Source organism: Triturus cristatus, chromosome 11 (genome assembly GCF_964204655.1).
Source record: "Triturus cristatus chromosome 11, aTriCri1.1, whole genome shotgun sequence".
NCBI classification, from domain to species: domain Eukaryota; kingdom Metazoa; phylum Chordata; class Amphibia; order Caudata; family Salamandridae; genus Triturus; species Triturus cristatus.
This window is the reverse complement of record NC_140594.1, coordinates 194,684,190-194,756,278: the sequence shown is the minus strand read 5'-3', so window position 1 is coordinate 194,756,278 and position 72,089 is coordinate 194,684,190.

The window sequence follows — 72,089 nt, the reverse complement described above, 5'->3', positions numbered from 1 at the left end:
GAATTATGATGTCAGCCTTGGGAGATACTATTCACATTGATGAGGGTAATTTGGTGAATCCCTCTTGAGGTTGTGCTGTAATTATCAAGAAGCAAAAGACACACAGATGATGGATGGAATGCAAAGCAAATCAAACATTCTCCCCCAGTCAATAGATCTTCATTACATCCAGCATTCTTTTGCTCACCATGCCACCACATGTCGACCATCTGAAGGACGCAGGGGGCAGTAACTCGCCATCCTCACGTGTCCTGTAGCCTTACTTTTAACCGCTGGTGACGGTCCAGTTATTAAAATTTAATTTACCCTTGGGTACTGGGACCACCACCAAGCCGTTTTAAATCACACTCACCCAACCTCACTACACTCTCAGCAATATACCAGCTCCGCTGTAATCAGGCATCGTAGCACACCCGGGACATACTAGGTGTCACTGGGTGGGCCCGATGATGAAGCATGCCACCAACTAGGTTGGTGGGTGAGGGCTTCATGAATACACCAACAAGGTGCCCGTGACAGAACTAAATTTGAGTACTGTAACACTCTGGTCAACTTAAGCTAGTCCTCTTTGTTTAATCACATATTATATATTACAGCATGTGTTATGAACGATATAATTTGACTGTTCTTTCAAATGCAATATTGTTGAAATTGTGCATTTATTTGAAATGCAATAAAACCACAATCGAGCATTTATATTTAAAGCAATAACGAATTGTAGCCTTTGCTCGTGAAAAAAGATTTCATAATCTGGACACAAACAGGAAGTGATAGGTGTCACAGTATTTTTCACTTTTTGTGTGATCACGTCATGCACTAATGTATGCAAATACTTTTGAAAATGGCGCCTCACCATCAGTGAACAAGGCTGCGAATCAGCCGAAATGCATTCAATGGTAGCCATATATATATATATATATAGGACATGGGGCCATTGGAGTGGCGATACAATGAATTGGACATGAGTCTAACGGAACATCAGAGCCACCCCATTGGCCCGGTATCAACCAATGGCAGACGTGGACACAGTATAACTGTTCAATCACGCACTGTGTACCATGGACAAGCTTCACAGCATTGAGAAGGCGATGAACGCCGAAACGCGTCTGCTGTTAATAAATAAAGCCAGAAATGATCCTGCGAGTGCTCCAATGCGTGTTCAAGTTGCTGTGCAGCAAACGTGAGGTCCCACCCTCACCATAAGGAGTAAGCACCCGCCCTGTGTTCGGAGTTTGAGGTGGGAGTGGTGTTGGTGATATTAGTCAAACTCCCGAACCGCCGCCGATGAGTTCTTTCCGGCCGACGAAAAAGTCGCAAGTTATTCAAACTTGGGGTAGCCAGTTATCTATCTGACACCTACTGGAAAAACATCATTCAAAATCCGGCGGCTGTGGCGAAGGACATGGGGCCATTGGAGTGGCGATACAATGAATTGGACATGAGTCTAACGGAACATCAGAGCCACCCCATTGGCCCGGTATCAACCAATGGCAGAAGTGGACACAGTATAACTGTTCAATCATGCACTGTGTACCATGGACAAGCTTCACAGCATTGAGAAGGCGATGAACGCCGAAACGCGTCTGCTGTTAATAAATAAAGCCAGAAATGATCCTGGGAGTGCTCCAATGCGTGTTCAAGTTGCTGTGCAGCAAACGTGAGGTCCCACCCTCACCATAAGGAGTAAGCACCCGCCCTGTGTTCGGAGTTTGAGGTGGGAGTGGTGTTTGTGATATTAGTCGAACTCCCGGACCGCCGCCGATGAGTTCTTTCCGGCCGACGAAAAAGTTGCAAGTTATTCAAACTTGGGGTAGCCAGTTATCTATCTGACACCTACTGGGAAAACATCATGCAAAATTCCGGCGGCTGTGGCGAAGGACATGGGGCCATTGGAGTGGCTATACAATGAATTGGACGTGAGTCTAACGGAACATCAGAGCCACCCCATTGGCCCGGTATCAACCAATGGCAGAAGTGGACACAGTATAACTGTTCAATCACGCACTGTGTACCATGGACAAGCTTCACAGCATTGAGAAGGCGATGAACACCGAAACGCATCTGCTGTTAATAAATAAAGCCAGAAATGATCCTGCGAGTGCTCCAATGCGTGTTCAAGTTGCTGTGCAGCAAACGTGCGGTCCCACCCTCACCATAAGGAATAAGCACCCGCCCTGTGTTCGGAGTTTGAGGTGGGAGTGGTGTTGGTGATATTAGTCGAACTCCCGAACCGCCGCCGATGAGTTCTTTCCGGCCGATGAAAAAGTCGCAAGTTATTCAAACTTGGGGTAGCCAGTTATCTATCTGACACCTACTGGGAAAACATCATGCAAAATCCGGCGGCTGTGGCGAAGGACATGGGGCCATTGGAGTGGCGATACAATGAATTGGACATGAGTCTAACGGAACATCAGAGCCACCCCATTGGCCCGGTATCAACCAATGGCAGAAGTGGACACAGTATAACTGTTCAATCACGCACTGTGTACCATGGACAAGCTTCACAGCATTGAGAAGGCGATGAACGCCGAAACGCGTCTGCTGTTAATAAATAAAGCCAGAAATGATCCTGCGAGTGCTCCAATGCGTGTTCAAGTTGCTGTGCAGCAAACGTGAGGTCCGACCCTCACCATAAGGAGTAAGCACCCGCCCTGTGTTCGGAGTTTGAGGTGGGAGTGGTGTTGGTGATATAAGTTGAACTCCCGAACCGCCGCCGATGAGTTCTTTCCGGCCGACGAAAAAGTCGCAAGTTATTCAAACTTGGGGTAGCCAGGTATTTATCTGACACCTACTGGGAAAACATCATGCAAAATCCGGCGGCTGTGGCGAAGGACATGGGGCCATTGGAGTGGCGATACAATGAATTGGACTAGAGTCTAACGGAACATCAGAGCTACCCCATTGGCCCGGTATCAACCAATGGCAGAAGTGGACACAGTATAACTGTTCAATCACGCACTGTGTACCATGGACAAGCTTCACAGCATTGAGAAGGCGATGAACACCGAAACGCGTCTGCTGTTAATAAATAAAGCCAGAAATGATCCTGCGAGTGCTCCAATGCGTGTTCAAGTTGCTGTGCAGCAAACGTGAGGTCCCACCCTCACCATAAGGAGTAAGCACCCGCCCTGTGTTCAGAGTTTGAGGTGGGAGTGGTGTTGGTGATATTAGTCGAACTCCCGAACCGCCGCCGATGAGTTCTTTCCGGCCGACGAAAAAGTCGCAAGTTATTCAAACTTGGGGTAGCCAGTTATCTATCTGACACCTACTGGGAAAACATCATGCAAAATCCGGCGGCTGTGGCGAAGGACATGGGGCCATTGGAGTGGCGATACAATGAATTGGACATGAGTCTAACGGAACATCAGAGCCACCCCATTGGCCCGGTATCAACCAATGGCAGAAGTGGACACAGTATAACTGTTCAATCACGCCCTGTGTACCATGGACAAGCTTCACAGCATTGAGAAGGCGATGAACGCCGAAACGCGTCTGCTGTTAATAAATAAAGCCAGAAATGATCCTGCGAGTGCTCCAATGCGTGTTCAAGTTGCTGTGCAGCAAACGTGAGGTCCCACCCTCACCATAAGGAGTAAGCACCCGCCCTGTGTTCGGAGTTTGAGGTGGAAGTGGTGTTGGTGATATTAGTCGAACTCCCGAACCGCCGTCGATGAGTTCTTTCCGGCCGACGAAAAAGTCGCAAGTTATTCAAACTTGGGGTAGCCAGTTATCTATCTGACACCTACTGGGAAAACATCATGCAAAATCCGGCGGCTGTGGCGAAGGACATGGGGCCATTGGAGTGGCTATACAATGAATTGGACATGAGTCTAACGGAACATCAGAGCCACCCCATTGGCCCGGTATCAACCAATGGCAGAAGTGGACACAGTATAACTGTTCAATCCCGCACTGTGTACCATGGACAAGCTTCACAGCATTGAGAAGGCGATGAACGCCGAAACGCGTCTGCTGTTTATAAATAAAGCCAGAAATGATCCTGCGAGTGCTCCAATGCGTGTTCAAGTTGCTGTGCAGCAAATGTGAGGTCCCACCCTCACCATAAGGAGTAAGCACCCGCCCTGTGTTCGGAGTTTGAGGTGGGAGTGGTGTTGGTGATATATATATATATAGTGAACAAGCCTGCAGGACAGGCGAAACGCGTCTAGCATTTTCAGCTGGCATTAAAACTTTAATTTTGCGCACAGACACGGCGTCGATCACTTTTGTTGGTAAAAGTTTGGTGGATGTTGATGACCGTGATTGGGAGGTCATTGCTTCGACGCGCCCTTTGGTTTGGAGGCAGCGGGTTTTCCCATTCGCCTGTGGAGTATATATATATATATATATATATTTGCAACCAAATCCGACTTTCTCCAAATCAGACACCGACACTCGGGATGCTTTCAGCCATCCGGCTTGGGTATTTATTTCCTTTCGTTACGCGTTTCGGGACGTATCCCTTGCTCACACAATCTAATGTGGACCAAACGTTTCCATTTTAAGCAAAAAATACAAGGTCACATGATTAGCTCCTCAATAGACATAAACAGCAGACTATTATCGCCGTGATGCTTAGTTTTTTCCAATACAACGTTGTCTTGACATAGTGCCAGAAATCTCTCTTATATCAACATTTATCTCATTCAAGTGAGTCAAAAAAATGGATTGGATTTAAAAGTTACAAATATTTCACATATTTACATTCAAATCAAAGCATCCATTAAAAGTAGGGGAGAAAATTCAAAGAGAGTGACGTTATCTGACACTACCAATCTATCAATAGTGCATCATTCTTATATTTCCATACTCCAAATCATTTATAACATTATAACACAAATCATGATTTAGTCATATAAATTTAGATCCCTTGTCATGGTTGAATTGTCCATCGTTCATAATTTAGAATCAACGAAGTTTCCAATGAATAATTCATTTGCAATCCATTTTGGTAACCTTTACATCCAGGAACCAAGAGGGGAGACAAGGGAAAAGAAAAGACACATAATAATGTCATATTGGGACATACAATTATGGAATAATTTAACAATAGGATTCAACTCCGTATCAATAAAGTGCTAGTGCTTTGTGCAATTCAATGCTTGAAAATAAAGTGCTAGTGCCTTTCTTTGTGCAAAAAATCGCAATATTGTCACAATAAAGTGCTAGTGCAACAGTATTCTATCTATCAGGGAATCCTATGATTATTGTTAAACCACGGTTGTCCTTAAAACGATCATGTTGAAGAGTATGGAAAAAAGGAGCAATCAATCCATCACTGGATAGTTATAGTTAAAATCAGAATTTAAAACCAAAATTTAAAATCAACATGATTGGGAACGATACCTCTATTTTAAATGTATGTGTAGATCTTCTTCAACATTCATACCATGAGGACTTTTTGTGTTGAACATAAGTATGTATTTAGACTCCAATTTTCTTAATTTCCTTTCCCTATCGCCTCCTCTTTGTTCTTTAGGGACTTGATCAATGGCAAAGTATGTTAGTTCATTAGTATTGCCTTTGTGGAATTCATTTATGTGATGAGCAACAACATAGTTTTTATCATTATTAGCGATTGCCCTGAGATGCTGCAGGATGCGCACGTGGACCATGTGGATGGTGCTTCCTATATACATCTTAGGGCAAGAGCATTTCAAGACATAAACAACAAATTCGCTTTTACAAATAAGTGGCTTTCTTATTTTCCAAGGACTATTCAAAAGGGGAGACATTATTTGATGTGTATTTTTACCGTGTCTACAGGCCTTGCATTTAAAACATTTGTGGAAGCCTGGGCTTGCTTTAAGCCAACCCCCACCTTTCTTGGCTTCAAAATCAGTTTTAAATAGGTCATCTCTCATAGATTTAGCACGGTTAAAAGTCACCAAAGGGATTCGTGTAACCTTCCCCTTTAGAATAGGGTCCTGCTTGACGAGGTGCCAGTGTCTACTCAGGCTATCTCTCACTCTAGCCTGGTATGTACTGAAACCAGTGATCATGCGGATCTGACTTTCAGTATTCTTTCGCTTTTCTTCAGCTTTTTTAATGTCTGGTTTCAATAATACACTTCTCTCCATATTTGCTACTTTCGATTTTGCCTGTCTTAGCGTTTCCATTTTGTATCCTCTCTGGAGAAATCTGTGGCTCAAGGCTTCCTGGGCCTGCCCCAAAGCAGTAGCCTCGCTGCAGTTGCGTTTCATTCTCAGATTCTCTGCATAAGGGATACTCATCTTAAGTTTAGTAGGGTGGAAACTAGCCGCATGCAGGATTGAATTTCCTGCAGTTGGTTTTCTGAAAGTGCACATTTGGATTGAATTTTGTGCAATGTACACCTCTAAATCTAAATAAGTCACTTTCTCTGTACTTATTTGCTCAGTAAATTTTAAGTTCAATTTGTTTATGTTTATGCTTTCAATAAACTTTTGTGCTGATTCTCTAGATCCGTTCCATATGATAAATAAATCATCAATGAAGCGGATCCATTTAATGACATTTTCTCTCCACTCATTAATGTAGTCAACTTTGAGCACCTGCTCCTCCCACCAGCCCATGTGTAGATTGGCATAGCTGGGGGCGAAGCAGGTGCCCATCGCCGTGCCCTTAATCTGTCTGTAAGTATCACCTCCGAAGAGGAAGTGATTGTTGGTGAGACACAGCCTACACATCTCCAACAGCATATTAGTATGCTGGTAGAGATTAATAGGTCTTGAGTTTAAAAAATGCCTCATTGCCCTTAGACCATCTTCATGGGCAATACTAGTATACAGACTCACGATGTCCAATGTTATGAGGAGATAAGACTCTTCCCATCTTATATTTTCTAATTGATTCAAGAAATCCCTTGAATCTTGAATATAAGCGGGTAATGCCCTCACATACTGTTGTAGGAATGAGTCTAAATATCTGGAGGTTGGTTCAAAGAGACTACCGATGGCTGAGATGATAGGACGCCCTGGTGGTTTATCCTTGTGTTTATGAATTTTTGGTATTAGGTATAATATGGGCACCACTGGGTTATCCACCCTCAAAAACAAGTATTCTAGTTGATTAATCAACCCAATTCCTCGCCATCTCGCAAGGTCTTTTTGGTATTTAAGTTTGATTTCAATTAGATTACTGTGGGGGACTACTGAATAACATTCTCTATCTCTCAATTGTAAGGCTGCCTCACAGTTATATGCTTCAAGGGACCACAGTACCAAGTTGCCGCCCTTGTCAGCTTGCCTTACTACTATGTCCTGTCTGCTTTGAATTTTAGCCATCACAGATTCATATTTTTTATCAAAACCTGAAGCTTTCTTTAAAAATTCTTTGCTAGAGTTTAAGGATATTTCCTTTAAATCTTTTATTACCAGGTCAGAGTATATATCCAAAGTATCTCTAGGGGTGTTAGGTGTGAAACTCGATTTTGGTCTAAAATTAGTGGTAGTACTGTCAAAAACATCTAAACAAAAAGTTCATCTGCTTGACTAACTTGATTTACCACAGTCATACCTTCCCCTTCTCTTATGAGTTGCTGACATTCAAAAAGTACCTGCATGTCCCCAACATCGAGATTGCCTGGTTCCTCACTGACCACTTGTCTCATTTCCTTTCGATTAGTAGTTTTCATATCAAAGAATTTTTTTAGTTTTAGTTTCCTTACAAACTTAAAGAAGTCAATGCGCGTTTGAGTTTAATTAAAGTTAGTTCGTTTGCAGAAAGAAAGGCCAAGTGAAAGGATTCTTGTTTCTTCATCCGTTAAAACAAGATCCGTTAGATTTATAACCGTTGACTCTATTTCTTCCAGCCCTTGCGTTGAAATTGCTTCTTCTTCCCTGATCATAGTTCCATGGCTACTCCGTCGTTTTTTTTCGCTTACGTAGCTTTCTTTTCTTTGACTTTGATTTTGGAACGAAGGACGTTGGTTTTGAGTCCGGTCCTTGTATAAAAACCAAACTCCTCAATTACAGATGGGGGGTTTGCCATAGCCAGTGGTTGTAATCCTCCATCTTCAGAAAGTGACTCAACATCTGAGCTTGCTACTGAACTCAGATCCGACATTTCTCCTGGGATGTTGGGTGGGGGTTTAGTTGTTGCTTCTTTACTTGCTGAGGTCTGCACCTGTGAGAGACGTTGCTTTCGAATTGTATCGAAGCGTCGTGCAAAAGTGTAGATTTGACCGAGTAGGTAATCTTGCCTGTCTCGTTGAAACTTAGTAGCTTTTCGCGCCGTTATTGATTGCTCATATTTGGTTAAGCGGATTTTGACGTCAACTTTGAATTTAGTTGTGTCGTCCTCTCCCAGACATTTTAGTAGTTCCGCTTCCAACATATTAATTTCAACTAGAATTTTCTCTCGGTCCCTCACAGCATATTTCACCAAGATTTTCATCATGCATTCAGAAGCCTGCGCGTTATTGGCCGCCCACTCCTTTAACATTTCAGGATCAGGGTTTTCATATGTGGGGGCTGTCAGTACTCGCAGTCCTCGGGGAACCCTCCCACATCCAGGTATCTGCTTAGCGACTTGACCTCCCACCACTTAGAAATTTCATTTCGATAAAGTTTCTCAATTTTTTTCTTTAGCGCTAGAATGTTATCATTAGACTCCTTCACTGCCGAGTCCACTCCTGGTTTTGAAGTTACTTCTGTGCTGCTCCTTTCACTAAACACGGAGTCAGCAGCTGCCTCACGTTGTTCAATAATGGTATCCATTCTCAAATCAAATCAAGTTGCAAAAAACGTTCGTTATTAGATGCAATTTACGCTGGAAATACCCTTTGCCTGCTGAACATGTCCCGCCGGGTTTTCTAAGACCCAGCTCCTCTCCCCGTTGCCTTGAATCACTGACCGTTATTTTCTTTGGCGCCTTCGTTCGGCAAGCTGCTTCCGTGGATGCTCGCTGCTTACCGAAGACGTCTCTCGGAAACAAGGATCGAATATACAGGTAGGCGGCTCTGGGGGGGCTTCCTCGTAGTGTTCACAACACTCCGTTCCAAATTGCCAGAAAATCGAGGATGCTCCTGAACGAGGTCGCGTCGGTTCGCCGCTGTTCCAGCAATTCAACGGCACAGTATTTGCAACCAAATCCGACTTTCTCCAAATCAGACACCGACACTCGGGATGCTTTCAGCCATCCAGCTTGGGTATTTATTTCCTTTCGTTACGCGTTTCGGGACGTATCCCTTGCTCACACAATCTAATGTGGACCAAACGTTTCCATTTTAAGCAAAAAATACAAGGTCACATGATTAGCTCCTCAATAGACATAAACAGCAGACTATTATCGCCGTGATGCTTAGTTTTTTCCAATACAACGTTGTCTTGACATAGTGCCAGAAATCTCTCTTATATCAACATTTATCTCATTCAAGTGAGTCAAAAAAATGGATTGGATTTAAAAGTTACAAATATTTCACATATTTACATATTTACATTCAAATCAAAGCATCCATTAAAAGTAGGGGAGAAAATTCAAAGAGAGTGACATTATCTGACACTACCAATCTATCAATAGTGCATCATTCTTATATTTCCATACTCCAAATCATTTATAACATTATAACACAAATCATGATTTAGTCATATAAATTTAGATCCCTTGTCATGGTTGAATTGTCCATCGTTCATAATTTAGAATCAACGAAGTTTCCAATGAATAATTCATTTGCAATCCATTTTGGTAACCTTTACATCCAGGAACCAAGAGGGGAGACAAGGGAAAAGAAAAGACACATAATAATGTCATATTGGGACATACAATTATGGAATAATTTAACAATATATATATATTTTTTTTTTTTGCTCCATCTTGATCCACCAGCCACAGCACCACACGAAATGGGTGCCGCTCCCATGTGAGGGTGGTCTCACATATATTTCACCACTACTTTCCAACGATAATCAGATGTTGGCAACAATGAAGCGCACTCAGGAATTCTTCCATTAATTTATTTGACAAAAACCCTGAACAGTCGCATTTTGGCACACTGCCTTTCTCAATGTCAGTGTAACTGGGGTCATTCTCACATTTAAATACTACGTGATTTCATTGGTCAAATTCATTTAGTCAACATAAAAGACTGTCAGTGGCAATCTAATTACAAAGGCTGGAATAATGCAGCGCCCATATTTGCATTGACTGGACATACCGTTCAATACACTGCACATAAAGATTCCACATTGCCCGTGTGATCTGTACATCCATACCCTGTGAATCAACAATGGTACCATGATATTGTGGACATCCCTCAGTGATGAATACATAATATTTAATTTTGCACACATTCCATCACAGTGTGGTACTACCAACCATAATTATCATCTCCTAAAGTACCGTATCATACAGATATGTACATTTGTTGATGCAATAATCCTGGAAATGCCTATTTTTATGGCAGTTGGTTATTTGAAGCCTTGTATGGGCTGTAGACATGTAAATGTAGCCCTGTCTGGGTGTGTCAACCTCACCGGAATTTGGAAAAAATATATATGCGTGTGAACATTGCATTTAAAGATAATACATTCTATTGGTAATCAAAAGGTATCACTGCCTTGATCATTGTTTCCTTAATCAAGGTGGAACCCATTATACTCCAAATAATTTGCACCAATTGGGCCTTGAGTGGTCTTAGGAAATCCGACCTTATACATGGGAACAAGTGTCCTATTGCTCCGCCCCATAATTTTCTGTCTAAATATAGGATAGGATAAAATCCTCCAACCTTTTGACAAAACAAATGTTAATAGTAAATCTGAATGATAGATAATTTGCCCACGTGATGCAAGCACTTCAGTAGTGCCTTACAAATTGTTACACTTTTATCTGTGGTTGTACTGCAAAAAAAACCTAATTCTGCCTATCACAGTCTAATGTTCTGAAGATGTTTAACCTCTGTGTGTCCATAACTCTTCGTCGCTGTTTAACCCCTTCAGTCGTGTTAGACCTGGCACCTTGGCGTGAGTCTCCCTTCCTCTTTTTGTCGCTGTGCCTCATGTGTTTTTATGGTGTTGGCCGCTCAGCGCGCTGTGCCACTGCCAACCAGTGTCGCGGTGCGAGTGCTCCCTATGTAAATTGTATATGTTGGTTGGATTCCATGATTGGATTGTTTGGTTTACTATCAGACCCCAGTAAAAGTGCGCCAGGGGCACCAGGGCATGTAAATACGAACACCGCTGGTGGGCTTGCAGCACGGGTTGTGCCACCCACAGAAGCGGCCGGTAAAATACGTCTAAGGTCTGCCATCGCAGAACCTGCGTGCAGTCTGGTACTGACACGCCGACCGACAGGTGCCCACACTTGCCAGTCCCTAAAACCTTCCCTTAGCTGCATGTTAGTCACCCCTCTGGTAGGCCCCCGGGCAGGGTGCGTTGTAAGCCTAAGGGAGGACAAGCCTGGATGCGTGGCATGTCCTAGTAGTGAATTACCGCCATCTTGTTGTTCACTACTGCAAGGCTACCCTGTTCTTATAGGCCAGTATGGGCGGCCTGGATTATTACACCCTATGATCCTAACCGACCCAGGGAACATGGTAGAAGATCGAGTTTAGTATGCCTGAACTCGGAATAATAAGGTACATCTTTTCGCAAGGTTTATTTTAATATTCCGGGTTTGCAAATGCCGCTTTTAGAAAGTCGGCCTTTGCTTGCCTAAACATTTCAGCCGCCTCTGCGTGATGTGTATCTGATGTCTGGCTGGTGTGAGTGACAGGGCTGGGGGAACCCAGATGGGCAGGGCTAGGTAGCCTGGTATGAATAGGACGATCGACAGGTAGATGGGTGGGAGGAGTGCTCCTAGGTTCTGAATAGGACAGTGCTCCGCTACCTCGATGCCGGCTCCACCCCCTGTGGAGCGTCTGATGACTCTGCCCTGCACTCTGAAAGAAGAAGCCTGCATCACGTAAACAAAGTGCTCAGAAACCGGACTGAACTAGGCAAGGGCCCCCCTGGACTGGGAGAACAAAAGATTTGTGGTATAAATGGAGGAGCCCTGCTCCTAAGAAACTAGATCCGCTTTTGACCAAGAAGAATCTCTGCCTGAGGAGGAGGCACCGGGAAAGCTGTAGGAGGAAGACTGTCCCTATCCTGGGGGATTGGCCTGCAGTGGTGACCTTGCTGCCAAAGGAGAGAAGAGAAACTGTTGCTGAAGACTTTCACTTTACTTGTACTTTCAAGACTTGTGCTTTTCCAAAAACGATCTCCAAGGGCTTGGAACCGAGCTTGCCCCCTGAACTGAGCCCCAGGACCATTGGGCTCTACCTGATCTTCACTCGCCTGCTGCTGGACTGTGGTGTCCTTTCCCTCGCCGGAGCTGTGTCCCTCGTGCCCAGTCCCTCCCTGAGCCGTGACCCGGACTGCTTAGCCGCCCCCGCCTTGGGAAGAGCCTCGCTTGATCGGAGCCGCTCCCCCTATGCTGTGCTGGGCTGTCCCGTCACCTCGCTCGTTGGAGGCTCGCTGTGCACCTTCACCCTCCCGCCGGAATCGGCGTGTGTGAGCATCTCCAAGCCTCGGACGGCCCGGACGCATCGGCGTGCCCAGCTGCCCCGCTTTGTTCACCCGCCACCTACAACACCCCGCTCTTGTCGTGAGCCTGAAGATCAGACACCCATCGTGAAGTGTGGGAGCCCCGGACGCCGCCTTGCTCTTCTGTCGAAGAGCCGCTGAAATCCCGCACCCGCCTTTGCGTCAAGAAACAAGGTACTGTACTTACGACCTCGACCGCGAGCTCGCATCGGATCCAGGGTCCGCAACGTTCTTATTTCCCTGTCATCTGCTGTGTGCTCCCTGGGCGCTGCCTCAGCACGAAGTGCGCTGAGGCCTGCAGTTACCTTGTGCCCGCCTAAAGAACTTTCCGTACAAAGAGAACTTGACCGTACTTCCAAGAATTGTGGCCCCATCAGTTCAACGTTACTGGGCCTTGTATTTAACTCTGCTGAAACTACATAAAAGCTTATTTTTATATACTTCCGGATTGGTGTCCGTTTGTGGTGCATGCAAGGGGTTTACTGTATGTGTAATTGCATTTGCTTAACCGTGTACGCCTGAGACTTAGCCTAGACTGCTCGCGCCACGCACCTAGAGGGTGAGCAGGGGTTATTCTGGGGAGTCATCCTTCGCCCTGACAAGAAGTAAAGGGTCCCTGCTTGTTGTGGGTTCACACCTGCGTCAACCAGAGCCCCCTCATTTCTAACATTGGTGGCAGCGGTGAGGATTTACGGATTTGCATTTGTGGTTTGCGTATAGTAAATCACTGATCACCACGTAGTGAGAGCAGACCAGTAACACAGCCACAAGGCTAGCATTTGTTTTTGTTTTGCCAAGAGTCTCCGTTGTTAGAGCCATGCCTGGTTCACTTTCAGCCGGAAGGGCGGCTTCCATAATCTCTGGATTTGAAGACGTAGATTGGGAAGAAGACGCGCTTCTGAATCGTACCAATGAAGACTTGAAAGGTCTTTGCTCCAAGTTCAGGATTGCCCAAACTGGATTGAAAAAGAAGGAACAATTTGTGAAGGGGCTGAGGGCCTGGTATGAGTCAAAGGCACCAGAGAATCAGGTGGAAGTGGTTCCACCAGAAAGTGTCCATGAGTTTGGCAGGTGCCTGTCGCCAGAAGAGTTGGCAGACAGGGCCGCAACCCGGGCACACGAGGTGGAAATGGCAAAACTTCATGGGCAGATGGATATGGAAAAACAAAGATTAGCCATGGAAGAAAAGAAACTACAATTAGAGCATGACATGAAGCTGAGGGAGCTGGAGCTGAAAGCAAAAAGTTTGGAGCTTAATCCCTCTGGTGGCAGCACACCGCCAGTACCGGCGGAACCAAGAGTTTATATTCCCAAGGATGTAGTGAAGGAGTTCTTCAGGAATGACGACATCGGGCAGTGGTTCAGAGCCTACGAGGTAGCCATGTCTTCCCACCGGGTCCCTGAGAAAGATTGGGGAGCAGGGTTGTGGGGAAGGTTCCTGAGTGAAGGGCGGGACACACTGTTAGATTTACCTGTTGATGTTCGTAATTCTTATGCCCATATGAAGGAAGCATTGATGGCTAGGTATGGGTTGACCCCTGAGTTATATAGACAGAGGTTCAGGGGTTGCACTAAGATTCCCAATAGTACGTATGTGGAGTATGTGACTTTCTTTTGCAGAGCGCTGGATGGTTGGGTAAAGGGTAGTAAGGTAAATGATTATCAAGGGCTTCTTGATTTAATGGCATGGGAGCACTTGTCCAGTAATTGTTTTCCTGAGCTACGCCAGCACCTGATCGATAGTAAGCTGACTAACCCGAGGAAGCTTGCTGAGGAGGCGGACCGCTGGGTCAGTACCAGGGTCCACAAGGGTACCGTGGGAGATTCCGCCAAAGGTGGGCAGGGTCCCCAGCAGAAGAGTGGGGGGGACAGGGGTAAACAGAAGCAGTTCCAAAAAGGGCCCCAAAATAGTCCCCAAGGGAACCAAGGGAAGGGTTCTCAGCCTCCCCCACCCCAGAAACCGACCGGGGCCCCGACAGGTCCTCCTGTTCCAAAGGGGCCCGTAAGATGTTACAGGTGTAACAATTTGGGGCATTTTGCCTCTGATGTAAAGTGTCCATTGTTTGGTAAACCAGCACCCACTGGTGCTCCACCCCGACAGGTGACTAGTGTAGCCTTGGGGGAGGAGAGGGATGTCCAAGGTGGGTGGGGTCCCGCAGAGATGTCCCTGGTCTCGCTAGGAGACCGTGAAGTGGTCCCTCCAACCCAGCTGCCTGAGAACACTAAGAAGTACAGGCAGTGGGTGACCATAAATGGCCATAGAGTGGAAGCTCTTAGAGATACAGGAGCCAGTGTGACGGCTGTCAGGTGTCACCTGGTGTCTCAGGAGCAGGTGGTCCCCAATGCATTCTATCCCGTTGTTGCCGCTGACAACACAGAGAGACACTGCAAGGTGGCTCAGGTTCCCTTTGAGTGGGGGGGGGTCTCTGGTACTCTTCAGGTAGCTGTGAGGCCCGCCATGCCTGTAGACTGTTTGTTAGGGAACGATTTGGAGAGCTCACCTTGGGCTAAGGTGGAGCGGAGTGCTCACCTGGAGATGTTGGGTATGCCGGATTGGGCGTGTGTCGCCACACGGTCCATGGCAGCCAGTAGAGGTACTCAAGAGGTCCTGGAGCCTGAGAGGGAGGCCCAGGAACCGGCCTCAGAGAGAAGGAGCAAGGGGCGCGGGAAGCCGGCCCCTGAGGTTCCCACGGTCCAGGAGGAAGCAGACCTTGAGGGGGATGCCCTGGAGCCTACAGGGGAGCAGATAGCTGAACTGGGAGACCTGCCGGAGCTGACCCATTGGCAGCAGGAAGGGGGTCCCACCAGGGAGGACTTTTGCAAGGCACAGAAGGAGTGCCCTTCTCTCGTGGGTATGCGGCAGCAGGCTGCAGACCAGGCCGCAGGTGATCAGTCAGGATCACATTTCGTTTACTGGGAGAACGACCTCCTATATACAGAGCCTAAGGTTGCTGAGCCTGGGTCAGCCCGTGCGCTGGTGGTACCCCAGGACTTCATAGCCTTCCTACTGGGGCTGGCTCACGATGTGCCATTGGCAGGGCATTTGGGGCAGGACAAGACCTTTGAAAGGCTTGTCACCCACTTTTATTGGCCTCAAATGCGCAGGAGTTCAGATACTCACTGCAGGACATGCCAGACTTGCCAGGCAAGTGGAAAGAGTGGAAGGAAGCAGAAGGCTCCACTCCAGCCATTCCCTGTGGTCGGTACCCCATTCCAGCGAGTGGGGATTGACATTGTAGGGCCACTGGACCCCAGGACAGCGATGGGCAATAGGTTCATCCTGGTCCTGGTGGACCATGCCACCCGGTACCCGGAAGCCATTCCTCTAAGGACAGTGACGGCCCCCGTGGTGGGACGGGCACTGATGGGAATTTTCTCCCGAGTGGGATTCCCTCTAGAAGTGGTGTCTGACCGAGGTACCAATTTCATGTCCAAATACATGAAATCTCTTTGGCAAGAGTGTGGTGTAACCTACAAGTTCACCACCCCTTACCACCCCCAAGGAAACGGGTTGGTTGAGAGATTCAACCGAACCCTCAAAGGCATGATAATGGGCCTAGAAGGAGCCATGAGGCGTAAGTGGGACGTCCTCTTACCATGCCTTCTCTTCGCTTACCGTGAGGTGCCACAGAAGTCTCTGGGGTTCAGTCCCTTTGAGCTTCTGTATGGTCACCCAGTCAGAGGACCTCTAAGTTTGGTCAAAGAAGGCTGGGAGCAATCTCCCAGGAAACCTCCCCAGAATGTATATAGTTACATGCTGGCCTTCAGGAATCAGACTAGGCGATTCAGGCAACTTGCTGAGGCAAATCTGGAAGCCAGCCAGGAGGAGATGAAGCGGTGGTACGACCAGAATGCCACTCTGGTAGAGCTTCAGCCTGGACAGAAAGTATGGGTCTTGGCCCCCGTGGAGCCGTGTGCGCTCCAGGATAAGTGGACCGGTCCCTTTGAGGTGGTGGAGCGCAAGAGTCCTGTTACCGACGTGGTGGACCTGAAGTCTCCTAGGAACCCCTTAAGGGTCCTACATGTCAACCGCCTCAAGCCCCACTTGGAGGGTCCCAAGTGGGCCTGCTCTTGGCAACAGATGCTGGAATGGAAGCGGAGACAGAACCTCTTCCTGACCTCCTGTCAGCCAAGAAGCAAGATGGGTCAGTGGATGGTGTCATCCTCTCTTCCCCCCTGACCCCTGAGCAACAGAATGATTGTCGCCAGTTGCTGGGACAGTTTTCTGACCTGTTTTCCCTGGTCCCTGGTGTCACTGATTGGTGCGTCCATGATGTGGACACTGGGGATAGCCCACCTGTGCGGCACAAGGCCTACAGGGTGACTGACAGGGTGAGGACATGCATCAAGGAGGAGGTCTCCAAGATGTTTGCACTCGGGGTAATTGAGTCTTCTAGCAGTCCTTGGGCCAGCCCCGTGGTCTTGGTCCCAAAGGCTGCAGCGCCGGGAGCCACACCCGAACTCCGGTTCTGTGTGGACTACAGAGGACTCAATTCGGTCACTAGGACCGACGCACACCCCATCCCCAGAGCTGATGAGCTCATCGATCGGCTAGGGGCTGCCAACTACCTCAGCACGTTTGATCTAACGTCTGGGTATTGGCAGATCGCCTTGACCGAGGGGGCCAAAGAGAGGTCAGCATTTTCCACCCCAGATGGGCACTACCAGTTCCGGGTTATGCCATTTGGGATGAAGAATGCCCCTGCCACCTTCCAGAGATTGGTCAACCAGGTGTTGGCTGGGCTGGATTCGTTCAGTGCGGCCTACCTGGATGACATCGCCGTGTTCAGCTCCACTTGGGAGGAACACTTGCGTCACCTCTGGGAAGTGTTGATGGCGCTGCGCAAGGCAGGCCTCACGATCAAGGCGAGTAAGTGCCAGATCGGGCAGGGTTCCGTGGTGTACTTGGGACACCAAGTTGGGAGTGGCCAGGTGGCACCCCTTCAGCCCAAGATAGAAACCATCCTGAATTGGGAGGCGCCCAAAACCCAGACGGAGGTGAGAGCCTTCCTAGGTCTCACCGGGTACTACAGGAGGTTTGTCAAGGGGTATGGCAACATGGTTGCCCCCTTGACAGCGCTGACTTCGAAGAAGCAGCCCAGGAAAGTGATCTGGACTGACACCTGTCAGAAAGCTTTTGAGGCCTTGAAGACTGCTATGTGCACGGCGCCCGTGCTCTTGGCTCCCAACTTCTCCAAAGAGTTTATCGTTCAGACAGACGCTTCAGAGCATGGTGTGGGGGCTGTTCTTTCACAGATTAATGAGGAGGGCCTAGATCAACCCGTAGCCTTTCTTAGCAGGAGGTTACTTCCACGGGAACAGAGGTGGAGTGCTATTGAGCGTGAGGCATTTGCTGTGGTCTGGGCGCTGAAGAAGCTAAGACCCTACTTGTTTGGGTCTCACTTCCGGGTTCAGACGGACCACAGGCCCCTCAGATGGTTGATGCATATGAGGGGTGAGAATCCAAAGCTGTTGAGGTGGTCCATTTCCCTACAGGGTATGGATTTCACGGTGGAACATCGCCCTGGTACAGATCACGCCAATGCTGACGGTCTGTCCAGATTTTTCCGCCTTAGTGATGAGGAACTCCCTGGGGTAGGGTAGTTCTCCCCACTTTTCAGCTGGAGGGGACACGTGTTAGACCTGGCACCTTGGCGTGAGTCTCCCTTCCTCTTTTTGTCGCTGTGCCTCATGTGTTTTTATGGTGTTGGCCGCTCAGCGCGCTGTGCCACTGCCAACCAGTGTCGCGGTGCGAGTGCTCCCTATGTAAATTGTATATGTTGGTTGGATTCCATGATTGGATTGTTTGGTTTACTATCAGACCCCAGTAAAAGTGCGCCAGGTGCGCCAGGGCATGTAAATACGAACACCGCTGGTGGGCTTGCAGCACGGGTTGTGCCACCCACAGAAGCGGCCGGTAAAATACGTCTAAGGTCTGCCATCGCAGAACCTGCGTGCAGTCTGGTACTGACACGCCGACCGACAAGTGCCCACACTTGCCAGTCCCTAAAACCTTCCCTTAGCTGCATGTTAGTCACCCCTCTGGTAGGCCCCCGGGCAGGGTGCGTTGTAAGCCTAAGGTAGGACAAGCCTGGATGCGTGGCATGTCCTAGTAGTGAATTACCGCCATCTTGTTGTTCACTACTGCAAGGCTACCCTGTTCTTATAGGCCAGTATGGGCGGCCTGGATTATTACACCCTATGATCCTAACCGACCCAGGGAACATGGTAGAAGATCGAGTTTAGTATGCCTGAACTCGGAATAATAAGGTACATCTTTTCGCAAGGTTTATTTTAATATTCCGGGTTTGCAAATGCCGCTTTTAGAAAGTCGGCCTTTGCTTGCCTAAACATTTCAGCCGCCTCTGCGTGATGTGTATCTGATGTCTGGCTGGTGTGAGTGACAGGGCTGGGGGAACCCAGATGGGCGGGGCTAGGTAGCCTGGTATGAATAGGACGATCGACAGGTAGATGGGTGGGAGGAGTGCTCCTAGGTTCTGAATAGGACAGTGCTCCGCTACCTCGATGCCGGCTCCACCCCCTGTGGAGCGTCTGATGACTCTGCCCTGCACTCTGAAAGAAGAAGCCTGCATCACGTAAACAAAGTGCTCAGAAACCGGACTGAACTAGGCAAGGGCCCCCCTGGCCTGGGAGAACAAAAGATTTGTGGTATAAATGGAGGAGCCCTGCTCCTAAGAAACTAGATCCGCTTTTGACCAAGAAGAATCTCTGCCTGAGGAGGAGGCACCGGGAAAGCTGTAGGAGGAAGACTGTCCCTATCCTGGGGGATTGGCCTGCAGTGGTGACCTTGCTGCCAAAGGAGAGAAGAGAAACTGTTGCTGAAGACTTTCACTTTACTTGTACTTTCAAGACTTGTGCTTTTCCAAAAACGATCTCCAAGGGCTTGGAACCGAGCTTGCCCCCTGAACTGAGCCCCAGGACCATTGGGCTCTACCTGATCTTCACTCGCCTGCTGCTGGACTGTGGTGTCCTTTCCCTCGCCGGAGCTGTGACCCTCGTGCCCAGTCCCTCCCTGAGCCGTGACCCGGACTGCTTAGCCGCCCCCGCCTTGGGAAGAGCCTCGCTCGATCGGAGCCGCTCCCCCTACGCTGTGCTGGGCTGTCCCGTCACCTCGCTCGTTGGAGGCTCGCTGTGCACCTTCACCCTCCCGCCGGAATCGGCGTGTGTGAGCATCTCCAAGCCTCGGACGGCCCGGACGCATCGGCGTGCCCAGCTGCCCCGCTTTGTTCACCCGCCACCTACAACACCCCGCTCTTGTCGTGAGCCTGAAGATCAGACACCCATCGTGAAGTGTGGGAGCCCCGGACGCCGCCTTGCTCTTCTGTCGAAGAGCCGCTGAAATCCCGCACCCGCCTTTGCGTCAAGAAACAAGGTACTGTACTTACGACCTCGACCGCGAGCTCGCATCGGATCCAGGGTCCGCAACGTTCTTATTTCCCTGTCATCTGCTGTGTGCTCCCTGGGCGCTGCCTCAGCACGAAGTGCGCTGAGGCCTGCAGTTACCTTGTGCCCGCCTAAAGAACTTTCCGTACAAAGAGAACTTGACCGTACTTCCAAGAATTGTGGCCCCATCAGTTCAACGTTACTGGGCCTTGTATTTAACTCTGCTGAAACTACATAAAAGCTTATTTTTATATACTTCCGGATTGGTGTCCGTTTGTGGTGCATGCAAGGGGTTTACTGTATGTGTAATTGCATTTGCTTAACCGTGTACGCCTGAGACTTAGCCTAGACTGCTCGCGCCACGCACCTAGAGGGTGAGCAGGGGTTATTCTGGGGAGTCATCCTTCGCCCTGACAAGAAGTAAAGGGTCCCTGCTTGTTGTGGGTTCACACCTGCGTCAACCAGAGCCCCCTCCTTTCTAACAAGTGTTTTTCTGTGTAGTTGTATGATGTACCTCGACTCCAGAACACATAACTTCCTAATTCTATCTCCCCCTCTTTCATCTTTGATAACCTGGTCTAGGCAGAAAAACCTGAGTAGGTTTAGATTGCTTTTGTGTTCTGTCTCAAAATGCTGAGAAACCAGTTAAGCAGGACCCTGTTTGTGATTGCCCTCATATGCTTGAGCACTCTTTTCTTGATGAGATGCTTAGCGCTTACCACTTACTTTTTTCCACAGGGGCAGATCAGGCAATATATTATAAATTCTGAATTACAATTGTATTACTTAGTGATCCACCTGTTCTTTTTGATTCCTGGGATTTTGTAGTCCTTTACTTGCATGCTTTGCATCGTATACATGGAAAAAACCCTGCTATTGATCCTCTCTTCAAAGGAATGTTCCTAAAGTAGCTGTGCACTAACAGATCTTTCAGTGAGAGCCCCTTCTGTATGTTATCTGAGGTGTGAATGGCAAACATGAACCAATAGTGTTATCAGTTTATAAGATCCTCCAATTGTGCTTGGATATGAAGCTAAACTGGAGAAAAAGTTACTTGTCATTCTTACTGTATTCACATCCTGTCTATCCCTCCCTCTTCTGTTCCCTGTGTCAATCAGTACGTGTCGTTTCTGTGTGCCTTGTACCTTAGTGGCTGCCTTTATTAAAACCCCTCATGAGTTCCTTCGTGTCTAGAAACTGTCTAGAAACTGAGAAGGGTTTCTGTTTCTGCCCTCAAATATTCCCTTGATGTGGAACCATTGTGCTTCATGCGCAACAGCTTCCCATGCGGTATGTTGCTAATGAGGCTACGTGGGTGATGGCTACAGGAATGCAAAATAGAATCTGCTGTAGTGGGTGAGCAATATAGTCTGCAGATCATTATTTTGCACGTATAACATTAAATCCAAAAACAGTGCATTAGCTTTACTAATACAACTGGTAAACTGGAGATTCAGGGAGGTTTTTTTTATACAGAGTTTTATATACCGCAAACTTGACACAAAGGTATCGGGTATCAGAGCGCTTTACATGAGCACCAGTTGCTGTACATTAGGGCACATTCATTTTTTTTAGGCACGGGAAGATTAAGTGATTTGCCCAGAATCACAGGATGTTGCTCGCCCTTGCCAAGACTCGAACCCGGTTCCCCAGATTGGAGGTCGACCGCCCTAGCCATTAGGCCAACTCCTCTGCTCAAGTTGCAGTTGCAAACCTCAATGTACCTCTCAGCCGCCTCCTGCGGACCTCTCTAAAACAATAAAAAGATCATCAATATAGCGTGTCCATAAGGCTAGGCAAACAACCCAATAGTCATTTCTCTCTGCCCAGGCCACGTGCTTCACCCAACAGCCTACAAAAAAGTTTGCGGAATTGGGGGTGAGCTCTTGTCCATAGCAGTTTCCTGCTTTTGTTGATATAACTGGCCTGCAAACAAAAAAGTGTTATTGTTGAGACAGAAAGATATGAGATGTAACGTTATCTGATTGTGTTCCTGAAATTTTAAAGCACTCCTCTTCAGAAATTATTCCACTGCGTTCAGACCTTTATCATGGGAAATACACGTATAAGGCTTGTAATATCCAATGTTATTATTAGCATGTTCTTTTACCATTCTATTCCTTTGATGATCCTTAAAAAGCCCTTAGTAAATAGGAACTCAAATCCTTCACAAATATGAATTGAAAAGAGTCTGCATATATAGGAGAATTATCCAAAGGCTAGTTTTTGAGGACACAATGAGGCATTCCAGTGGTGACCTCTTGTTTTTATTGAATCTTTGGTATGTGATAAAATGTCTGGATTTGTGGACACTTGCACTGGAGGAACTGATACTCCTCATAATCCAAGACACCTTTACTTCTCCAAAGTTCCAGTAGATCAGTAGATATCTCCCCCTGACCCTCCCCTCGCCTCCGGACTTGACTACAGCTGCTTTTCCCTACTGTTAGCCTGCCTGCCTCGCCTCCTGTAAGACGTCTGGGACTATTTGGATTTTTTATTTATTTATTTGAGCGGAGGTAAAAACTCTCTTTTGAACTTTTGGACTAGGACTCATCTGCACCCCACCATTTTGGGACCATCTCCTAAAGACACTATTGTCCTATCCACCATCTTAGTGAACTTAGTCTGTACCTCCGGTCCTGCCTGTCTCCAGGTGGGTGACCTTTCGATCGTCTCTCTTCTCCATGGATCTGCTCTTTGTTTGTGAATATTGCTGATGCTGCTTATCCCATCACTCATTTTGCGTCATGTCTACCTCCCTCGAGTTTTCTCATGTTTTAATGCCATGGTTCTTACCATGCAACATTGTATTTAACCACTGTGACTCTGTGTAACTTGTTTCTTACCAATTCTCTTGTAAAACACTCTGATACCTCCGGGTAATATCCCCAGTGATCCTGCCTATACCTGCCTGACCTTAAAATCGCGGCCGAAATTTCCCCTGGTCCGCATCTTCCCTTTTCTCACCCCAACAATTGTTTCCAATGTTACTGCGGACTCCATTGTCTGCCAACGCTCTCTCCACTCTATGGCCCTTAAAACCGCTTTAATCTGCTCTCTCACCCTTTTTAGTCCGTGAGTGTAGCTGTTTCTGAATAAGCTACAATCAAAATGACATTCAACACATATTAATGTACTGTTTTTTATTCCTGTTACCACCAACATTGGCTTCATCGGGGAAGCAGTTTCCCAGGCTACTGAACCAGCGTTCCAACTCTCAATTCCCCCAATCTGCAGTGAAGGTCTTTCTCTACCAGCCCGACTGTCCCTAAAATGGCCTCCATGAATGTGCCCCTTGCCAAAGCACTCCTTCTCACCTTGTTGGGCAGGGATCCAGCATTTATGCTATGGAGTCTCAGAGACCCCTCTGAGAGAGTCCACAGCGATAAGGGAGTCACACATAGTGGAGGATTGGGATGTTTCCATTACCGCTGGGAGCACAGCACCGTACACCGTGACTGGCTCCCTCAATGGAACTTTTTGACGATGCCCCCGTAGGCGGACACTCAAACCTTCTGTATACTTCGGTGCCTGAGAAACCTTTGGCCGATGACAGGTGGAGCTGCCCTAAACAGCTATAGAGGAGTTTGGCTTTGGTTTCCCCGTCAGCCCTCACCTACCCAGCCGGATGTTGGACACTCGTCACCCCATTGTGTTCCCTACCACTTCCCCTACCTCTTCCCTCCCTCACTCTTTATCTACCTTCCCTATTCCTTTCCTCTCTCCCCTGAATTTCTCTCCCCTCACCTGCTTTTTTCCCTATTCCTGAGCCATGCTTCTGTAACTCATGTATCTCATGTAACTACGCTCCAGAAACTGATGCAACTTTGTAACTCTGCTTTGAATCAATTGTCCTTCCTCATGAAAAGTGGTCTGATGCCTCCGGGTCTAGCCAGTGCTATATAAAACTTTTCAAATAAACAAATCATGGAAGGCTTGAACACTATACAAATATACATTTTTGGTGATAGGTTAATAACTTTCCCTCACTGAGAACTGCATCATTGCTTCCTTATGACATTGGACCTTGCTCTGTAGCACTACATTGCCTCCTTTATCAGATGGCTTTATAATTATAGCGTCATCATTCTTTAAGCCCAGGATCGCCTTCCATTGGTTTTGTGTGATGTTGTGATCCTTCTTGTCTTAGTCTTGTTGATTGGTCAGTTGTAGCTGTTCTAGATCTTTAATAACTGGCTCCTGGAATATGTTGATGGCATCATGTGGAGCTTGTGGGAAACATTTAGATTTCACCTTTACTTTGCTTCCACTGCTCTGCTGTGTTATCCCCGCCAACTCCAACATATTTGTTACTGTTGTTTATACTGGGTTCAAGATTCTCCAGTTCCTGGAGTGCAAAAAGTGCTTTAAGATTCCCGCCTGTCAAAATATCTGTTGGTCTAGTGCAATCCATTGTGATGGGTCTATTCTTCTTGGGATTAAGCGTATTAATCTTCATGAGCTTCAATTTTCTGATGAACTTGTATAAGTCTATACGTGTCTGTGCACAGTCAACGCAAGAACTCGTGCTGAAAGTTAGGCCCAAACATAGACATTTCATCGTCGGTTAAAATTCTATTGGTCGAATTCAGCCATTGTGTGTTCCATTTTGCTCACTTTCACCTGCCCCCCTGTGTGTTTCTCATCATCCGTTGGGTCATAGAATCTCCTGCTTCCTTTCTTCCCCCTTCTGGTTTTCCTCCCGCTTGCTCTGGAGGATGAGTGTGTTGAGGGGTATCTGTTGGGGCTGCCTGATTAGCTGATATTCCTGAAACAAAGTTTGTGCCGTCACTTGACCCTGACAAACTTGCCCATTGTTCTCCTTCGGAGACCCCCGTCTCAACTTCCGATTCCGAAGTTTCTCTACTATATGCTGTGTGAGTCCTCACGAGTGAGAGGATTTGTCCTGATTCATAATCGCGCTGGTCTCTAAACGCTAAAAATACCCTTGCTCACCAAATACTTGTACAGACTCTAAACCCTAAAAATATCCTTGCAACCCAAATACCCTTACCCACCCTAAACCTTAAAAATAAACTTGCCACCCAAATACCACTAGGCGCCCTAAACTCTAAATATATTCATGCCACCCAAATACTCCTACCCATGTTAAAACCTTGACATACCCTTTCTACCCAAATACTCCCATCCACCCTAAACCCTAAAAATGCCCTTGTCACCAAAATATCCTTACTCACCCTAAACCCTAAAAATACCCTTGTTGCTCAAATACCCTAAAAATACCCTTGCCACCCAAATACCCTTACCCACCCTAAACCCTAAAAATACCCTTGCCACCCAAATACCCCTACCCACCCTAAACCCTAAAAATACCCTTGCTAACCAAATAGCTGTAGCCACCCTAGACCCCCAAAATACATTTTCCACCCAAATACGCCTACCCATACTAGAACCAAAAGTTACCCTTTCTACCAAAATACTCCTACACACCCTAAACCCTAAAAATGCCCTTAAGTAGCTATAGTTAGAACCTAATTTCTATTAAAAAAGCTGTTTTTGATTTGCCAATAACTTTGGCGTTGTTTAACAAATCTTCAAGACATTTGCTAAATTAATTTGACGCTCACTTCAGCTCCTGGCTTGAAAATTTCAGGCTGATCCGTCAAGTGGAGGATCAGAAAAAGGGGTGTCCCCAAAAACCTTTTCCCTATGTTAATTTCAATTTCCATAGGAAACTTTAGACACCGCTACAGCCCAAACTGCTGAATGGAATTACACCAAATTTGGCAAAAAGGTAGTTCTTGGTCCAGAAAGCAATGTTAAATGGTGTAAATCGTTCAGTAGTTCCTGAGAAATTTAAAGATTTCTCAGATACACAACTGTGGCTGTGGTCGATTTGCGAACCCTGACGATTTTGTTTCTGAGGTCTGATTGGTTGCCAACACTTCAAAGCAGGTAGTGTTGGCACTCATCTTGTGACTCAGTCGAGTCACAAGCAAAAACGTTAAAAAAAGAATAGGGAGCATGGTACAAACACCCTGAGCCCCTAGGCCTGTACAGGGGATCCCACAGGGAACCCCCAGGCTAACAAAGCATTTTTTAAATTTTCAGTGGGAGTTGTATTGGGTCTGCAAATCCCACCGAAAATGTTAAAAAAACAAAGCGCGGGTTGCCACGCTTCGTGTAATTAAGCCCCCAGATGGGCCATTTTCCAGGGGCAATAATTAATAATGATAATGGGGGGCCCTCGCAGCCCCGGGGACCACCACCTCCCCAGGGCTAAATCACTGAAATGTGAGGGGTCCATGTGGCCTACCCTTACTGCCCCCGGGACCGCCACCTCCCTGGGGATGTATTAAAACATAATGTGTGGGGGCTCCAGCCCCCCACGCAGCCCCAGGGACAGACACCTCCCTGGGACTAATTTACTGAAATGTGGGAGCCACATAGCCCCCCACAGCCCCGGGGACTGCCACCTCCATGGGCTCCTATATTTCAATGCGGGGGCCACACACCCCTGCTGCCCCAGGGACCATCACCTCCCTGGAGCTATATTTAATATGGGAGGGAGGCCGCACTGGACCCCTCCCATTAAAAAAATGGTGAAGGTCTGGCCCAGGGGGACAAGGACCCCGGGCAGAAATAGGACTGGGGAGGGAAACTGCGCAGCCCGCTTCCTTTAAAAAACAGAAAGAAATATATATGAAGGCCTGGCCCCAGGGGATGGGGTCCTCGGGGCTCAAAATGGTCCAGGGAAGGGGGGCCATGCAGACTCCTTCCTAAAATAATAGGGAAAGAAAGCCAGCAAATCACAGAGGCCCGACCTCTTTCTCCACCACTCTGCAAACGCACCTTCTGGGGGGCTGCTGAGTGGGGAAGGAAGTCTCCGGGGCTGCTGAAACTCCTTAGGGGCCAACAAGCCCTCCTGTTACCTCCAGTAAGCCCCACACAGTGGGATTGCAGGGAGGAGGACAGAGGCCATGCCCCTTTTTCCACCACTCTGCAAAAACTCCTCTGAGCACACTGCTGGTTGGGGGATGACTCACTTATACAGCTAGTGACAGAAGCACACACTCATCCTTATAGCCCCTCGCATATTCACTCACTCACGCATACAGTCTCTCATATACCCCATCACTCAACTATACTGCCTTTCATATGCCCAGTTACTCACCCATATTGTCATTTTTGTATGAGTAAAATCTGACCATAACTATAAGGTCCCAGTAACCTTTGTTTTTTGTGTGTAAATATATATATATATATATATATATATATTTATTTTTTTTCACCAAAAAGAAGAGATACTCACACTCCAGGAGGACAGTTCAAAAGTTTCTTTACTTTCAAATATTTCAAAAACAGCATAAGCACCATCAGGTTCCCTTAGCTAACCAACACGTTTCGACCACTCTGGTCTTGATCACGGTTAGTGGTGTGCTACAAGTGATGTCTTTATATATCCAATTACCCATCTGGCCATTTAAAATGCATCATGGGATATGTAGTTTGCATTGTGAAAAGGTGATTAATATATACAGTGTAATGTGTCTTAATATTATACAGTTTTGAAGGAAGAATCTAATCTTTTAGTTTGTATAAAATACATATATAGATCTTTTATATATTTATGTATATACATTTGGCAGTTCATTAACGGCTAAGTGCCCCAATTGTCGGTATAGTACCACATATGTTCAATTTTTTGCCAATCAATTCTTTGCTAATTTTTGCATTGAGTCTATGATGTTGTCTTCTATGCATGAACAAATTATTTACAAATGAACATGAAGTTCTTCATCACCGTTCAGTCCTCTCGGTTGCTTCGTTTGAAATCTAATTATTAGTTTTGATTCCAATTGTCTCAATTTTTTAGATCTGTCTCCTCCTCTCTTATTTATGGGGATTGTTGCAAGTCCCCAATAGTTCATTTGTTGCCATCCGTATTCATGATGTATTTTCATATATATATATATATATATATATGTGTAGATCCAAAAAAACCTCCGAGCACGGAGCCCCAGACCCTGCAGGGCGGCCTCACATCAATGGGCACAGAGCAGCTCATCCATTTAACACTCCATTAAACAAACACCATGAGGCCCAATACCGGAGTTGAAGCATTTGTTTCGTAGGCACAGCAGCGCAATGAAATCTCCTTCTCCTTCCTTACGCGTTTCGGCAAACCTTATGCCTTGATCACAGGTGGAGATCGTGAAATGTAACATGCGTATATGCGCGCTTTAAATTTAAAAAGTCACATGACAACTTATAAAGAATACAATTACCATGATGCAGTTCGTTGGGAATTGTAATGTAATGCATGGAACGTATGTAACTCCATATGCCTTCTGAATAAAAGTTCATTTAACATTACCACATCCGTTCTCATAGTGGGTTTATTCACTCATGTTGCCCAGTGATTAATTTAACATGACAGGTGCTCATATGTCTAAGGGGCCTTACGACAATGCCTGTCCTCCGGCACGATTAGAGCAGGGAATTATCCTGCTCTAATCCCCACCCCAAATCCCTTCCTACGCCGTCATAACTTCGCTGATTAGCTGATTAGCATTGTCGTAAGGCCCCTTTGACATATGAGCACTTGTCATGCTAAATTAATCACTGGACAAAATGAGTGAATAAACCCACTATGAGAACGGATGTGGTAATGTAAATTAACTTTTATCAAGAAGGCTGTTGTGATGTACTAATTACCCAATGCACTCTCCCTACAGTGGTTCTCTGCCTTGCTGCTCAGCCTATGATGAGGTCATATAGAATGTTCAGTGGGTTTGGATTGTAGGGAGAATCAGTTGGTGTGGAAGGGCTGAGCTACGAGGAGGCTGCTCCTGGTGGGGCACTTTTATGGATCGGAACATCTTCCTGTATCTCAGAACCTGTGATGTAACTACAAGAATAAATCTACTACTTTTACCTACAAGACATGCCTGCGCATCCTTCTTCATTTTAACACTGGCGACGATTTTAAAGAACCTACATGAGCTAACTTTAATGGACTTGTATACCTAAGAAACTGAAAAAGCGCAGTTAAAAGAAGCAAGCTGGCAGTACAGAAGCCCCACCAGTGACCAAAAGATCAGTCAGCCCCATCATGGATGTGCCAGTGCTTGCTGAACTTGGGTGAGTGTTCCCCAAATGAGTAACTAGACTAACAGAAGTTCCTGACATTTCTCATCACCTGTGAATGGTCAACCCTAGCCTGGGCCTGCCAGTTCCTGCTGGTATTTCTGTGGAGCCAGTTGTCACCCTGCCATGGATATTCTATTCCTGTTTTTCTGTAATGAGTCCCAATTGCCACCCTACCAAGTGTTCCGGTTTCTGTTTTAATGGATAAGAGCTGCTATTTTTACTTGGTTCGCCTGGGTTCTCAAACTGATTCTGTGGGGGATTGGCAGTAACTACTAATGCTGGCGAATTAGCAGCAGTTGACTGTGTTTTTTTTTTTTTGGTTTTGGTCTAGGTGAGACTTTGTCCACCGTGAGAAGCATCATGTACTCTGCTGTCCACGGTGAGTGGCTGGATATCTGCTGCCGGCATGTTAAGGCAGGCGCCAAGATTGAAGTTTCAAGCTTTGGAAACGTCTCCCAGCAAGGAATAGTTGTACCCCCGCAGTTTCCTCCTGTGAGATTTGGAATGCAAAGCCACATACCCGGTGCTTGTGTGATTTTTCGTGGGAGAGACTTTCTGTATTTTTCATGCTGTCTACCGCTAAGACTTTTGGCAGTTGGCTCACAACTTTGAAAATTTAAATCAGGCGCGTGTTGCCCACCTCGTGTGCACACTTACATGTGTGAAGGTTTCCGGCTGTTCTTTCGCGGGAGCCTCTGTGACGTTGTAGTTTCTGGAAACCCTGGGGCTGCGGAGAGACGCTCTTCATCATAAATGTGCCGTCAGCCATGCGGCACGGCGTAAATTACATGCAGCCATCTTGTGTCAAGATGGCTGCCGTTGCTATTGCCAAGCTGGTGTACAGCCTTTACATTGTCAACCACGTTTTCCCAGCTTATTTCATTGGGGCAAGTGCAGCGCGAAAATGCGCAAGGCGGATAACATCTGTAGCTCATCGCAAGTACATCAAAAACCCTGATCATGCACATGGAGGATGATGTCGCTGTGCCCTTTTGGAGAAATGTCGGCATAGAACTATGTGCATCAGCGATTTGTGTGGTGACAGCAACTTGCAGCTCATTGACAAAGACTCAGTATGGGTGAGGATTTCGGGTGAGAAATCGCTCACCGGAGCATAAGACTTTCTGTTTGTTGTTGTTTCCAATACCTGTGTGCTGCTTGTGGTGTGGTTGTTTCTTAATGCTATTTTTGCGCCTATTTTGTGTCTTTAATATTTTCGTGACTGTGGTACATTCATGTGATGCAATGCGATGCTATGCGATCTTAGGTCTTTCGCCTTAGTACTAGGTTGTGGGGTTGTGGAATTTGCTATAACTGCTTAAAGAATTCTGTCTACATTGACGCTTGTGGAAGTTTGTATATTACTTTTGTTTCTAGAGTGTTTTGGGTTTTAAGGATACCCTGGCTTGTCGTGGGTTTAAGAATACCCATGTTATGTTTTCCTTGGGTTTAGGGATACCCATAATATGTTTGCCTTGGGTTTATGGAAACCCATAATCTGATTGTCTTGGGTTTAGGGATACCCATAATATGTTGTGTGGGTGTCATGACTGTGTGCATCTGTGCTAGTTTTTCTGAATTCCATGTTTTGGGCCAGTATGTCTCGGTTCAATCATACCCTGAATTGCCTTGGGTTTATAGTTACCCATAGAATATTCTGAGTGTGTTTCGGGTTTAAGGATACCCTGGTTTTACTTTGGGTTTATAGATACCATATTTGTTTTTAGAGTGTTTTTGGGATCATAATTTCCCTGTTTTAGTATGGGTGGTGTCTTATTCCTCTTCTTTGAGGTAGATCTGTCCTACCGTTGGTTTGTGCAGTTGAAGGTTGTAGATCCTTGTTCTGCTGCAGTCTTGTGTTTCAGTTTGTGGTACAATGGGTACTCTGTGTGGTATGGTGGTATTGTACCCGCTGTTTGTTGTGTGTGTTATGGAGGATAGCATCCTCTGTTTTTAAGAATGTATCTCTTTATCTTGCATTCTTAGTTGTCTATCATCATTATCAGGGGGAAGGATGTGTTATAGGTTGTTGTTAATGCATCCTCCTTGGGTGACGTGTGTTGTATCACCTTAAGTCCTTTTGAATGTATATGATCATTATAGCAGTGGGGGTGATGTATAATTATTTTGTTGTTAATGCATCCTCCTTTGCTGAGATGTGTGTTTTATCACCTTAACACATTTCGAATGTTTTCGATCATTATAAGGGGGGAGATGTGTTGTGATGTACTAATTACCCAATGCACTCTCCCTACAGTGGTTCTCTGCCTTGCTGCTCAGCCTATGATGAGGTCATATAGAATGTTCAGTGGGTTTGGATTGTAGGGAGACTCAGTTGGTGTGGAAGGGCTGAGCAGCGAGGAGGCTGCTCCTGGTGGGGCACTTTTATGGATCAGAACATCTTCCTGTATCTCAAAACCCGTGATGTTACTACAAGAATAAATCTACTACTTTTACCTACAAGACATGCCTGCGCATCCTTCTTCATTTTAACAAAGGCAGATAGAGTTACATACGTTCCATGCATTACATTACAATTACCAACTAACTGCATCATGGGATTTGTATTCTTTATAATTTGTCATGTGACTTATTAAATTTAAAGCGCGCATAAACGCACGTTACATTTTACGATCTCCACCTGTGATCAAAGCATAAGGTTTGCCGAAACGCGTAAGGAAGGAGAAGGAGATTTCATTGCGCTGCTGTGCCTACAAAACAAATGCTTCAACTCCGGTATTGGGCCTCATGTTGTTTGTTTAATGGAATATATATATATATATATATATATATATATATATATATATATATATATATATATATATATATATATATATATATACATACATACATGTATATATACATATATCCATCAAACCAAGTTTGCCCATGAAGGAGAGCCACCACAGGAATATAAATTTTCGTTTTTAGTCACAGTGGAACAGCATGTAGAAAGGAAGTCTTCTGTAACTTTCAAATGCCTGCCGGACACGTTTCATGCTACTTTGCATTTCTTCAGAGGCAGTTCTGGCAAAAAAGGGGCGTGATGCAAAGGCACTACTAGTAATGTTAATTCAGACCACCTGTCCTAGTGGGCGGCGACTCACACTGAGCCTGCTGGTCTATGTAGTGCAAAAATAAAACTTCAGTGAGTTGCAGCAGCGCTTTAAATCTTCTGCTTTTCGTTAATTAGAGGCATGAAAGTGTAAGGCCCTTAACACTTCACATCTTAAAGAGCAACAGTGTGTTCAACACCGCCTATAATTTGACTCTTCAGAACAAATCTGTTACAACATCCTGCCCTGAAGATGTTCCAGAGAAATTTCGCATGCAACTTAACTAAAGCTTTCATCCTTTCCCTTTCTCGTTTCTCAGTTTTCATACTTGTGTTTTCACCAATTATTCACATGTGCAATATTAATTGACAACGTGTGATTCCATTTTGATCTCACCTCTAACATACTGTGTGTATGGCATGGGGAAGCCTTCCAGCAGTTTAGCATGAACTGGGATTGGAACGTGAGGTGAATTTGTAAAGTCACATGAGGGTTTTAGAGGAATATTTACTTGTAGTTATTTGTGAGTGTTGCAGTTTGTGACACATATATCACTCATAACTTCGGAGTTATCAGATATTTCAAATGCGGGTGAAAGCCATCAAGTTTAAAGTTTATTGGCATGTTTATTTGCCAATTTTTCATTGTTTGTAATGTCACATGTTTTCCCTAGTATAATATTAATTTATTTTTACAAAGATTTTGTTAGACTTACTACCATCCCAGATGCTACCCGGTGCCCAATGCGTTTAGAGAGTGAGAAACGGTGATGCTCATGTTTGGATGACCAATTTTATGTTCACGGCGGTGCTTAAATATCAGTGGTGTTACAGCACAGTTTTAAGTTTCATTTGGTTGTTCACCTGTGTTTTGAGTGCTTGTGAGATAGCACCCGAATCTGTGATTGGATGTTGATGTGGGTAGGTGTGTTGTACAAAAGCCTGACGACTATAATAATGGTAGCGATTTGTTTTTTTTAATTATAGGACCCAGTTTTGTGTTTCAGTACAACGAACTTAGGGGCGTATTTACAATGAAATGGCGCAGCGAGGTGCTGTAAGCAATTTTGCTGCACCGAGCTGTGTCATTTAAAAAATGCAGGGATGCACCATATTTACAAGAATTTGGCGCACCCCTGTGCTCTCCCCTGCTCCGGCACACAAACAGCAGGCGAGCGCGAATGCATTGTTCAAGGTGCCTGCGTTGCAGAGATGATTGTGTTCGTGTAAAAAGGGACACCTTACTTCACAAAAACATTCATTAATGGCGTTTTGCTCCTTCTATGTGACACATAGAACAAAAAACGGGAGAGAAATAAAAGTATTTCTCATAGGTGTGCCACTTTAATGCCCCCCCTGGAAAGGTGTTCGTTTCTGGTGCTGCCTTATATTCACAAATCCTTGTAAATCTGGGGCAGTGTCAAAAAGCCATAGGTGTTGCGTGGGAACACCCACAACAAGACACATGATACTCCCCCTTGACGCAGAGTACTGTATGAAAGAGGGCCATATTTACAAGGTCGTATAAAGCCATGCAAAGTGGCTTTGTGTAGCCTTGTAAATATGGACCAGCGCACAGCACCACCGGAGCTTTATAAAAGTGACGCAACAGTGGCACTATGGGCTTGTAAATATGCCGCTTTGTAATCCTGAAGAAGCAGTAGGGTGCTGCGAAACACGTGTTGGCTCTGGCTCGGCTGATGTTAAAATAGGCTTGGATTAGGCTCATCACAGAAGATTTAATGAACTGATTAAGCATAGAATCTGGGCTTCTACTTATAAGATTGTGTCTCTGATGTTTTAAACAGATAGTAATTTGGTTCATATTTTAGAAAAATATAATGATATATTCTGTGAACATGGTTTGAGTCCAGATTGAAGAAGGTTGAGTGTTTTATTGTAAATATTGAATGAGCCCCCTTCTGAAATTAAATGTTGATTCATATGTATGTAGATGAATAATAAATAGGTATATTTTATTATTAATTGTGATTGTCTGGTGGTCATTGTATATTATAAAGGTAGGCCGACTTTGAAGAAATTTACTGGTCATCTTTTTTTGGATATGACATTTCAAATTAATATCAGCTAATATATGTAGGGGGTCATTTAAAGCTAAGCAGAACTGGAACACTATCATTCAGTGGAAATGCTCTCACCATATTGAACTTGTAGTTCTCATACTCCATTTAGATATGTTGGAACTATGTGTTTCCGCCAGCAGAGCCTCAGACAACTTCACTGATGGAATACTCTGAACAGGCAGCCCATCCACCACAGAGGCAGTGATGAAAGCCTGATCTTACTTAGGGTGAAGATACCAAGCACTTTCATCATGGAGATCACCACCATGAAATCAGGGATATCTAGATATGACAGGTGTCAGACAGAGTTAAGGGGGGCACATGTCAGACAGGAGCAATTTGCCCCCACTGTGGTGGCTGTGGTTGTTTGCAGCTTTTTCCCTGGGATCCACCTGGGATCCCACTGTAGTGGTTGAGGTTGTTTGCAGCTGGTCCAGTGGGGTCCATCCCAACTATGGGACTGCAAACTGGGCCGAGTACAGCCCCTTCTGGACTTGACTCTCAAGACACTGAGGGAGAACAGCCCAAGGTGTCTCATGGAGGTAAGACACAAGAGCTCAGATATCAGCAGTCAAAAAACAACACAATAATGTAATGTCCAACCCAGTACTTATCTTTTATGAAAAAAGAATGTACTTTTAACCTCACCTCAGAAATCTGTAATACATAATTCAATGAGAATGTACAACTGCATTGCAAATTAAGTTGTGTTTTAAGATAAAGTCACTACAGCCCCCTCTGCTTTTGTCTTCTCTACCCGGTAGAGTCAGGATTCTATGTATACAGTCCTCAACACTCAATGGTTTAGGCACGGTTTGGGTGTAGATAGCGACAATTTCTCACACTAGTCATATTCAACTCTGGTCAATGTTGTTTACCCCACCTCAAATGTCTCATGTGTGCATGGAATATTCCTCTGCGTGAGTTCATCTCAGCCCCAGGTGCAGTCTGAGCCCTGCATTAACCTGATACAGCTTAAGCAGTATTACAAACAATGTCTATTTTAAAATCTAGTGGTCGGACTTGTGACTAGGTATGCCACCAGGGACCATATTTTGAATGGGGTGCACTGCTGTGGTCTGCGCTGCTGCATGTTTAAATGGAGGCACAGGGCACAGACTTGGTCAGTGCACCCTGCTACAGTTAATGCTCTGCCTCCAGTGCAGCAGTGCATTATACCTGTCCAGGGGCACAGCATTAGAGAAAGGCAAACTGACTGTTTGAAGACGCTGGTGCATCTTTAATGCTTTCGGTTTAAATGAAGCTTGTTGTTATTCAAAGGGGAGGAGCGATCTCCCCAAGCTCTCCTTATCCGAAGACAGTACCTGCTCTGGGCGGAGGTGGCCACACATTCCCCTTCTGGAGGATCTGCCTCGGCCAAAGTGGGAAACTCAAAGGGCATACCGCCTTTAAACCCTGCCTCCAGCTGTCTGCCGTTAGAAGCAGATGGGGACCGCCCAGTCTGGCTCCTCTTTAGGCTGGAAAATTAGGTAAAGTAGGAGGCGTGCCTACCTTTACCCTGTAACACCCGTCAGGTGGGGCAGGTGAAGCAGACTCCACTTTTCACTATCTGCCATCTTCAGGATGGGGATAGTAACCTACTAGGAGTTGGGGTATGACCACCCTCCATGTGGGGTTAGAATAAAGAAGGTGTAGGCACCCTACAGGTAAGCAGCCCATTGGCCTCCCCTTAAATACCCCTAACTTCAGTATTTAGGTGGCTCCCTGAGAACCTGACTTCAGATTAGACAGACCGAAGAAGAAGAAGGAAGAAGAGGGATGTGGTACAAGAACTACGTCTAACATAGAAGAAAGTGGCACAAACCCCCATCAATGCTAAGGACTCGACAATTGCAACCTATTGTCTCTCCTGAAACCTGCAAGTTCTCCAAGTACCTTGGAGCCCTCCAGCCTTCTGCAAATTGCCAAGAACCTCCCTTTGGGTTAGAGGCTCTTGTCCCCGGTGTCTGCCGGCAAAGAAGCCACTGTGGGTGAGGACGTGCACATTCGTGTTGACGCGACTCACCACTAAAGGAAACGTTGCAGCAACCAAACCTTGTTGGTTCACCAGTCTGGTAGAAACATCCCTGCATGCCTCCATCACCTTGAGGGATCGTCTCAGCACAACAATTGATGCTGGGAACAGCCCCGTTTCTGACAGCCTGTAACCTCCTGTCACTGGCTTGGACGGCATAAAGCAGCAGCGTTGGCATGACCACCACCTCCATGCCGGACTGCTCTACATCTCATCTGTGGCCTGACCACTGCCGGTGATCTCCGAAACCAGCATCCACAACCTCTGGTACTCTGAATACAGGTATCTTCCAACTGCCTGCTGTACCCGAGTCCTGGGACCCCAAGAACCTTTATCCCACCGGTGAAGAAGACCTCTAGCCTTCCGAGGGAATGTGGTCATCCGAAACTCCGGGAGTCCCCCTTATAGCGTCCGCAAGGGTAACTGAATCAGCGGTGTTGTGCTATCCCAAACTGCACTATGCTTCCAGTGACTGCTGGTTTGGCAGTGTTCCTATTGACTTCTAGAGACCTGCTGCTGGCAACCGCAATGGTAACTGTGTTGGCTGTCTACTGAACTCCATTAAAGCTATATGCTTCCATTTCCTCCTCTGCTGACTGTGATGGTAAATGTTTGACGGTTTCAACTGATGTGTGACTGGATATTGAAAGTACTGCATACTTTCACTGTATTTTATTTTGAAAGCCGAGTATCGAGAGTCTTTATCTAAGTATGGCAACTGTATAAAGTATATTTCTGATTTGAAGTCTTGCTTCTCAAAACTTGTTTATAGATTGTGTTATTTTTATACAACATTGGCCTTGGATTTATTCTTGAGTGTGTGTCGCATTTATTGCCTCAGTGAGTGTAACAAATGCTTAATACTGTCCTCTGATAAGCCTAACTGCTCGCCCACACTACCACAAAAAGAGAGTATTATGTACTTGCTGCTTCTGTCTTCCTTTGGGATCTCTCGCAATCTCTATATAGTGTAATCCATTTAAGGACCCTGTACAGAGAGGCTGTTTCCTGGAACTGGGGAACAGATGGCTGCTTGCTGCCTGCTCACATGGCCTCATCACAGCTCACCCTAGTCCCAGAATTCATAACAGAGGCTGTGTCATGTAAAGGGCACACTGCACTTGCTTGCAGGGGGATATCTGTAGGGTCTATGGCACCCATTTCCCCCTCTATTTAGGGCTACCTTTGGGTTGTGCACTGACTGGGTAACATCTCTTTCAGGTGCACAGTTAGTGTGCCCCCTAACAGTTCCTTTGCCTCTGCACCTCAATCTATCATATGGCATGGATGCAGATGCAAAGTGTTCCTCATGTGTGTGGATTCACACCCCCACGCCAATAAGAGAACTCCTCCTTGAGTTTGGGATGGCACCGGATATGGATCAGCACAATTTGAATATTAAAGTGCTCTGGGGGCAATAGAAATGGGCAAACATGCCTCTTGCTCCCAGGGCACTTTGTGGAGTATGGCCCTTATTTTCCCACAACTGAAATAGGATATAAATATTTTTATGCTGGTGCTTCCTTCTAAGAACCATCACAAAGGAAAAGCACTGAGGTGAAAGGCCACCAGAGAATACAGGCATTCACAGCCATTTTAAGGCATCGGCAAAGTGGGTAATTGTCTAGAGACCACACTTCCCAAAGAACGCTCTAGTGACATTGCTGGCACGTTCAGAAATCCTACTATAGTAACCAAATAAGGGTGTACATTAAAATACTTTGGGGCAGATTTATGAGGGACTTGTGCCCCTTTTACGCCGCTGTTGCGTCAATTTTGTGACGGAGCGGCGGCGTTAACCGTGCGCCATGTTGCGCCCCATTTACATCGTGACGCATCTATGGAGATGCGTCACGGTGTAAAGCCCTGCGCCACATGAAACCTGCGTCAGGTTTCATGTGGGCGTTGCTACTCAGGGGGGGCGTTCCGTCGCAGGAACGCCCCTGAAACGTGACTCAGTGAAATCTATAAGATTTCACTGAGTCACTTTCCCAACGCTGATGCGTCAAAACCCGGCGCCTGCTTGAAGCAGGCGTAAGGCTTGACGCACCATGTTTGGGATAGGGTAGGTTGGAACAGTGCTGGAGTTGCTTCGCGCTTGGAACGCAACTTCAGCACTGCGCCAACCTTACGCTGGCAGATGCGTCACGTATCTGCTTGTCCTTGCGCCACGATGCGCCATATTGTAAATGCGGCGCATCTGCGGTGGCGCATGGGCAAACTTGCGTGACGCATCTTCCCTGGCGCATCCATGCTGATTTGCAGGGATGCGCCAGGGAACATAAATCTGCCCCCTTCTCTTTATTTGATAGCTAGGCATGGCCCTTGTAAAAATTGCCTGTCATTCTCGATGCTTTCGTTTTTTTACTCTATTATTTTATCATGAACTATGTCCTTGCTTCAATAATTGAAATAATTGACATGAGGGCGAATATCAACTTAAAATATAACGCCAGAAGATGAATTTGCATTTCATGCAATAAGTCACACGTTCACGTCATTTTGCCAAAATATTGTGTGATTATGCGAAAGAAAATAATGCAAACTTCGCACACCCCAACATACAACATGAATTAAGCTATCTCGGCGGGCGGCATTATTTTTCAACAACTAGTGGCACAAATTATCAATAGTTCCAGTGGACCAGCCCTTTTCCTTCTCCCAAGTCCCGACCTCAGTCCCATTATGCCACACCACACCCTCCTCCTCCTCAATTTATTATCAGGAGAAAACATTTATTATTCGTGGTTAGTGTTAGGAAAGGTCTAAAATGTCAGGGCATGGCCCAGGTTTAGGTTTGCTTAAAACGGGTTTGGGTTATGTGGTTAATGGGAGGAATTGCTGGGAAAATATCAGGCAAACTGTTATTTAAAAAAAAAGGAGAAGGAAACGGCGATGAGAAATGTACAGAGGGTGAGTAAGATGTAGCTCCCACAGTAGCAATCAAGCACTGCAAGAATGGAGCACAAAAAGGAAAAGAAAATATTTGTCCAACATGTTTTCGGATAAAAATTTGAAATTCAAAATACATTCACTAGTGTAGCCGCTCTACTAGTGTGTGTTTTGTTTTTTAAATAAAAGCCTTTCAGTTTTACTGATGGAGCAGTTAGTGCAAAATTTTGTATACCTCCTCTATTTTGCATGAAAGTATTAATTGAATAACCTACTAATAATAATTTACTAATGGTGTGCTGTGATTTATTATAACTAAACATTTGCATACACAAATTACACGTGGGACCTTGCTATTTGCATTACAAAATTAACTCAAATAACTAAAATATGTATGCATTTTAATAGTAGTATATGTGATAATAGATAACGCATGATTTATGTTGCTTTTGTGACGTTGGCATCATCGTGAAGGACCATAAAGGTAAATATAATTGCTTTAAATGTCGCTATATGCTAGCTGAATACTAATATATAAAGGGATTAGTGAGGGTATGACATTAGAAGCATCATTTCTTTGTATTAATTATTCTTTTGTGTTTGTTTCGCTTAAGTTGGCATTTGGGCCTAACAGAAAATGGCGGCAGAAAACGAGTTCAGACGTGGCCACCGTCTCGTGAAGCGCGAAGTCTACTGCGCAGACTCGGCTGGCTCCGTGAACTTCCTAACGACCTCTATACACCCTGTCCCTGTCAAGGATATGATATTGGTGGACTGCCAAGACCCCGGACGATAGAAACTGGTATAAGAAAACAATGGACTCATACAAATAGAAGACAAAACTTTGCAACAATCAGTATTGGATCATCACCAGAAACGTATCAGCAAAATCCATGTGAACGTGGACTGTCCAAAAATTGGACGTTTGCCCCCAACCAATAGAAATCATTCTCCGCCCAAAATGTTTTTCATGTTATCCCGAAATTTATTATAAAAAGAGTAGTAGAATAAGGAGAGGCTGCTTAAGGAGGAGAAATATTTGTTTGATATCGAGGCATTCGGCGGTTATTATACTCTCTTTGACTCTACAGGCGATGACTGATGCTTGCACGACTACTGGTCCTTTGGCGATTTTTGGGACTGTGATGTGCTGAGCAAAGAACTTTTGGACCTTAAGCTTTGGCCTGCTAACTTGGACAATCTAACGGCTAATTTGGTTATGCAGAGCCAATAATTTAGAGAATATCCAGATAGCCAGAATAGGTAAATATAATGACCTACGATCTAAATAAATTAATCTAGAAAATTCTAAACTTTGATGAAACAAATGCTAATATTATCTGCAATCAAATTTAAGATAAACAAATATTGATTAATAGAATTTATGAGTTTGTGGTTTTTCGTTAAGGAGAGTTAAGGATTCTAAGTCTTAAATGTGTTTTAGCTGGTTCTAAATCACCATCAACCAATCCAACTAATTGGTCCGTCGACCAAGTGGGTGGAGTGCCTTGATGTATGAGATTAGGAATCCATAGGTGACGAATGTTAATGTATATTCTGTAAGATAACTTTTCTTTCCCTATAGGTTATAAGGTACCCCTTCCCACATGTCCAGCACATCATCCCTCCTTCTGTGTGCAGACCTGTGAGAGAAATGTGTGACTGTTGGTGTTATGAGCCCCACCAATGAATGCGTGTGTGAATGAGTTAGTGTGACGACGGGTCTGTGACGCGGGGAGGATAGCTGTAAATGTATTCTTTCTTTTCCCGGCTTTGCGCTCCATCAATTTTTCTGGTAGCAGAGTTATGGTTTTATTGCATTGGTTTGGTGATTATTGCTTATAGACTGATTATTGTTTATTGATTTGCTATTTGATTATTGATTGTGGATTTTGGATGAGTATTGGTTTATGTACTAACACTCTATGTTAAGTCGCGTTGCGTTCCATGTTGTCTGACGACTTCTGGGATGTAGGAAGTCGGAAGTGTGTAACGATTCCGTAGTAGGGCAGAGGTAAGCGCTGCTCTTGGGAAAGACGGAATTGTTGTTGCCCTGTAGGTACACGGGGAAAACATGTGACGATTGAAGTTGCACAACGCATTGTCTGGGTTCAAATTGGTAACATCGTTGTGTGTTACTATTAGGGATATTTCTGTATGAGAGAAGTGTATGGATAGCGAAGGCCATCTGTTAAATTTTGGTCTTAAGTTCCAGGAGTCCAAAAGGCACTCTGATTACGATTATCACTGGAAAGGTAATAGGTGTTCCCTAAGCTTGTTAGAAGGGTAAAGTAGAGGGATGTGCTACTTTATTAACGAATGAAATAATTCTGTAGTAGGGCAGAGGTAAGTGCTGTTCTCGGGAAAGACAGGATTCTGTGTAAATGAATTACATTTTCCGTATGAATGTGTGTAAATGAAATAGCATTCAGGTTAATTGTGAAACTCTGGTTTTAATTCTTAGGAGCATTGGGTCTCCAACAGGTGTTTTATTTCTAGAGAAACGGTTAGCTAATGCTTGCTAGAAGGGTAAAGTAGAGGGAAGTGCTACTTTATCAACGGGTGTAATGATTCCGTAGTAGGGCAGAGGTAAGCGCTGCTCTCGGGAAAGACAGAATTCTTGTGAGAAAGGTCAAGACTATCTCTTTGTTAGCGAAACAGATAATGGTGGCGTTTTTGTTGTTACTAACTGAATTTTAGTAAAAAATTGAGTGTAAAAAGTTTGCCGATAAATTTTGTAAAGGAGGGGTCAGCAGAAGCAGGAGTAGCGAGAAAAGCTGACGTCAGAAAGACCGCGCTGGGATTGGACAGTCAGTAAGAGACGTAGATGCTCCGAATTGGTGCGTTAGTGTGCGCCGCGCTAGGAGTGGAGAATTACAGGGTGACGTAGATGCTCCGGATTGGTGCGTTAGTGAGAGTTGCGCTACGATTGGATAAAACAAACAAAAATAGTCGTAGAAGAAAACTAGCGATACAGAAATGAGAAAATTATGTATTACGATCCACCAGAGAAGGAGAAAAAGTCCTGGTTCGGTAAAATCAAGAACTTATTTAAAAAGGACAAACCGATTGTGACTAGAGAGGGACGGTTGCTTCCTCCAGCGAAATCTCCTGCATCTTTTATGAATGTGAAATATGATTATCATACATGTATTTGGTTAGACAATTGGGCATAGTATACAGAAGATGATGGAGTTTTGGCATTTCCAGTACATGGTTCATTTAATTTAGCGGTTTTGAGAAATTTGAGAGAAAGAATGATGAAATTAGAACCGAGACCTAGACCCACACAGTTTGAAGCATTGACAGAATGGGAAGATGAGATGTATGACAGAGAACGGCAATGAAGTGGCGGAAGGTATGGATATATGTTTGGTAGATCTATGGACAGGAGAATCGTGATGATAGCATGAACAGATGGCGAATTGCAAATATGACTGATGGGTTGTTTCCTATGAGAAATGTTGAAGAAACTACTTGTAGAAAATGTACAGAAAAGAGAAATAATACAAGATCAGAAAGTTATAAGTATGGTGTACATGAGTCGGAGGATGATGTTCTTGAAGACATGTTTCATAAAAATCCACTCCCGTATCAACCAAATTCTACATTGACACCGAGTGCCCCAGTAAAAGAATCACCACAGAATATAACATTTGAAACAGTACCACATGAGGTAGGAAGAAATAATCCCTTCAGAGAAACAGAAAATATTCAACCTAGTAAGATGGCAAATGAAAATTCAGCTGAATTAGCTAGAACTACTTTAGAATTCACTGAGAAGATTAGAGAATTAACTAAAAATATGGAAGCTGTAACTGTTCCTGTAACAATAGGACCTGTAATGCCGATTTTTGATAAGCAAAAGGATAGTGAGCATTGTCTGATGATTCCTTATAATGGAAGCAGAGAAAATTAAATACAAAGGAGAGATACAAGAGAAAATATGTGGGGACAAACGGTGAGAATTTCCAAACAAAGTACTCCTAAAAACCTAACAGTAAATCAGAGTCTAGTAAATAGAGCAATAATGACAACAGCGTCAGTACCAGGATCACCAAAAGGGTTAGAATAGATGCAAATTGAAATGATTCCTGTAGGTCCTACTTCTGATGAATTAAGTGAATGGCTAAGAAGTTTACAACAAAAAGATGCTGAGCATAGACCTTTAGATGTGTCCAAATTAAAAATAGTGTTAGAGGAATTAATAGTAGGGTCTATTCCTACGGAGAAATTAAAAAACTATCAAGATGAAGAAATAATGTTTCTATGCAAAAGTATAACATGGAGAGCCAGAAATTTTCATGAAAGATTAGCAAATGAAATGGGTATTGACTTCGAAAAGGTAAAGTCATTACAAAAACCATATAGAGTAGATTTTTCTGAAAAAGACATTGAAAATTTAAATACGACAGGACGGACAACACAGATTAAAGATTTAATCATATTACTGAGAAAATGGGGCGATGTAGACAAATAGAAAAGTACATGGTTTCGAAAACGAGACGATGCAATGGATAAAACATTTGCAGCTTACCCAGTAAGAGAAAAGGAAAAGTTAGTAACTGAATGTCCCATGAGAGAGATTCCAGGTGGAGGCTATGTACATGTCCCCTGGACTAGACAACATATTTTGTCATTTACCAATGATTTTCCACGACTGCGCGAAAAGCCAGTCGAGTGGTATAGACAGGTTTGTAAAGTTATCAAAAGTTCTATGGATTGATTTGAATAGCCTATTTGACATAATTGTACCAGCAGATTTATGGGCAGAATGTAAAATAATGATAAGCTGGCCTACACAAGAATACCCTAGAGATCCAAAAACAGGTGCCCCTGATCCAGAAGTAATGAGAAATATGAACAAGTAATTACCTTTCTGAAAAATAAAGTACCTCCTAAAGAAACTGATTGGGTAAAGATTGATAGAACTCATCAACAAGTGAAAGAATCAGTACACGCTTATTATGAAAGGTTGATCCTTGCCTTTAAACAATTTAGTGGTGATGAAAACCTGAGTGAAAAAGATTTGAGCCATTTTGTATATCGATTTGTGTATGGGTTGCGACCTGAAGTAAGAGAAATGATTAAACAGCATACAGTAGATTGGCAAAACAAAAAGATAGATGAAGTACTAAGACATGCAAAATATTTTAGTGATGAGAATGAAGCAAAGCAGCGTAAATTAAAAGAAAAAGCCATGTGGGCTCAAGTAAAAGTGGTAGAAAGACAGGAAGCTCAACTGATTGAACAGGCAAGCGGTACAGGTATGAAACCAAAATGTAATATTGGAAAAGGGAAAGGACAATTTAATATAGATGAAGCCAAAAGAAATGGCCATGTCATAATTGCGGAAGGATAGGGCATTGGAAATCCGAGTGTAGATTTCCCCCAAGTGCTAATAATGGTGATAATGCATCATTGAATTCACAGGTGCAGAAATAGGTGAGTTGTCAACCGCAGCAACAGCAGCAGGTTGTTCCCCAACAGAATCAGGCGCCAAAACCGCCTTTTCCACAGAGCGTAAATCATCAGAAATACGGGAATGAAACAGGATTCTACAACGAAGAACAGGTAACTAAGCTGCCGCGCGCTAGTGCTGTTTCACAGTATTGGCTACGACGCGATGAAAGTGAGTCAGAAGAAGGTTGTTGACGGTGCCGAGGGGAGGAAGAGGAGTGAGTACTTGGCGCAACTCTAGAAGTAGACCAGAAAGGCCCATTTGTGGATGGAAAGGTAAATGACGAAAACATTACTTTCCAAGTAGATACTGGTGCTACTCGTTCAACTGTTAGGTCAGCTGATGTTAAAAATCTTCCTCTCTCGGACGAAACAATCCAAGTAGTTGGAGTATCCAACAGACAGATAAAAACGTATCTCACTGAAACAGTAAAAGTTAACATAGGGAAATTTTCTGAAATGCACCGTTTTGTCGTGTGCGATTCAAGCCCTGTAAATTTGTTAGGGAGAGATTTACTGTGTAAGATGAATTGCACAATCTTTTGTACCCCAGATGGTATAGCATTTGAGACTCCAGATGAGGATGTACTGTATAAAATGACTATGGCTTATATGGAACCTGAGATTACTGAGGCATTTGCTGTATTTAATCCCGAGGAGCTGCCTCAAGAATTAAAAAAGACAGTAAAGACAGAAGTATGGGATTTCACAGGAGAAGATGTGGGATTACTGAAAAATGTAGATCCCGTAAAAATTGCTGTAGAAGAAGGGGTAAGTTACCCAAATATTCCACAGTACAAATTGACACCCGAGAAAATTACAGGAGTTACTCCCATAATAGACAGGATGATTAAGCAAGGTATTCTGAGAGAAATAATGAGCAGTCCATGTAATTCACCAATGATGGGCCTGAAAAAGCCTAATGGAACATTTAGAATAGTGCAAGACCTGAGAAAAATAAATAAAATCGTTGTGTCATGTTGTCCCATTGTACCAAATCCATCTGTGATTTTGTATCAGATTCCACACGATGCAGAATGGTATACAGTAATTGATCTGTGTCATGCTTTCTTTTCCATTCCATTGCATCCTGATAGTCATCAGATTTTTGAGTTACGGTTTGGCGAACGTATTTTGGCATGGTGCCAAGTTCCACAGGGGTACACAGAGAGTCCCTCAATATTCAATCAAATATTGAAAAAGTCACTAGAAGATTTAAAAATGCCTGAAAGTTCGGTTCTGGTCCAATATATAGACGACCTGCTTGTGGCATCAAGAACTCGAGAAGCTTGTGTAGTGGATACCATTGCATTGCTGAATCATTTAGCAGATGGAGGACTTAAAGTATCCCCATCAAAATTGCAATTCTGTCAGAAAGAAGTACAATATTTAGGCCACAAAATTGAAAAAGGACTAAGAAAAGTAACTGCAGATAGAATCAAGATAATAAAAGGAATTAGAGCCCCAATGACGCAAACAGAAGTGAGAATGTTTCTTGGAATAGTTGGATATTGTCGTCAGTGGATATGTAACTTTTCCCTGATTGCAAAACCTTTGGTACGATTGACAAGAAGTGATGTAAGAGACCCTATTGAATTAAATAAATAAGAGTTAACAGCCTTTAAACAATTGAGAGACAGTTTGTGTGAAGCACCAGCACTTGGCATGCCTGACTATGAGAAAGAGTTTTCAGCGAAAGAAATGGATGTGCACTTTCTGTATTAATACAGAAACATGGAAAACTGAGGAGACCAATTGCATATTTTTCAGCTATACTAGACCCTGTAGCTGTAGCATTGCCTGGTTGTTTGAAAGCTGTAGCAGCCACTTGTAAGAGTTTGGAACAAAGTGAAGGAATTGTGATGGGATATCCTGTGAGAGTGTTTGTACCTCATGATATGGCGATCCTTTTAACGAGGAGCCGCACCCAGTTCATGACGCACAGTCGTCTGATTAAATATGAGAAAGTCATCCTAGGTGCAACGAATGTGAGCCTTGTGAGATGTCTGAATGTGAATCCTTCAACGTTATTGCCAGATGCTGAGAATGTGGAAGTCAAAGATGATGTGGATCATGACTGTTTGGAAGTGCTTGACTTCTGTACCAAACCACGACCTGATATAAAAGATGTACTTTGACAGAAAGTGACTATGTGATGTTTGTGGATGGATCATGCTTGAGAATGGATGAGGGAATTCTGAGTGCAGCATATGCAGTATGTACGGTAGCAGCTGTATTAGAAGCATCTTGCCTAATAGGAGTAAAATCAGCCCAAGTTGCTGAACTTTTTGCATTATGAAGAGCATGTAAATTGGGAAAGAATGTGAGAGTGACTGTGATAACCGATAGTCAATATGGCTTCGGTGTAGTGTATGACTTTGGGCAAATTTGGTCCCAAAGAGGGTTTTTAACATCAAGTGGAACTCCTATAAGGAATGCTGAAGTGGTTGGAAAATTGCTTGAGGCGATACAGCTGCCTCAGCATTTAGCTGTTTTGAAATGTGCAGCTCACACGAAGTCCAATTATTACGTATCTGCTGGCAATCAGTTTGCCAACGATATGGCTCAATATTGCGCACTAAATCAGAATTCTGTAAATCGGGGAAGAGAAAGAGAAATGAATTAATATCCCTTGTTGTTTACTAACACTGTGAATACATGGGAAGAAGTGAGGCAGTTACAGGAAGAAGCAGGAGATGAGGAAATTAGACAGTGGGTAAAAGCAGGATGTGCACCACGGGAAACAGATCATGTGTGGGTTCATTGGGATGGAAGACCAGTTATGCCTGATAGCATGGTTTCTGCCATGGCACGGATGTATCATGGACAAGCACATGTAGGAAGAGACGCCATGATCAGACTTTTCAAACCGACATGGTATAATGCAAAATTTAGACTTGTGGCTGAAAGTCTTTGTCAAAGATGTCTTATATGTCAGCAGTTCAATCCTGGAAGAAAAACAGTGGTAAGTCTGGGAGCGATAGGTCGAGAAGGAGGGCCTTTTACCAGAATGCAGATTGACTTCATTGAAATGCCCCCCTGTAGCAGGTTGAGGTGTGTTCTAGTGATGGTTTGTCTGTTCTCTCAATGGGTGGAAGCATATCCCACAAGAAGAAGTGATGGAATTACAATAGCTAAGCTATTATTGAGAGAGTTCATTCCTAGATTTGGTTTTCCAGTTACGATTGAGTCAGATAAAGGAAAACATTTCCATAATGAAATTATGAAATTAATCTGTGAAGCATTGAATGTACAACAGACACAACATTGTGTCTATCGCCCAGAGGCTTCTGGTGTGGTGGAACAAGTAAATGGCACCATTAAAAACAGACAGGGAAAAATTTGTTTAGCCACAGGTTTGAAATGATGTCTTGCCTCTGGTACTCATGACTATTTGATCTATTCCAGATAGGAATACAGGTCTCAGTCCCCATGAAATCATCATGGGAAGAGCAATGCAACATGTTTTCAGACCAGTCAACGAGCTATTGCCTATATTTGATGACTTGGTGTTGGATTATTGCAAGGGGTTGGCTGATTCCGTTCATTCTGTGTTCCATCAGGTTGGATCGGATGCCACCACTCATGAAACGAAGCCAGCTCATGATTTGAGCCCAGGGGACTGGGTGAGAATAAAAGTGCACAGAAGACGAAACTGTTTGGTCCCACGTTGGGGTAAACCACGTCAGGTGATCTTGACCACGACAACAGCGGTAAAATGTGCAGGAGTGCAGAACTGGATTCATGCTAGTCACACCTTGCGAATCCCAAACCCAGTGGATAACAAGGAAGGATAATACTTTGAAGAATCAGATGCAAGCTCTGAATCAGATACTGAAGAAATAAGAACAAGACAAGTTCCTGAAAGGGGGGGATTAGAAACAAGTCCAGCTATTGCACCAGAGAACCTTCCTTTAAGAAGAAAGTTACAGATTTCTGACACTAGCTCAGAATCAGACACCAAACCTTTTCAAGCACATAAGAATGAGAGTAAAAACAGTGAAGAGACCGTAAAGGAAATTCTTGCTAAGACAGTCCCGAATGAAAGTTCAAGAGAAATTCCACCTGAAGTAACAAAATTAGATGGTAAGGTACCAGATATAGAGAGTGAGGGAAAGAGTTTTGAGGAAGACCCCCGAGGAGTTGTAGGGAAATCACACATCCAGCTAGAAGAAGGGGAGGTTAGTCAGCAGGAAGATTGTGTGGAAGAACCATGAGGAGGGACAGAAGTAGGTAATAAAAAGGAAGTGGTGGAAAGAAAGACAGCTGAAAATAAAAGTCAAGTTGGAACTGAATCAGAGGACAGTAATGAAGAAGTACCACACGGTCGAGTTCTGAGAAAGAGAGCATGGAGAACTGAGAAAAATGAAAAAGGAGGTAAGTTAAAAAGGCCAGATAGGGATGAAATTTGGCCAAACAAGATAAAGAGATTAAGATATAGATTGACACGAGTAAATTCATCTAGAGCTGAACAGGTGAATGAAGTGTCTAGCCAAGAGAAATCAAAAGACATGAAACAAACACCAGCAGAAGAAAGCAAAAAAACGAGAAAACCAAACCAGAAATATAAGTTGCCGGAATTGTCATATGTGGCATTGCCTGAGGTAAAAGAAGAGGCAGATAGCCAAGGGAATCCAGAGGTGACTGTACCAGAAGTGGCTGAGGAAGACGAAGAATCGGAAATCCTGAGAGTTATCTTATCCGATATCAGAGAAGAGACCGATGTTCAGGAAGTTCGGTATCAAGATTACGGAAGGAAAGTGAACAAGCATTGGCATAGCCAACAGGTCTCGCCAGTTGCATAACTAAATACTTATAAAGGTCCCAAAAGCGAGACCTATTGGCTATGCAAAGTGGCCGTGCGGCCGCGAAACCGAAAGTAATCGCGGTAAAGCGCGGCGCGCGCGCCCGCGCACCTGCACTGTAGCTCTAGGCTGGCCTGGTAGCACTTTTTGGAGCCGTCTCAATAAGTCTTGCCAGACCAGCGCATGCGCTGGGTCAGGCGAGACCTAAACGTGATCAAATGCCAAACTGAAAAGATCAAAAGTGTTCTAAATGGAGAAACAATAAATTACCGGAAAAGACATAATCTGAAAAGAACCAAGTAGGTGCTTAGAGCCTTGAGTTAGACAAAACTAGTTGTGAAGTAAAAGAGGCTAAATCGAAAGACACTGATCATTTTTCGAAATGACAAACAGAAAATAGAAAATCTAAATGTGTGTTCCGTAGAAGATGGTTTAAAATGTGTTGTTGTTTTACAGAATTACTAATGCTTCTGTGGAGTGCGTTGGCTTTAATGGTTACATTTAAGGTTACATTAGAAACAATAGTAGGTCATAACGAAATTAAGACTAATATAGAAAAGATTCAAAAGATTTATCCACCTAAAATAGATAGAAATTATTTACATAAAGATAGGTCCATAACTGATTTCTCTAACAATGTTTTTTCGAAAGTACTATATGAATATGTGAAGACGATGGACGTGAGGGATTGTTACGTCTGCATGCAGTTGTCTGCATCTGTATCTGAGGAGTGACTTACCATCACCTCACAGTAACATATGGAATAACATGTAGTGTATTAGCAAGTTTGTTTTACAAAATAGGGAAATTATAATATTATTTTTCGGATGTAGATAACATATTTTCACAAGTACCTGTATTTAACAAGCTGAATAAAGTAAAACCTGCTAAAGTGTTAGGTGAATTTTTCTTAGAAACTAAAGAATTAACATTAGAATCAATATTTAGAAACAATCTAACTTGAAGTTTAAAGAAGGAAGAGAAAGTTTTCTTAGATATGGTTGAAGAAAGGAGATTAAAAATGCAAAGGAAAGTACCTGAGGGAAAAGAAGAAAAGACCGTCTGGGATGTTGAAAGAGAAAAACATTTGAAAGGAGAAGCTAGTCCAACAATGGCTCTGGATTGGCCCCAGAAAGGGAAGTTGTGTATTAGAAGGAATCAAACTGCTTATGAGAATTATTTTGTAGGCACAAGTGATTGCCATGATACTTATAGAATCATGGGAGGATGAGGATTTAAAGGAGGAAATGATCCGGTTTTTCCTGGATTATATTTTATCTGCGGGAACAGAGAATATTATCGATTGCCAGATCACTGGTATGGTACATGTTATCTAGGCCTGGTTTTTCCAAAGATATTCCATGTGGGAAGAGGAAAAGATGGTGCACATGAGTTAGGTAGTCAACTAACACGTAGAAAAAGAGAATCTTGGTCAGAAATTGTAGGAGACATTTTCGGAGCGTTAATACCAGCAGTGGGAATATCTCTGAATGCACACAAAATTAGAAACGTTATCAACAGTAGTGGATCGCTTGTCAACAAGCACCGCTGGAGGATTTGTATTGGTCAATACTGAAATGGTTGCCATGCGTGCCATAGTAATGCAAAATCGACTTGCCCTTGATATAATTTTGGCAAAAGAGGGTGGGGTCTGTGGAATGCTGAAAGTTCAACATTGTTGTACTTACATTCCTGACGAAAGTCAAGATTTGAAGACATACATTAAGAATATAACTGATTTGCATGAGGAAATTGTTCCACTGGAGGTTGAAGGTATTTGAGAAAAGATTGGGAAAAAGTTTTCTACTATTAAGAACTTTTTACTATAGCTAGGTAGTACCTTTATTGGTAAAATATTATTTCCAGTAACATGTGTGATTATTTTAGTATTAATTTTAAGACTAGGATGTTTATGTAACAAGAAAAGAAAATTACGAAAACACATAAAAAGAGAAACTGTAAGAAACAAGGAGAAAGAAAGAGAAGAAAGGGAATTTGAAGAAGCAGAATTAGAAGAGTGGAAAGACAATATGTATAGAAAAACAAGAGAAGAAGAAACAGGTGAAACAGTTATGTGAACTAACACAATAATTAAGAGAATTGAATTAATTTATTTTACTAAATTTTTTCCAAATTTTAAAGGTAGTGTGGTGATATTAAAAATCACCAAAGGGGGGATTGATGGAGCAGGTAGTGCAAAATTTTGTATACCTCCTCTTTTTTGTATGAAAGTATTAATTGAATAACCTACTAATAATAATTTACTAATGGTGTGCTGTGATTTATTATAACTAACAATTTGCATATACAAATTACACATGAGAACTTGCTATTTGCATGGAAAAATTTACTCAAATAACTAAAATATGTACGCATATTAATAGTAGTATATGTGATAATAGATATCGCATGATTTATGTTGCTTTTGTGACGTTGGCATCATCGTGAAGGACCATAAAGGTACATATAATTGCTTTAAATGTCGCAATATGCTAGGAAAATGCTAATATATGAAGGGATTAGTGAGGGTATGACATTAGAAGCATAATTTCTTTCTATTTAATTATTCTTTTGTGTTTGTTTCGCTTAAGTTGGCATTTGGGCCTAACAGAAAATGGCGGCAGAAACGGAGTTCAGACGTGGCCACCGTCTCGTCAAGCGCGAAGTCTACTGCGCAGACTCGGCTGGCTCTGTTCACTTCCTAACGACCTCTATACACCTGGCCCTGTCAAGGATAGGATATTTGTGGACTGCCAAGACCCCGGACGTTAGAAACTGGTATGAGAAAACAATGGACTCATACAAATAGAAGACAAAACTTTGCAACAATCAGTATTGGATCATCACCGGAAACATATCAGCAAAATCCATGTGAACGTGGACTGTCCAAAAATCAGACGTTTGCCCCCAACCAATAGAAATTATTCTCCGCCCAAAAATTGTTTCATGTTACCCCGAAATTTATTATATAAAGAGTAGTAGAATAGGGAGGGGCTGGTTAAGGAGGAGAAACATTTGTTTGATATCGAGGCATTCGGCGGTTACTATTCTCTCTTTGACTCTACAGGCGATGACTGATGCTTGCACGACTACTGGTCCTTTGGCGATCTTTGGGACTGTGACGTGCTGAGCAAAGAACTTTTGGACCTTAAGCTTTGGCCTGCTAATTTGGACAATCTAACGGCTAATTTGGTTATGCAGAGCCAATGAATGAGAGAAAATCCAGATAGCCAGAATAGGTCAATATAATGACCTGCGATCTAAATAAATTAATCTGGAACATTCTAAACTTTGATGAAACAAACGCTAATATTATCTGCATTGAAATTTAAGATAAACAAATATTGATTAATAGAATTTATGAGTTTGTGGTTTTTCGTTAAAGAGATTAAAGGATTCTAAGTCTTAAATGTGTTTTAGCTGGTTCTAAATCACCATCAACCGATCCAACTAATTGGTCCGTCGACCAAGTGGGTGGAGTGCCTTGATGTTTGAGATTAGGAATCTATAGGTGACGAATGTTAATATATATTCTGTAAGATAACTTTTCTTTCCCTATAGGTTATAAGGTACCCCTTCCCACATGTCCAGCACATCATCCCTCCTTCTGTGTGCAGACCTGTGAGAGAAACGTGCGAGTGTTGGTGTTATGGGCCCCACCAATGAATGAATGCACGTGTGAATGAGTTAGTGTGACGACAGGTCTGTGACGCCGGGAGGATAGCTGTAAATGTATTCTTTCTTTTCCCGGCTTTGCGCTCCATCAGTACCACACGCTTTGCTATCCTTATTCGCGAAGAAGCCAAGAATAAATCACCAGATAACTAAGCACTTTTATCACAGGCAGCTCCAATGCCATCTAAACACTTTAAAACGGAGACAGAAAATAAGTCGCCATCTAAGTGGGCACCTGAAGTGCAGGCAAATGCCTTAGATACATGTCCATATATCAGATGACTTGCATGTTTTTCAAAGTAAAAGTTGCACATGCGGTTTCGTACAGCCCTTTTGTATTACCCATCAAAGATTCAAGGAAATTCTGCCACAGCTCTTTAAAGTTGACACCTTCACTTAACAGAAGAACATACATGCATTATGAAGATCATATCATCCATAATCAAGCTTTGGCGTGTTACAGAAACTTCTAAGCTGATTCTAAAGTCACTGGTATGTCATGCAAATGACAGATAATGCTCTTTACAAAAAACACTCACTTAGAATGTGTTTCTCAAGCACTATGTCTGCAGAATGGGCCTGCAAGCAACACCACCACTCAGTTAACAAGACAAACTTTGAGAGCCAGCTTACTGATCAGGTAAGGGCATTAAATGTATGTCACTAGCATGTGATAGCAAAAGCCTATTTCACAAAACAAACGTAGCAGGAGCACTATACCAATCAGTGATAACAGTATGCAGAGGTAATATTTATATTTCGTAGTTCAACCCATCACAAAGCCAGCAAGTCCGCGTCCCAGCTACAGCTGAAACTTCCGCATTCCTATTTTTCTGCAATAAGGTTTGGCAGGAGCTTGCCAGCGACATTGGAAAGGGTAAGCCTTTTGGATCACTTTGGTAAAAATATCCTGTTTACATTATTCGCTGCTGGTATTTGTAGTCTCAAATGATGTGTTCTCTTTGCATTATTGTTTAGAATTCATTGTTTCTTGAGATACTCTTGTTTCTTAATTGAAGAAATAATTCAGTATAAAACTGTTTGTGGGGGTCGTGGCCAACTAACATGGCCGATCGGGCGTGATTCCGATCGGCTCCTTCTCAGTCCCCACATAAATTGAAGAAATAAGGCATACCTGCTAATCCCCGGGGCCGTGATCGGACACCCCTGCACAAGGGGGTGATGAGGAGCACCACAAATCCGCTGTAGGGCACCTGCAAGAGAAGAACTGCACGCTTGCAGATTTGGCGGTGCCCGGATGAAGCAGAAAATAGCACCATTTACCGCAATGGACCCCGTACGGCGAGCTGACTGAGCACCTAACTCCCCTCTTGCTGACTCGGGGGGCCTGGCTGAAGCTGTTCACAGGTGAGGCGCCCTGTGTGCAACTCCGATGCCTCGGGTGGCCTGATTTATGGCGGGGACAGCGGGAGAAGCTCCGGCTAGAGTGAAAGCACACACACAAAATGGCGGACCCGACACGCTAACCGGGGAACGCTTGGCCGCAGCCCGGTCTCCAGAGGAGTGGCAGCATCGATTCCCTGTCTCCGGGCTGGACTCCCCCTGCCTGCGCGACCTCAATGTGGTGATTACTCATAGCGGGAGGCAGCATGGGCCCGTAAACATGCTCATTAACAGCTGAATTGCTGCAAGTGACGGGGGCACCGCACCACTACCAAAGACAAGGCAAGTGCGCTCGGAGGGCTGCGTGCGGGGCACTTCGGCACGCCGGTCGCCATGTCCAAGTAACATCCACTAGGGGGGAGAACCAGGGGCCCCCACGCTGATGAAGTTCCTGATGCCTGGTGCCTGGCCTTAACATGGCAGCCAAGCTGGGTCCGGCACACCACTAAAGGCTCACCGGCTGCACTTTGTGGAGGACCAGGTGGACCCCTCTACTGGCAGAGACCTCTTACATGAGAAGAAAGGAGGCCTGGGGCCCACCTGCAACCACAGTCACTCGGCTTTCATTCTGAGAAACAGGAGATGTGGTCAGGCGCTGACCGCGAAGCGGCCCCCTTTATGCCACCCAAAAAGACCCCCAACAACAAGGTCTCCAACTACTTTGCGGCCACGGGCACCGGAGCGGCGGGCGAGAAGGTGACGTCTTCATCGGGGACCATGGCGCTAACTAGAGAAGACCTCCTGTCTTCCCTGCGGGAATTCAAAAAGGAACTAAGGGCAGACATCAAGGCTGATATGGACACTTCCTTTGAGTCTTTTTGCTCCCAAATAAGAGAGAAAATGGTGTCCCTGCAGGCAGATGTGGATTCAGTGGGCACCAGAACCATGGATCTCGAAGCAAAATACAAGGAGCTGGCTGACAGTCTCACACCCTTGGAAGAAAACTCGGCAGACCTGAGTGGGCAACTGCGAGCCTCCCTGCTTAAGTGCAAAGATTTAGAAAATCACTCCCGACGCGACAACGTCCGAGCGAGAGGCCTAGAGGAAGATTGTGAGGTCCAGACTTGAAGGCATTCATGGTGGGCCTATTCTCCTTGGTGCTGGGGGTAGAGGTGCCTGAGGTTTGGCTGGAGAGAGTCCACAGAGTTCATCCGTGATGTGCTGGTGAAATTTAGCTCATTTAAAGTCAAGGAAATGGTCCTCCAAAAAACAAGAGCCACCGATCAGGTTACCTTCCAAAACGTCAAATGTGCACTCTATCATGACATGTCACGGCCACACTCCTGCGGCGCCAACAATTCCGTATGTTAACCAACTTCCTGAGAGAAAAAAAGAGCAGATATCAATGGACAAACCCCTTTGGCATCACCTTTCAATGGTACAGCAAATATCATCATTGCACGGAGCTCAGAGAAGCTGCCCATCTGCTGGGGATCGAGATCTCCACCTCCCACGACAAGACCCTTCCTCAAGATTCAGAGGGTGAACGGCGGTGCAGGCGGCAAGGCCGTGGTGGACAATGGGCTCAGGGGGAAGAAAACCACGGGGTGAAGCTATGGCCTGGGATACCCTTCATTGCACCACAAAGTTAAGTTGACATTAAGAGTCCGGGATGGAGCTAACAGCGAACACTTTTCTTGACTGAGACAGGCTTGTGTCCGGCCTCTTCCCTTGGAGACAGCCTGATGATACTATAGTGAGACGGATGGATCGGAGGACTTGCAAGCTACTTCCCAGTGGAGTACCCAGGTGTCTCGTCGCTACAGGAAAGCTTTGGACCTGAAGCTTGTCAGCAGAGTCGCAGGGGAGCTCGAGGCCTGCTGCAAGAGATTGTGGGAACTGTTCTATCTTTGCTGTGGTAAGGAGTTTCTGACTGGAGGGTGCTGGAGGCAGAGGACTTGCATCTTTCTGGTAACCGGCGGTACAGCCGAGACTTGCTGATATGCGTATTTGCTGCAGGGTATTTCAGCCAATTGTTAATCAGTTAAGTCGCTGTATTTTGTCACAAAGCATATGCCTTGAATTTTGCTACTTTTGGGGCTGGGGGAACAGAAATGGTAACGTTCCTCGAGTGCATCTTGAATAGGAGATTCGCCACACTCGTTTTTACTGTTTACTCTGGTTAGTTAATTTAGTTCGATGTCATGGTGCTTTTTTTACATTGTTCGTGGGCTGAAGGGGGAGGTGGAGGGGGGCTTAGGAGCACCATATAGGCGTAGACTTTCGCAGGGAGGGTATATTACCAACCAGATAACAATGGCGGTCAGGACTATTCATGGAACGCTCGGGGCTTGAATTCCCCTAACAAGCGCCAACGCTTCTGGAAATACCTGCTCGATCACAATGTCCAAGTGGAGGCTCTTCAGGAGATGCACCTTAAAAAATCCGAGGAACACCGATTACACCATAAAGCTTATTCCCTTATATTTAGATCCTCACACTCCTCAAATCAAAACGGGGTGGCGCTGATTTTTCGCACCGGGTCCCGTTTCAAGCACAAGACACCAAAATGGACATACATGGGAAGTTCATTATGGTACGGGGGACCTTAGAGATCGACAATGCACATTTGCAGTCATTTATGCGCCAAATACGGGCCAGCAGGATTTTATTCTCTCCTTCCTTATGACTTTGGAGAATTTTGAACAGGGGGATATACTACTCTTGGGAGACTTTAATCTGGTTTGGGATCTGGGGATGGACTCGACACACTCACGGAGAGCATCAGGGGGGGTTTCAGTTCGGCACTCAAGTCACACACGTGTGGAGAGATGCCAAACCCAGGGTCCTTGATTATTCCTATTTCTCCCACTCTCATAGGACCTCCTCCCGCATTGACCACATTTTCATGAGCCAATCCCTTCTCCCCTCATTACTGCAAACACACTTCCACCCGATTTGCCTGTCAGACCACGCCCCCTTAGAGATGACGCTCACTTGGCTGAACCCGCGTCCAAAACATGCACACTGGTATTTCTGCAACGTCCTTTGCAGGGATAGACTTCTCCGTGATGACCTCCGGAAAACTATTAAGGAATACTTTGAACAGAATGACCCGAAGGCTACATCCCATGCAGTCACCTAAGACGCCCTCAAAGAGTGGTCCGAGGTAAATGTATCGAATTGGCCACTACCTTGAGATCACAGCAATGCACGGAGCGCCTCAAGTTAGAAGGGGATTTAGTGGCCACATAGCAGGCCCATAAGGCCAGCCCTTCCATCCCGACATTGTGGAAAGTCACTGCGCTTAAGGGGAAATTTCAGGCTATTTATATAGTAATAGAGCGTAAAAAACCATCCTACGCCTACAGTCCAGGGGATATGAGGGAGGGAACAAACTGGCTCGACAACTACGGGCTAAACAAGAAAAGGAATATATCAAACTCATAGTAGATGGGGAGGGCACATCTCATAAAACAGAGGGGAAGGCACAGGCCTTTGAGGAATACTACCAAAGTCTATACACCTCGGAATCACCACGTTCGCAGGACCAATAGGGGTACTTAGATTCTTTGGACCTCCGTCAAGTTGCGGCTAGTTCCAATGAAATCCTAGCGAAACCCATAATTACTGAATAAGTACAGAAAGCGATTGACTCACTTAAACTTCAGAAGGCGCCAGAGCCGGATGATTTTTCTTCACATTTCTATTGCACCTTCACGCCAGAGCTGGTTCCCTTTTTAACTCGAAAACAACAAAAGAGTGACTGAAAATTTCCTAAGAAAGTACTAGCGAATAGAACAGCACAAGGAAAAGCCTATTTGTTTAAAAGAACCCTCACTCACCAACCTAGTTGGTGACATGCTTCATCATTGGATTCCCACCAGAGAGGCCGAGTGCCTCCCTGGTGTGCTACGACGCCTGAATTACAGCGGAGCAGGTTTTTTGTGAAGGGATGTTCGTGCAAAAGGTGGTGCAAATTTAAAAGGTGGCTGGTTTTATCTAAAAATAATTTTAATGGTGGAAAACCAGCAACCATTAAAACAGGTGTGACGGACAATTGGATGGCTAGTTAGGTTGACCAGACCCATCCGATTTAGAAAAACAAGTGAAAAGTGGTCGACATGTTTCTGCTTATCAGAGCAATTATGCTAAGCATTCATCAGGACCGAAAACGTTCCACGGCGGTATACGCACCCTAAGGCGTACCCTAACCAGTGGAAACGTGTGGACGATAAAACTCACGGTTCTACCTATGCGGCCTCCTGGTATTTCCAAAGGCCTCTGGACTGTGAAATAAAGGCTTGTTTCACGTCATGGGTTCGGGAGAGGGGCTAGAGATGCTGATAGGATTTCTATGTGGGCACTCTCCTGCTCGTTACCTAACGCAGATCCTCACTGGCCCAAGAAGGACCTGCGTTAGGTGTAATAAGCACGACGCAACTCCAGCAATGCTCAGAAATACCTATTCCTATTATTCTGTGCCACTCCTTATGCCTGTTTCAAGCAGGCGTAATGTTTTGACGCAATGGCGTCGTAGAAGTGGTGCAGTAAAACCTTATAGATTTCACTGTGTCAGTTGTACGAGTCTTTCTTACGTCAGAACGCCCAGCCTGCATACATTATACCTGACGCAGATATAATGTAGAGCTGGGCTATACAACTTGACGCATCTTCCTAGATGCGTCAGGTTGTAAATGTGTCGCATTGTTTACGACGCCGCTGCGTCACAAAAGTGACGCAACGGCGATGTAATAGTGTTGCAAGGGGCTTGTAAATCTGCCCCAATGTGTCTACTGTTTTTGTCTTAAGTGCATCTGAAGCGAAGAATGCAATTGTATGAAATGCATCACTTCAGAGAGCGACTACTGTAAAGTTATGTTTTCAGTAGCAATCTCATTGAATAATTCACAAGTCTGAAAATTGTGCTTTTAGTAGAGTCAGTATATAACCTTTAGGAGAGCACTGACCCATAGGTATAATCAAGTAAATGCAAATATTACAGAGAGGAGCGGTGAAACTGTATTTCTTCTCTGAACAATTTTTATGAGTGATGTGTAGGGCAATCAGTACATCTGCAAACACACTTAGACGTATGCTTTCACTGGCACGCTTTATCTACTAAAACTTTGAGACGTAAAAGAAAGGAAAGCCAAACAAGATTAATATAATAAAAGAATATTAAGATTATAATAAAAAATGCACCAGCTAGTTTAGTGTAGCTCTTCAGCATTATTTCAGAGAAAGGCGATGCACACCAATAACATCTTACAAGAAATAGAAAAACTGTAGAGATATGGACACAGTAGGAAGGGTGAGAGAGCAGGCAAACCAAGCTGTCTTGCCGCCGGCATTTGGAAGGACAAGAGGAAATGGTCAGCAGATAGGATAATGAAAGTCCTTAGGAAAGGGGCCATAGACAAGTATTGGAGGAGCAGGGGCGTGGCCTAGATCGGTTGAACATCCAAAATACGAGCAATAGATATTGTTAGAAATGGGGGTCTCTAGTTTGCAGAGGTGGGTACCTTTGTCCAGATAGGGACTCTTGCTTCTAGTCAGGGTAAGGGGATACACTCCTAAAATAACCCCTGCTCACCCCCTTGGTAGCTTGGCATAAGCAGACAGGCTTATCTCAGAGGCAGTGTGTAAAGCATGTGTGAACACATACAGTAACACAATGAAAACACTACAAATGGACACCACAACAATTTAGAAAAATAAGTAATCTTTATCTAAACCAAAACAAGACCAAACGACAAAAATCCACAATACAGTATCAAAAATATCCATTAAATATAGGTTATTCACTCAAATCCAGCTTCTAACAACAAATAACTCCACCTGGAGCTATTACGACATTGTGACAGATAAAAATCATAAAGAACGGCGCTGACTGCAAGGTGCGCAAAGTCGGGCCCGAAGTCAAGCAGACCCACGAACAACAGTACCTTGGAATTGATGAAAGCAAAGACGGTGCAATTCGTCGGGGAGGTGATGCTTTGTTGGAGCCTGTGGCGTCAGTTCTTTATGACCTCAGGGGAGGTGATGCCTTGATTCCTTACTGCAGCTCAGGGGAGGTGAGACGTAGATTCCACACTGTGTCAGAGAGGTGACGTCACAGATTGCGCTGAGGCGTCGGTTCCTTACGACGGTGCGATGTCGATGGATTTGGTAGTCACCCATGTCGATGATCGGCTCCTCGATGATGAAGCACCAGCGTCAATGAAGTTGGGGCTGTGGTGCGAGTCGGGACGGTGCCTTGTGGACGTCACAAGCGGTATCCTCGGCTACGGTGCAGACAGCGGCCTCGATGACAGCTTCGGAGTTCATGCGGCATGGCGTCAGCAGGCGTCGGGCCTACGGTGTAAGTCGGGGCAGTGCATCCTGTTCTTCACGAGCGGTGCCCACGACTTCGGTGCAGGTTACAACGTTGTTAGCCGGCAACGGTGTTGCAATTTCCTTCTGTAGCATCTGAAACAGCAGTTACCGTTGTAGAGAGACAGAAGGGATCAAGTCTTTGTGTCCCTGAGACTTCAGAACTGGAGGCAGGCTCAGTTTCAAGCCCTTGGAGATCTTTTCTTCAAGCAGGTGACAAAGCAAATGGCAAAGTCATTTTTCTCCTCTCCTTGATAGCAAGCAGCCACTGCAGGCCAACCCCAGACAGCAAACAGCACAGGGGCAGAATTCCTCCTCAGCTTACCCGGCTCTTCTCCTTAGCAAAGGTTCCTTTTGATTTCCCAGAAGTGATCTAAAGGTCTGGGCCCCAATATTTATACCACAAAATCCTTTGTTCTCTGAAGGCAGAGAGTGTCTGTACCCGGGCAAAAACAGTTCTGTCCTCACTAGTGCAACTTCCTAGCAGGGAGTGGAGACAGCATTGTTGAAGGCAGACCAGGCCCAATCAGGTGAATAGGAAATCTCCTCCTCCTACTCTAAATGCAGCCCAGGTCTATTCAGCCCAGCCCTGACTCATCAGACTTATGGGGCCACTGCCCCTCTCCAGCCCCTGTCATCAAAAAGCCAGACATGCAATACACAAACCTAGTAGAGGCACACTGGATGGTTAGGCAAGAAAATACCTACTTTCTAAAATTGGTATTTTCAAACAAAGAATGTAAAAATCACCCTCACTAAAAGATGCAGTTTAACATTCTGAGTTCAGGCATACCAAACTTTATTTCTATATCTTGTTTCCAGGGTCAGTTATGTTTATAAGATATTATAAACAAACTCCCCATTCTGTCCTATCAGGACAGATAGCCTTGCAATAGTGAAAGACGAAATTGGCAGTATTTCGCTATCAGGACATGCCACACACACCAGGGCATGTCCTACCTTTCACATACAATGCACCCTGCTCACAGGGGTACCTTGGGCCTACCTTAGGGGAGACTAATATATAGAAAAGGGAAGTTTTAAGGACTGGAAAGTGTCTGCACTTGCCAAGTCGATGGCAGTTCCAGACTGCACACAGGCTCTGCAATGGCAGGCCTGAGTCACATTTTACAAGCTGCTTCTGTGGGTGGCATAATCAGTGCTGCAAGACCACCAGCAGCATTTGATTTACAGGCCCTGGTTACACATAGTGCACGGTACTAGGGACTGACAAATAAATTAAATTAGCCAATCATGGAATTGCTAATCCATAACAATAATTTACAAATGGGAAAACTTGCACTTTGGCACTGAACAGCACTGGCAAAGTGTCCAAAGCTTCTAGAACAGACAAAATGGAGTCCAACACACAGCAAATCACAGGAGGTAAAGGCGAAAAAAGGAAGGGAGACCCACGCCAATGGTGCCAGCTCTAACAGAAATAAACAAAGGATAACACAAGGTGATCTGCCTATCCGGCGCTACCTTACATAAACACTGGACTGCACTGCATAACCTACACACAGGGCACCATCTTGGAGCAGCAGATTCTTTTGAGTGGTGCAACTGTAAGTGCCAAGAAAAATTATTGCGTTTAAGTCAATTTAGTTTTACATTGTTTTCAGATATTAACAATGTTGATTATACATTGACATTTTTCAAACTGTAGTAAATGACCTTTTTCTTTCTATTAATATGGCATAATTTTCTATTGTTTAGATTTAAGCAAATATATTTACCCTGCATTAATGCTTTTGGCTAGCCTGCATCTATGGCTGAGCTTCTGTTAAGATGTATGAAGGAATACATGGTTTCAATATGGGGGAGTCAAAGGCCACCAAGGATTTCACAAGACATCCAGCTATACTAGAAAAGATCTTAGCATGTGCACAATAAGTCAGTTCTCGAGCAGTGATGCAAACTGCCAGTATGCAGTGGCTTCTTGCTTCTTCTGCTAATGTGGCACTAAGTGGGAGACGAAATGAGTAAAAGAAAGAAGATGTGTCAGAGATTTTGGCTATAGCAATAACTGACCATTTACTCTTTTGTTGATTGTTGGTACTTCCCTTTCTAAATAGGGGTGAAGCTAACGCTTGGGCTGAATGCCTTCACTAAAATTTGTGATCTTCCAAACACCCAATGGCCAATGACTGCTGCCGCAAATGTAAAGTAGTAGGGTGGTGGTTCAGGGGTTGGGGAATAAAAATAAAATAAAAAACATACCTTCCACTCCAGCTGACACTGCCTGCCAGTTGCCCGGTGCTCCTTTCCTCCTGACAGTCCATGGCCACAAAGCACAGGCTCCCCACCCAATCCAGATGCTACTCTCATGCTATACCTAGCATGATAGAAGCTCAGGGATTGGTCTTCGTGGGCTGGTCTGAAGCTTGTTCAGGCTCAGAGTTCCTGTGTCTTTTCTCCACCTGGCTGTGCAACACAGCTGGGTTGGAGAAACATAAGTGCTCATGTTGGTTTGGCTGTCCTAAGATGACCGGCCAAACTGACATGCACAGTTACAGGAGCCACTACTCCTCCTCCCTGCCATGGCCCAGCCCGCCCCACCCTAGACTCCATCTTTCTGCTCAGTCAGCCAGTGATAAATAAATTGATAATAAAATTGCTTATTGTAATTTATTTATCATCTGCTGGCTCTGAGCTGTGGAACAATGCTCCTCTGCCATTACAGAGGAGCCGTCCCTGCCAATAGCTTTCCTGTGGTCTGACCTAGGATATGCATGGTACTAACACAAAGCCAAGGGATGAAGAGGAATGATCCATTTTCCCATGCTGTATGCTGTGGTGTGTAAAACAAAAATTTGAATGATACACACACAGACCAATTAATGAAAATGTCTTGGTGAAAACCCCTATAAGTATATTATATATTGCCACTAGGTAGTTATAGTTTGGTCTGCTTTTTCATGAAAAGAGAACTTTTTGGCTTGCTAATAACTTTGGCTCTATTTGATGAATCATCACAAAACTTTGCGACAATCGGGTCCTTCCACATCACGTCGTTCTCGAAAAGTTTCAGGGTGATTCATCAAGTGGTGACTGAGAAAAAAAAGGGGGTCCCAAAACACAAAATCGCCACGCATTTTCCATAGACTTCTTTAAGACAGGATGCAGCAAAAACTACTGAATGTAATTGCACCAAATTTGGCAGGGTGCTTTCATATTCTGCAGGCTGTGCTTTTGTGATTTGGTGTAACTCCGGAAATAGTCATTTGTGAGAAACGTAGGGTAAAAAATTATTGAATATTTAGGTAATTGGACCTGCGAGAGCCTCGAGAGGCTCTTGCAGGAGCACGAGTTTAAAAATAGAGAGTTCTGATTGGCCAAGGGAGATTTGTTTCTCTTTGACCATCTCACCTCTACTAGAGACAGACTCCTGCAAGTGCAAGCACTCTCATTGGCTGCCAGCAACATAAGAAAATTGTTGACGGCAGCCATTGCAGGACTCAGGGACTACCCTGACCCTCTAAGCTTCATAGTTGGGACCCTAAGGGGGCCAAAAAGGAAACAAATGGCAAAAAAATAGCAAGACTCAAAATGCAGGGTTGCATATATTATATGCCCTGGGGAGTCCACTCCAGGAGCTGAACATTGGTTATGGGTTTATATGGGGAGGGGAGCTGCCCGGTCTCCCTCCCTGAGCCTTGTTAGACCCTGGGGAACCCATCCCCCAGGGCACTCTCTTAAATAAAGGGAAGTGGTTGCACATGGCACCCCTTCCCAGGCTGATTTCTGTCCCAGGGATCACATCCCCAAAGGCCAGGTGTAATGTTTAGGGAAAGGGGCACCCAGGGACAATTTCAGCCTTGGGGACTCCATTTCCCAGAGACTGGTGACATTTATACAGGGGGGCGGCACTATAGCTTGCGCCCCACCATGCACCGTACTCTCATAAATGATTTTACTGCAAAAGTTGCAGTGATGTTATTATTTCTTTCATGGGAGATATCATCAGTGATGTAATATGTGGGGTAATTAGCAGTGCAAGACAAGGGAGCGAGTTATAGTTAACTTGAGATAAGTATAACTATAACTGCTGAATTTTCTATGGTTTTGTGCATGTAAAATCAGAACTTGACTATAATGTACATGTAACCTTTTGTTTTTTCAGTAAAATGCAAGGGGTTTTTAGCGTTAAGCAATATTTAATTTCCTTACATTAATCCAACCCCTGCCCTGGCCCTCCGGCCAATGTTCCATAGACACCCAACTCCGCACTGTGCACAGCCTTTGGCCAGGTGCAGCTGGGGGTCAGCTACAGGGCCTGGCCAAGCCCTGCAGCCAACCCCCTGCAGGCCACACCCCATAGCTGACCCCCTGCTGCACACCGCTGAAGGCTGTACATGGTGCAGGAAGAACTAAGAAGACAATGATTAGCCGCACTATCTACTATACTAATAATTTATTTAGTAAGTTACAGGCAAATAAATCTGCTGCTCGGGTTTTAAATCCTATTTCGGTCTTCCTCAAAATATTTACTTTTCCTACAAATTATTAACCCCTGCACTTCATAAAGATGGAGATTATGCAGTCACAGATGACTCATGGAGGAGCCACACCACCTGTCATGGAAGAGCCAAACACCCTGGCTGCCTGTTTCTCTTCTTCTGTGAACCTAAGCCTGCATACACTTGGCTGTCAGGCTACCTGCAGATATCCTAGATTACCACCACTCAATCCCAATACTGGGCAATACGACTCTCTTGCTGTCCACTTCCAGTCCTCCTATCACCCTCACTGACTTGCCACATCAATCTTTCTGAATCTAAAAGCACATACAAACATTAAAGAACCCAAAATCTATAATATATATCTTTGCATAATTATATACAAAGTTATTTACACATTACATAATGTTTAGCACTGCAAATAATGTTATCCATATAGTCCACAGTGTAAAAACTTATTTAGTGTCTAAATAATTTTGTATATATTCATATCCAAGTCTGTCTGTCTATCTATCTATCTATCTATCTATCTATCTATCTATCTATCTATCTATCTATCTATCTATCTATCTATCTATCTATCTATCTATCTATCTATCTATCTATCTATCTATCTATCTATCTATCTATCTATCTATCTATCTATCTATCTATCTATCTATCTATCTATCTATCTATCTATCTATCTATCTATCTATCTATCTATCTATCTATCTATCTATCTTTCTACATTTGCACCTAACACTAACATCCCTTTAACCGTTGGTTTTTCAGTGAATTTCAAATTTTTTTTAATGTAAAGTAAGATGTCCATCGCTTTGCACAGCATGGAGTTGGGTGAAGGGCCCGATCTGCAGCCAGGTTCTGTGTCCAACCCAAAATGGGCGTGTGTGGCCGAATGTCATGGAAAGTTACAAAGAGTTAATTTTAAGCAAGGCAGAACTACTGTCTTTGTGAACCTGTGAGAGAACCAAAATAGTGGGCCTATTGGCTATATGAAGGTGTCCGCACATTAACCTACATAAAGCGTATTTATTGACTTTGTCAAAAAATCAACATGATAAATCATCAATAACCATAATCCAATGAACATTATTGTATATACATGGCATTTGTTAATAATAATTACTAGCATGTAATAAAGCACCACCATAAACATGTGTTGAGTTTTTTTTGTTTTTACCATTCTTCAAGCCACAAATGCAGCCATAGAATTAACCACAAGAGGTCTCCACGCTCCAGTTGAAGAGTATACAGCTTCAGCTCTTTGTGCCTTAAAAATGTTGTAAGCTCTCCTGGGGTCATGAATCTAATGGCCAAGAAGACATACTGCAACTTTATTTTAATTGTTCATAGACGGCTTCATTGCTCCCAGCAGCCTCTCACAACATAAAAAAATTCTGGTAGGGCCGCTGCCCCTTTTAGGCCCCTGGTGGTGGACCCTTCTGGGGTCATCACCACCAGCATAAATAATAGTTTAAATAAAAGCCTCTCCAGCTTGAGAAGTGAATAAGAAATGAGTGGCTACTCCACACATTTCTCATTCATTGCTTGTTATTTCTCTATATTTGTTTGGGGACGTGCAGCTCCCTCTCCTTGAGACATTTCGAGGCCCCGGGGACCCCATCCCCTGGGGCGGATCACTTTTTTTAATGGAAAGGGGAAGTGTGGATCCTTTTCCTGAAACTTTTCAAGTCCCCAAGGACCCCATTTTTTTATGGGGTAGGGGGCTTGTGGGCCCCCTACCCAAGCCTTTTTAAGTCCCTCGATAAACTATCCCCAGGGGCCCAATTTCTTAATTTTATTTTAGGCGTGCGACGTGTGGCCCCCCACACCCTGGAACTTTTCAGTAGGAGTAAATAACTTTATTTTTGCAAATAGTACCATAAAGGTTTGATTCGTCACAGTACATGCATCAGATTAAAAATAGTAACATACAGCATTGTTAAAAGTACCTTCTAAAAGCGTTAAAACAGCATAACACTTTGACTAGTTAAAACATCTTTAAAAAGAAAGGAAAAATAAAGCAGTAATGCCACAGCTTAAACGATCCTGTCAATCTCAATGACGACAACCTGGAACCATATTTGCAATGCATATACAGCAGCGCATGTATGTACCTTTTTTGAGGTCGCAAACGGCCCAATGCGCAGAATCAGGCCATTTGCGCCAGAATAGAAGGCTTTTCCTATGTAGCAAACTATATTTGCGATTCGGTAACCTATTACCGAATTGCAAAGAGAGTTTGTGATTTGGTGTTAGCGGGGGCATGTTTTCATTTTACCAGTAACTTCACATTGGTGGTAACTCTTCCTCCATGCGAATGGTAGTAAAAACATTTTTTCAGAGCAGGCAGTGGTCCCACAGACCACTGCCTGCTCTTAAAACATGAAAAGAAAACGTTTCATTAAAAAAAAAAAATTCAACCCGTTTTCACTTAAGGAAAACAGTTACATTTGAAAAAAAATAACTGCTTTATATAAAAGCAATCACAGGCCTTGTGGTCTGCTGACCCCAGCAGGCCACCATCTCTGTGATTTTAGAGATTCCTAATTGGTCGCAAATAATCACTTACTTCATTAATATTCATGAGGTAGGTTGATTTGCGACCCCCCAAGGAATCGCTAGGATGAGCGATTACCTAATTGCCATTCACAGAAAATCGCAATTAGATCATTGCTATTTCTAATAGTGATACATGTGGCCCACTGTGTATTAGATCTAAAATAAGAGAAACATGTGAACTTTACCCCATAGGAAACCATAATTGGCTGGTAGCAAACAAAATAAAGTGAGTAGTGCAAGAAACGTAGGCTCCTATATCAGCAACAGCCCTACCTCTTATTATGATAGACGTATAGGGTATGAGGGCTGTGTTATCATTCAACCTGGGAAATTAGGGCCTTCCTCCTAATGAGCCACATCTTTTTCAGGAATTTTAGTGGTAGCAATAGGGGGTTGGGGTTGGATCTTAGTACGTGCAAAGCGATTGCATGGTTGCCTGGGCCTTTTCCTGGCCTCGGGGACCCCATCCCCGGGGCAAACAAATTTTATTAACAGGGAGAGGTAGTGGGGCCCCCATCCCGAGCCACTTAGTGGCCCATGTAACCCCATCACCCTGGGCCTGATGTCAGCAATGTCCCAGGGACCATATCCCCCAGGATGCTCCTGTTTCTTGCCTGCAAGAGTGCAAACAGAGAGAAATTTATCTCCCTGTCCATGCTTTTGCCCTGGTTTTCTCCAAACAGGGGGAGCAGAGAAAAGCTGTTCATCAGGGGTCCTCAAAATGGCATTGAGGAGGAGGTGCTCCCTTCCTCATAATAATAATTGCAGCCACTGGGGTTGGCGTTCCTCAGGCCTTAACAGTGGTCAGGGAGGAAGGCCCCACTGCACTTATTTTTTTAAAAGGTGCCCCCTTTATTTTAACAGGACCTCCACAGATCTGTGGCCTCGTTAAAAGAATATGTTTTTGGCCCACTGGGAGTCTCGTCACCGACAGTGAGGGGGGGCAGTGTTTCTCTACACTCTCCCTTACCTGTTTTGTAATCATTTTACAGGACAGGGAACAGAGTCCCCTAGTCTTAAAATGGCTCCGTTCCAGGGAAGACATGGCTTGGCAGTTCGGGCTGGACTGTTCCCATGAGGCACAGGGTCAGACTGATTTGCATATGGCCATGTCTGAACTGGGGTGGCAGAGTGTGCTAAAAAACAGTGATGGATTAAACCCAGATCAGTTGACTGGGGGTGAGTGCTTGCAATGTTCAACACTCCGTCCATCATTTCCTTTGGTTTTGCTTTGTTCGCCATAAGTTGGCAGGGTATGCTCAGACGTGAGTCCCTTGCTCACTTTGCCACTGGATTCAAGCAAGCCTGGCTGAAGACGGCTGAAATGCCAGAAACCGGTCCTAGGAAGCTTGTTTCTGGTCCAGGGAAGACATGGCTTGGCAGTTCGGGCTGGACTGTTCCCATGAGGCACAGGGTCAGACTGATTTGCATATGGCCATGTCTGAACTGCATGGTTGCCTGGGCCTTTTCCTGGCCTCGGGGACCCCATCCCCGGGGCAAAAAATGTTTATTAACAGGGAGAGGTGGTGGGGCCCCCTTCCCGAGCCACTTAGTGGCCCATGTAACCCCATCACCCTGGGCCTGATGTCAGCAATGTCCCAGGGACCATATCCCCCAGGATGCTCCTGTTTCTTGCCTGCAAGAGTGCAAACAGAGAGAAATTTATCTCCCTGTCCATGCTTTTGCCCTGGTTTTCTCCAAACAGGGGGAGCAGAGAAAAGCTGTTCATCAGGGGTCCTCAAAATGTCATTGAGGAGGAGGTGCTCCCTTCCTCATAATAATAATTGCAGCCACTGGGGTTGGCGTTCCTCAGGCCTTAACAGTGGTCAGGGAGGAAGGCCCCACTGCACTTATTTTTTTAAAAGGTGCCCCCTTTATTTTAACAGGACCTCCACAGATCTGTGGCCTCGTTAAAAGAATATGTTTTTGGCCCACTGGGAGTCTCGTCACCGACAGTGAGGGGGGGCAGTGTTTCTCTACACTCTCCCTTACCTGTTTTGTAATCATTTTACAGGACAGGGAACAGAGTCCCCTAGTCTTAAAATGGCTGCTGCCACATCTTTGTTGATGATCAGATCAAATCTTTTGTTATGTTGGATCTGCAAACCCTCCATATCTCTATATGTAAATCAGTTTTGAACATTAAGGGCCAGATGTATGACGTACAAAATAGCACCTTGCAAATTGCTAGTCATTTGCGAATCGCAATTTGTGAGGCGCTATTTGTCATGTTAAACAGTGTGTTTAACACTGTTCGTGATTCCGAATGGGCTCGCAACTTGCGAGGCTCCTGAATATTAATTAGCCTCTCGCAATTTGCGAGCCCATCGGGAATCACATTCCCTCCCGGGGATGAATATTTTTGTTTCATTTGTTTCATTTTTTAAGGGCCAGCAGTGATCCATGGGACCACTGCCTGCCCTTAAAAAATATTTTTGGAGCCAGTCACAAAGGGGAAGGGGTCCCTTGGAGACCCCTTCCCATTTGCGACTCCATTACCACCCTCTTGAAGAGGACGGGAATTTGCGAGTGTTTTGCAACCGCAATTGCGGTCACAAAACATTCATACATGGCTCTGCGATGGCTAATAGGAAGGGGATGCCCCTTCCTAATAGCGAATCGCAATTCCTAAATAGAGAGTGGCAAATAAATTGTGACTCGCTATTTAGGAATTTTACATGGCCCTGGGCCATTTTGCATGTGCAAACAGGTCGTAAACCTGTTTGCTCATGCAATTTAGAGTCGTACATCTGGCCCTAATTTCACAAAAACGGGTTTACACCAAAGAACAAAAAGCACACTTTCTGGACCAAGATCTATCATTCTGCCAAATTTGGTGAAATTCCTTTAAGCCTTTATTGCAGTATCACTCTTCTCAATGGAAAATTGCATAGGGAAAACAAGTTTTGTCCCACCCCCCACCCCCCACCCCATGTTTTTCTTGCAATAAGACTTGATATTTTTCTTCCTTGCTTTGCTTTGGATGTTTAGATTGATAGATGGTTTTAGATGGGTCTTTTTGCACTTTTGGGTGGTGTTTTTCCAGTGTTTTTTTATTTGCATTGTTTTCATATGTAAAGAGAATTAGAAGTGGTTCTCACAATCTCTCCCTCTAATAGGAGGCACATGTAGGGTTTAGGTTTTTACATTTGTTGTGTACCATGGGGGAAAACATATAATTTTGTTTGCCATTGCTTCCCCTTTTCTTCTCTACACTTTATTCTTGAAGCCAGATACCTGCCCACTTACGCATCATTTGTTTATGATTTGCGATAGGCATGCTTTACCTTATGTTGACCTACCCTGTGATGATACCCGAATATAAAGAGCCCACTTGGGCACTGTTGATATTCCAACCAGCTTCAAAGCATAGGTACTGTGCATTTCTTTGGGGATTTCCTCACTATGGTTGGAATCTGTACCAGACGTGAGTCCCTTGCTCACTTTGCCACTGGATTCAAGCAAGCCTGGCTGAAGACGGCTGGAATGCCAGAAACCGGTCCTAGGAAGCTTGTTTCCGTTCCAGGGAAGACATGGCTTGGCAGTTCGGGCTGGACTGTTCCCATGAGGCACAGGGTCAGACTGATTTGCATATGGCCATGTCTGAACTGGGGTGGCAGAGTGTGCTAAAAAACAGTGATGGATTAAACCCAGATCAGTTGACTGGGGGTGAGTGCTTGCAATGTTCAACACTCCGTCCATCATTTCCTTTGGTTTTGCTTTGTTCGCCATAAGTTGGCAGGGTATGCTCAGACGTGAGTCCCTTGCTCACTTTGCCACTGGATTCAAGCAAGCCTGGCTGAAGACGGCTGAAATGCCAGAAACCGGTCCTAGGAAGCTTGTTTCTGGTCCAGGGAAGACATGGCTTGGCAGTTCGGGCTGGACTGTTCCCATGAGGCACAGGGTCAAACTGATTTGCATATGGCCATGTCTGAACTGGGGTGGCAGAGTGTGCTAAAGAACAGTGATGGATTAAACCCAGATCAGTTGACTGGGGGTGAGTGCTTGCAATGTTCAACACTCCGTCCATCATTTCCTTTGGTTTTGCTTTGTTTGCCATAAGTTGGCAGGGTATGCTCAGACGTGAGTCCCTTGCTCACTTTGCCACTGGATTCAAGCAAGCCTGGCTGAAGACGGCTGAAATGCCAGAAACCGGTCCTAGGAAGCTTGTTTCCGGTCCAGGGAAGACATGGCTTGGCAGTTCGGGCTGGACTGTTCCCATGAGGCACAGGGTCAGACTGATTTGTATATGGCCATGTCTGAACTGGGGTGGCAGAGTGTGCTAAAGAACAGTGATGGATTAAACCCA